The sequence below is a fragment of the Pipistrellus hanaki genome, assembly GCF_964339955.1.
Source record: "Pipistrellus hanaki genome assembly, chromosome: 15".
NCBI lineage: Eukaryota > Metazoa > Chordata > Mammalia > Chiroptera > Vespertilionidae > Pipistrellus > Pipistrellus hanaki.
This window is the reverse complement of record NC_140517.1, coordinates 44,718,049-44,786,955: the sequence shown is the minus strand read 5'-3', so window position 1 is coordinate 44,786,955 and position 68,907 is coordinate 44,718,049. Positions and strand designations below refer to the sequence as shown.

General features: G+C 54.8%; 3 protein-coding genes and 1 long non-coding RNA gene across 11 annotated transcripts in view; 1 reads left to right on the top strand and 3 right to left on the bottom strand.

Annotated features, from left to right (window-relative positions):
• MEIS3 (Meis homeobox 3) overlaps positions 1-7,488 on the top strand; it is an 11,389-nt gene extending 3,901 nt beyond the window's left edge. For both annotated transcript variants that reach the window (XM_084906143.1, XM_084906142.1), the window contains exons 7-13: positions 2,806-2,917; positions 3,104-3,252; positions 3,872-3,948; positions 4,147-4,205; positions 4,315-4,398; positions 4,869-4,937; positions 7,047-7,488. In XM_084906143.1, the coding sequence (XP_084762269.1) occupies positions 2,806-2,917; positions 3,104-3,252; positions 3,872-3,948; positions 4,147-4,205; positions 4,315-4,398; positions 4,869-4,918 (531 nt within the window). In that variant the 3' untranslated portion in view covers positions 4,919-4,937; positions 7,047-7,488. The remainder of the gene's footprint in view (positions 1-2,805; positions 2,918-3,103; positions 3,253-3,871; positions 3,949-4,146; positions 4,206-4,314; positions 4,399-4,868; positions 4,938-7,046) is intronic.
• An 11,561-nt stretch (positions 7,489-19,049) lies between these two features.
• Positions 19,050-21,044, bottom strand: LOC311633535. The gene is made up of 2 exons (XR_014796982.1): positions 20,819-21,044; positions 19,050-20,374 (listed from the first exon to the last, which is right to left on the bottom strand). It is a non-coding gene; the product is annotated as an uncharacterized lncRNA (long non-coding RNA).
• Positions 21,045-21,368: 324 nt separating this feature from the next.
• Positions 21,369-47,998, bottom strand: DHX34 (DExH-box helicase 34). 2 transcript variants are annotated; one of them, XM_084905808.1, is made up of 17 exons: positions 47,915-47,998; positions 41,992-42,974; positions 37,936-38,247; positions 35,014-35,271; positions 32,930-33,032; positions 31,096-31,313; positions 30,341-30,515; positions 28,323-28,516; positions 27,637-27,738; positions 26,744-26,983; positions 26,448-26,621; positions 26,013-26,130; positions 24,738-24,844; positions 22,693-22,995; positions 22,337-22,513; positions 22,030-22,168; positions 21,369-21,633 (listed from the first exon to the last, which is right to left on the bottom strand). In XM_084905808.1, the coding sequence occupies exons 2-17, from the start codon at positions 42,694-42,696 to the stop codon at positions 21,503-21,505; spliced, it is 3,456 nt and encodes a 1,151-aa protein (XP_084761934.1). In that variant the 5' UTR covers positions 42,697-42,974; positions 47,915-47,998; the 3' UTR covers positions 21,369-21,502. The 2 variants fall into 2 exon arrangements, with proteins under 2 accessions (XP_084761934.1, XP_084761935.1); XM_084905809.1 differs by lacking the exon at positions 47,915-47,998 and adding an exon at positions 47,718-47,889.
• A 12,113-nt stretch (positions 47,999-60,111) lies between these two features.
• Positions 60,112-68,907, bottom strand: part of C5AR2 (complement C5a receptor 2) — an 11,156-nt gene continuing 2,360 nt past the window's right edge. For 3 of the 6 annotated variants that reach the window (XM_084905075.1, XM_084905074.1, XM_084905076.1), the window contains exons 3-4: positions 63,109-63,197; positions 60,112-61,256 (exon numbers count right to left, since the gene is read on the bottom strand). In XM_084905075.1, the coding sequence (XP_084761201.1) occupies positions 60,226-61,248 (1,023 nt within the window). In that variant the 5' untranslated portion in view covers positions 61,249-61,256; positions 63,109-63,197 and the 3' untranslated portion in view covers positions 60,112-60,225. Of the gene's footprint in view, positions 61,257-63,108; positions 63,198-65,088; positions 65,377-68,907 lie in introns of those variants that run through there. The other 3 variants (XM_084905078.1, XM_084905079.1, XM_084905077.1) reach the window with 3 other exon arrangements.

Genomic DNA, 68,907 nt, shown 5'->3' with positions numbered 1-68,907 from the left:
CACACACACGCACACGCATACACACGCACGCACACGCGTACACACAGCTTGAGGACATACACATAGCACATGCACGCACACACATGTGCACGCATCTTAACAGCTGAAGACACCACCATAGACTCAGCTACACCCACACCATTCCAGCCATTCTCACTCATGGCCAGTGACGGCCTGCACCATATACCCTGCTGCATCATAATCAGACCACACAGCCCGGTCGAGAGACCGTCACTCTGTGTGTGTGTGTGTGTGTGTGTGTGTGTGTGTGTGTGTGTTATACATGAAACCGCCACACAGACGGAGGTTGAGCCACATGGCCCCAGACGCTGCCACACGATCAGATACAGCGACACCAGACTGACCGCAGGGCCTGCACGCCCGCAGGTACAACGCTCCCTGACCACCTCACAGTCTCCCCCGCAGTGGGTGCGTACACACACACACACACACACACACATACACACACACACACACACACACACACACACGCTCCCTGACCACCTGATAGTCTCCCCGCAGTGGGTGCGTGCGCGCACACACACACACACACACATACACACACACACACACACACACACACACACACACACACACGGTGCCACTCCGTCTCTGAGACAGCCGGACTACAGTTTCATCTACAGCCACACGACAGCCCGGCCATGTGGATCCCAACCAGGACCACACCCTCAGGACGGTCATCCTCTCAACACACCCAGCGATTGTACAGCCTGACACCCGCACCCAGAGGCAGGCGTGCGGCCGTGTCCCACCTGGGCGTGGGTGTGCCTCATGCTAGTCACCCTCTGCCCACAGCCCGTAATATCCACCCAGTCAGCGAGGGCCACGTGCATGTCACAGCTGGTTACAGCTCACTCGGAGACACGGCCATGTTCCTTATCTTAAAAAAAAAAAAAAAAAAAAAAAATATATATATATATATATATATATATATATATATATATATGTTTTATTGATTTTTTTTACAGAAAGGAAGGGAGAGGGATAGAGAGATAGAAACATCGATGAGAGAGAAACATCGACCAGCTGCCTTCTGCACACCACCTGCTGGGGATGTGCCCGCAACCAAGGTACATGCCCTTGACCGGAATTGGAACCTGGGACCTTTCAGTCCACAGACCAACACTCTACCACTGAGCCAAACCGGTTTTGGATATGGAGATTTATATATATATAGAGAGAGAGAGAGCTAGAAAAATAGAAACATCAATGATGAGAGAGAATCATTGATGGGCTGCCTCCTGCACGCCCCCCCACTGGGGATCGAGCCCACAACCTGTGCACGTGCCCCGACCTGGAATCGAACCGTGACCTCTGGTTCATTGGTCGATGCTCAACCACACAGTCCAGGCCGTATTCCCCATCTTCATACAGACCCCGACTCCCTCCCTCAGCAGTTACCACCCACAAAGCCACTGAGCTGCCTGAGCGGGAATCAGTACCACCTCACACGGTTTCACAAATCGGACAACCGACAGCCACACCCTTGATGGTCGTCAGACACAGCCCTGCCGCCACACACACACACACACACACACACACCCCGCCATCTCCGAGAGCGACAGCCCTGCTCAGAACCCACCCCCTGTCTCAGCTCCTCCCAGTCGCAACCACGCCTCAGCCACCTCCATCCAGCCACAGCCATGCCACCTGGGCATGGGCGTAGGCACTCACACAGCCACGGTCTCAGGCCAGCTTCTCGCACCCCAGCGTGGAGGCTCCTCCTCAGCCGGGGATCGAACCCAGCGCCGCCACTGCTGCAGGGACAGTCACATCCGCCCTGAAGCCCGCAGACCCAATGGCCCTGCATTTCCCACACAGGCCCTCCCACCCCCCAATGCACCCATGCACGCATTGCACGCCCAGGCCCAGACTGCAGAAGGTTCCCCGGAGCCGGCCTCCTGGGCTGTGGGCTGCACGGCTCAGATGACAGTGGAGGGGGAAGGGCTGTTAACAGGCAGCGGGCAGGTCAAGGGCCATCCCTGGGGCCGGCCGGGCACCCCGGGGTCCCTGTGGCTGTTGGCACCCCTCCCACCGCCACTCTGCCTCCCAGTGTCGAACAAAGAAGTCTAGGTGCCGTCTCCCTGCGGGAGGCTTGGGCTCCGGATGCAGAGCGTGAGCCCAACACCTGGTGAAGTTCCTCCAGGAGCTGGGGTGAAGGGAGCACAGTCCTGGGCTCCCCAGGCTGCAGTTCTGAGGCCCCCAAGTCTCTAACTAACACTGAAAGCTCTTACCTCCTCCCCATCCCCCCACCCCCGTCCCCCGCCCGCGCCCACAAGTTTAGTGCAAACTCATTTGGCAGCAGTGTCTGACCTGAACCAATGAGAGGCTATTTATAGCCGTTATTTATTCCACCTCGTTACATGCCCGTCCGTTTTGCCGCAGAAATGTCCATGAGCTTGAGCACGGGGTTATGCCGGGCCCAGACCCCGCTGGGGGTGCTATGAAGCACTCGGCGGATGCGCTGTGCGGTGACTGGCTGGCTGTCTCAAAATGTGACACGTTCTGAATTCGGAACCCCTTCCGATAAGGCGCCATGGGTCTGTGTAAGCTCGTCTCTGCTGAGTGACCCCTGGGCCTTCGTGTAAATGAACTCACTGAGTTGCCCACACTCGGTGAGGTGGGGGCCAGTATCCCCTTCCATTACCCAGTTGGGTAAACTGAGGCACAGGGAGGCGTGTATAACCAGGGAAGAGGCAGGGACAGGCTCACCACCCAGAAGCCCTAGCCCCAGGGCCCGTGGCCTCCGCTGCTGTGCTCTGACCCCCGACTCTTGTCTCCCAGAATCCTACCTGGCTTAGGGACCAGGAAGACAGCGGGTCTGTGCAGCTGGGGACCCCGGGACCGTCCAGCGGGGGCCTGGCCTCCCAGAGTGGGGACACGTCCAGTGACCCAGGTGAGAAGATCGGGGGGAGAGGAGGGAGAGGGAAATGTGGGGGCCGGCCTGAGGACGGCAGTTAGACAGCACGTGGGACCGCCGAGGGGGCGGGGGGGAGGGGTAGCGTCGTGGCGGAGGGTTCTGGGCCTCCGGTGCCCCGCCCTCGTGCCCACACGCACACCACGCCCCTCCCCACCCCCTCAGGAGACGGACTGGACACCAGCGTGGCCTCCCCCAGCTCTGGGGGGGAGGACGAGGAGCTGGACCCCGAGCGGCGGCGGAACAAGAAAAGGGGCATCTTCCCCAAGGTGGCCACCAACATCATGCGAGCCTGGCTGTTCCAGCACCTCTCGGTGAGGGTTCTCCCCGCCCCCCCCCCCCCGTGGGTGGCACAGAGACCGAGGCCCGAGACACCCAGAGCCGGAGAGGGAGGCGGGGAGCACTGAGGGAGGGTGTATACCTGACCATCTGCCCTCCTGGTCACCCACCCACCAGCCACCAGCCAGCCAGCCAGCCAGCCAGCACACTCTGTGGGGGCAGGGCTGTATCGGCTCCATTCTGCAAGGGAGAGGCCGAGACACAGGGAAGGGGGAGGAGAGAGGAGAGAGAGGGAGAAAATGGGACAGGGAGAGCCGTGCACAGGGCCCTGCCAGACTCAGAGGCCGGGCTGGGTTTCGCCTCCTTTCCCGGTGATGGAGCCCTGTCCCCAGCTCTGTCCTCCTCCTGCCAATGAGAGTGGGCAATTAGCCTCTAATTGCTGGAGGAGGCGGGGCGCCCACGGGCGTAATTGCCCGAAGCTTGGCTCTGCTTCCCGGCTGGGCCCCGGGGAGAAAGGGGCAGCTCAGGCGCACTGGCTCTTCCGGCCCCTGCCCCGCCTGGGCTCGCCCGCCGGCCTCCAGGACCGGACAGGGCCAGGCCGCGGGGACCGGATGGCGGCCCGGCAGGCAGGGTGACGCTTGCTGATGGCCACAGCACCCGTACCCCTCGGAGGAGCAGAAGAAACAGCTGGCGCAGGACACGGGACTCACCATCCTGCAAGTCAACAACTGGTGAGGGCCCTGCAGGCCGGGGCGGGAGGCCGGGCGCTGTCCGCGGTGCTGAAGGAGACCGCGGAGCCCCTGGGAGACCTGGGCCTTCTCCCATTCCAGTTCTCTCTTCCCAGCTCTCCCTCTCTCTATGCTCACCTCTGCCTCTCCCCTACACCCTCTTCACACCCTCCTCTATGTCCATGACCTCCCCCCCTCCAGGTTCATTAACGCCCGGAGACGCATCGTGCAACCAATGATAGATCAGTCCAACCGCACAGGTACCAGGAGGAGGTGGGGAGAGAGGGCCTAGTGCTCCCCGAGGAGTGCCAGAGCCCGGACCCAGGCACCCTGGGGCTCAGGCTGCACCCCTAAACCCCTCTCTTGCAGGGCAGGGAGCAGCCTTCAGCCCTGAGGGCCAGCCCATGGCGGGCTACACAGAGACACAGCCACACATGACTGGCAGGCCACCCGGTAAGGCTCCGCCCCTTAACGAAGCCACGCCTCCAGCGCCAGGCCCCGCCCCCCTCTAATGAAGATGCCGTACCTTCACGGTTTATGTTCATGAATAATGAAGACAGGGCCTCATTTGCATAACAGGGGAGCTGATTCCTGGGTGCCCGCCTATGGGATGGCCCCACTTTTCCTTAAATGACCAGCATGGCCTTAAACAACGGCTCAGTCTGTCCTGATGGAGGAATACTAAGGTGACCAGACGTCCAGCTTTTGGCGGGACAGCCCCGATTTTTCACAATTCTTTCCAAAAATCGGGACTTTTTTAAAACGCCGAGGGACGCGGGACAAATTGTTAAAAATCGGGACTGTTCCGCCAAAAGTGGGACGTCTGGTCACCTTAAGGAATCCCCTGAGACAGAAAGGGGCGGGAGGGACTTGTGTGTACAGGGGGTGCCTGGTGAAGACCCACTGCCCTCTTTGTCCTCCAGGATCCATGGGGATGAGTGTGAACTTGGAAGGAGAGTGGCATTACCTATAGAGGCGGACTCGGGAGACGTGTGAGTGTCCGGGGCGAGGGCTGCTGGGCTGGGGAGCTCTGGGAGCCTCTGGACTCCAGTATCAGGCCACCAGAGCAGGGCAGTGTCGGTCCCTGAGCCGAGGGTTCTCCAAGGCTTGGGGGAAGATGATTCATCCATCCATCCATGCATACACACATGTCCTGAAATGCCACAGGTAGGATCTTCTCTTTTTAAAAAAATATATTTTATTTATTTTTCACAGAGAGGAAGAGAGGGATAGAGAGTTAGAAACATCGATGAGAGAGAACCATCGATCAGCTGCCTCTTGCACACCCCCTACTGGGAATGTACCAGCAACCAAGGTGCGTCTCCTTGACCAGAATCGAACCCGGGACGCTTCAATCCACAGGCTGAGGCTCTATCCACTGAGCCAAACCGGTTTCGGCTGGACACCTTCTTTTATTCTTCCAGGTATTAAGGTTTTAGAGTTTCTTCTTCACAACAACCCCAAGAGGGAGAACTGTTATTATTCCCATTTTGCAGATGAGAAAACTGAGGCTCAGAGGGAAGAGCTCAGTTGTGCAGGTTCACTCAGGTCAGAAAAGCAAAGGGAAGCACTGAGAGGCCACCCAGACTTTCCAAAGCATAGAGCAGATCTTGACCCTCTCTGACTTCAACCTTCTGTGGCTGCCCTAAACCGGTTTGGCTCAGTGGATAGAGCATCGGCCTGTGGATTGAAGGGTCCCAGGTTCGTTTCCAGTCAAGGGCATGTACCTTGATTGTGGGCACATCCCCAATAGGTGCAGGAGGCAGCTGATCGATGTTTCTAACTCTCTATCCCTCTCCCTTCCTCTCTGTAAAAAAATCAATATATTTTTTAAAAAGACCTGTTGCTCCCTAGTACCCTCTGATGAAGTTGAAACTCAGTTTAGCATTCATTCATTCACTCATTCATTCATTCATTCAATTTACATTCTCTGAGCACCTCTGTGCCTGGCCCTGTGCTGGGAACATGGCAGTCACGTTGGCAGCCCTGCCCAGTGGGGGAGACAGAGCCGTCTCAGACGGCGATGGCCCAGAGGGGGCAGGGTGGGATGAGGGAACCCAGGAGGAGCCCAGAGAAGACATCAGGCCCAGCTGGTGAGTTCAGGGAGTGCTTCCTGGAGGAGGGGACCTTGCAGCTGAGACAGGAAGATAGGAGTGAGGCAGGGGAAGAGGGAATCGCATATGCAAAACGTCAAGGCTGTGAAACAGCCCTCTCCGCCCCGCACACACGAGGAGGGAGGGCTGAGCGGGTGAGTCGGATACGTTCAGGCCGCAGAAGGGCTGGGAGATGAGCGTGGAGACGTGGGGGGCGCAGGCCTGGGGGGCCCCCGGAGGCCTGAGCCTGGGCAGAGGGACGAACTGGTTTGTTCAGAGCCTGGCTGGTCAGAGGGGGGCTCAGCTCTGCTCTGACCGGAGTGGACAGGGGTGGCCTGGCCTGAGGGCCCGCGGCCTCTGGGACCAGGAGTGATGGGGCTCCTCATCCTACTTCGGGGGGGAAGAGGGGGGCGGAGGGGGGTGGGGGACTGTCTTCTCTCTCTGCCTCTGCTGCTCCGCCCCCACTCCTGTCTTTGTCTCTTTGTCTCCCTCTTTCCTTGTCTTTCTTTCTTTGTCTTAACTGTCTCCTTATCTCTCTCTTTAAAAAAAAAAAAAAAAAAGAAAGAAAAAGAGATGGGGATTCTTTTTTCTTTTTAAAAAATATATTTTATTGATTTTTTACAGAGAGGAAGAGAGAGGGATAGAGAGTTAGAAACATGGATGAGAGAGAATCATCGATCAGATGCCTCCCGCACACCCCCTACTGGGGATGTGCCTGTAACCAAGGTACATGCCCTTGACCGGAATCGAACTCGGACCTTCCAGTCCACAGGCCGACGCTCTATCCACTGAGCCAAACCAGTCTCGACTCCTTATCTCTCTTTCCAGTGCTGTCTCTCTCCCTCCATTTTGTTCTGATCCTCTCTCTCTCTCTCTCTCTCTCTCTCTCTGTCTCTGTCTCTCTGCATCCCTCTCACTGTGGGGCTGGTGGGGACTGCTCAGAAGGGCTGATGTGGGGGGCCAGGTCCCTCCCCACCTCCTGACGTGGCATCCCCCTCCTCCCCACAGACTCCAGCTTCTGAACTGTGACCTCCAGGCTAGCACCTGGTCCGGTCCCCACTCTGGCTTCAGGACCCCGTCTCCGACGGCCCTCCCACTCAACGCCTACCTCCCTGGGGCCCGCCAGGACACGGGGCCTGAGCACCTGCTGGGGGGCGGGGTCTCTCCAGGACAAAGACGAGGCCCCCAGGCTCTGCGCCCCACGGCTGCCCTCACCGCTGCCAGGGACCCGAGCTGAGACCTGGGTCCTCAGAAGATGGTGGCTGGGGCCCCTGCCTCCAGGTGGAATTGGGGGCGAGCTGGGGCCGTCAGGGGAGGAGGGTCACCTGGATCCGATATTTGGGGAGGTTCCCTTCATCCTCCCAGCCCACCCCCTCCCGTCTCCTCCTACCTCCCTTCTCTAACGTCTTCTACCTTTTTTAAATGATAAAGTCTTAAAAACAAAAAACCACCAATTTGAGTTCTGACTTGTTTGTTTTTTTTAAGTTTCTGTTTTTATTGATTTTTTAGAGAAAGAGGAAGGAAGAGGGAGAGAAACATTGATCGGCTGCCTCCTGCATGCCCCCCTACCAGGGATCCAGTCTGCAGCCTGGGCATATGCCCTGACTGGGAATTTAACCAGCAACCTTTTGGTGCACAGGACAGCACCCAACCCACTGAGCCATACTGACCACAGCCAATCTGAGTCTTTGTGTCTAAGATTCAAATTCGCATCCATTTGAAGCTCATAGAGCACTCATTACAATGACAAGTAATACTCTTTATCCTGCTCAGCCCCTGGGCACTCCATATGTATCAGTCAGCTATTGCTGTGTAACAAACAATCCCTGAACGGTTTTTGTTTGTTTGTTTGTTTGTTTGTTTGTTTTTGGCTCAACACGCCCACTCCTTTATAGCTCGTCATTTTATGAGTTGGTATCTTAAATCAGGCTCAGCGAGGCAGGTCTTGTGGTTTCAGCAGGGCCCTCTTGTGTGTCTGTGGCCGGGACAGATCCACCAGGGGGCTCTGGTTCTGGGGGTCGGCTTGCTGGCAGCAGGGGCAACAGGGCCACGTGGTAACCTCGGCCGGCAGGCTGTGGAGTTTGTTCACGTAGAGGCTTGACTGGACTCCAAGAGAGAGCAGAAGGGCCCAAGCCCTCTAGGGGCCCCTGCTCAGATCCGGCTCGCGATGATCATTCTCTTAGCAAGGGGACATCACGAGGCCAGCCCCAGGGAGAGGAAGGAGACTCTACCCTTCTTGAGAGGAGCTGCAAACTCACGTGGCCAGAGAGGTGGGTGCTGGGAGGGCTGAGGAATCGGGGCCACTCTGGCTTCAGTCTCCCACACCGTGGCTCCCAGGTCCCTGTCTCCATCTGTCCCACGGGAGCCACGATTAGCCTCCCCCATTGAAAGTGGTGCCCACAGCCGAAACCTGTGTGGCTCAGTGGATAGAGCGTTGGTCTGCGGACTGAAGGGTCCCAGGTTCGATTCCGGTCAAGGGCATGTACCTTGGTTGTGGGCACATCCCCAGTAGTTGTGCAGGAGGCAGCTGGTCCATGTTTCTCTCATCGATGTTTATGGCTCTCTATCCCTCTCCCGTCCTCTCTGTAAAAAATCAATAAAATATATTTTTTTAAAAAAAGAAAAAGAAAAGAAAGTGGTGCTCAGACCCTCTCCCTGGGACATACCAGCTGTGGTACCTCGGACAAGGGACTTCCCTTCTCTGGGTCTCAGTTTCCACATCTGGGAAGTGGGGGCAGTAGCCACACCCACCTCACCTCTGTCGTGCTGAGCAGCGGAGGCGTGGCAGGGGACGTGCTGAGAACGGGGCCTGGCACGCAGTGAGCGCTCAGAGGCAGGAGTCATTCTCTGGAACTAGCCCCGTGGTCGGCAAACGGCGGCTCGCGAGCCACATGCGGCTCTCTGGCCCCTTGAGTGTGGTGGCTCTTCCACAAAATACCACGGCCTGGGCGAGTCTATGTTGAAGAAGTGGCGTTTGAAGAAGCTTAAAAAAATGTAGCCCTCAAAAGAAATTTCAATCGCTGTACTGCTGATATTTGGCTCTGTGGACTAATGAGTTTGCTGACCCCTGGGCTGGAGAAACGGCAGCCCAGAGCTGAGGGTGCCTGGAAACAGGTGAAGAGCAGAGGGAGCAGTTCTGAGACTCACTGGCCTGGCCGAAATCGGTGTGGCTCAGTGGATAGAGCGTCGGTCTGTGGACTAAAGGGTCCCAGGTTCGATTCCCTTCAAGGGCATGTACATTGGTTGCGCGCACATCCCCAGTAGGGGGTGTGCAGGAGGCAGCTGGTCTATGTTTCTCTCTCATCGATGTTTCTAGCTCTCTATCCCTCTCCCTTTCTCTCTGTAAAAAATCAATAAAAATATATTTAAAAGAGAGAGTGAGAGAGAGAGAGAGAGAGAGAGAGAGAGAGAGGCTCAACGGCCTTCACCTATCATTCATTCATTCATTCATTCAGCCCAGGTATTTCCCGGGCACACTCTTCGCTCATCACTTCAGTGAGCAAACCAAACCCCTGCCCTAGGGGAGCTGAGGTCCGGGGGAGCAAGGGGTTAGGGGGGACGGGGGGTCCCATATGGGCCGAGTAAATGGAAGCTGACGGTGGTGCAGGGCAGGGAATAAACTTTACGTGTTTATTTACCCTTTCCTAGCTCGCATGCTGTGCCAGGCTGTCCAAGAGCTCTATCCTACCAGCCCGGTAACCCCACCGCCCATCCCAGGAGGTGGGAAAATCACCGTCCTCTTTCCCAGGAGAAAGCCAAGGCCCAGGGAGGCGCAGTCACGTGGCCAGGGCCGCACAGCTGGAGAGTGGGATCCTCTATTAGACCAGGACTGCCTGGCAGCTTCGGGGCCTGTGTGCTAACCACTCTGCTCAATGGCCTCTTCAAAAAAAAAAAAAAAAATAGAATCTAGCCCTACCTAGCCAAGTTTGCCCAGTGGTTAGAGCGTCAGCCTGGGGATTGAAGGGTCCCGGGTTCGATTCCAGGGACTGAAGGGCACATGCCGGGTTACGGGCTCCATCCCCAGTGTGGGGCGTGCAGGAGGCAGCAGATCAATGATTAATGATTCTCACCATGGATGTTTCTATCTCTCTCCCCCTTCCTCTCTGACATCAATGAAGAAATATAAGAAATATATATAAAATCAACCCCCCGCCCCGGTGGCTCAGTTGCTTGGAGCGTTGTCCTGTGCACAAAGGTTGAGGGCTAGATTTGCTGGGGGCATGCAAGAGGCAACCCATCTCTCTCTGTGTCTCTCTCTCTTTCTCTCTCTTTCTCTCTCTCCCTCCCTCCCTCCTTTCCTCACTCTCTAAAATCAATAAAAACATATACATCTTTGAGTGAGGATTAAAAAAAAAGGGATTTAAGACTGTGATTTTTAAAAAAATATATGTTTTTATTGTTTTCAAAGAGGAGAGGAAAGGAGAAGAGAGGAAAGAAGAGGGGAGGAGAGGGGAGAGAGATAGAGACATCAACGATGAGAGAGAATCATTGATCGGCTGCCTCCTGCACATCCCCTACTAGGGATTGAGCCTGAAACCCAGGCACGTGCCCCGATCAGAATCGAACCCGGGACCCTTCAGGCCGCAGGCTGACACTCTATCCACTGAACCAAACCAGCCAGGGCGACTCTGTGATTTTTAAAAAATATGTATATTTTATTGATCTTTTACAGAGAGGAAGAGAGAGGGATAGAGAGCTAGAAACATTGATGAGAGAGAAACATCGATCAGCTGCCTCTTGCACACCCCATACTGGGGATGTGCCCGCAACCAAGGTACATGCCCTTGACCGGAATCAAACCTGGGACCTTTCAGTCCGCAGGCTGACGCTCTATCCACTGAGCCACACCGGTTTCGGCGACTCTGATTTTTAAAGGGCCCAACGCGAGCTAGTTTCTGGGTTAGATACTGGTTTGGGGACTGGTTAGTGTTTACCTCTCCCCAGGCTCGCCCAGGACTGAAGGGGGGGTGATGAGGCATAGACAGCAGGAAGGACTTACACCTGTGCCCACCCCTGCCCCCGCCCTCGAAGGCCTGTGGGGACGGTTCTGGGGGGCGGGCCCCGCTGGACCCAGGCCTGAGGCCCGCCTGGCCCCGGGAACAGGGGCTGCTGGGGGGAGAGGCAGCTCCGCTTCTCCCTCCTCCCTCACCTCCTCCCCCCCTCCGCCTGCGCCTGGAAATGCCGCTCACGCAGTCCTCTCTAATTACACCGATTGGATGTGCCTGGGGAGGGGGAACCTGGGCGGGAGGTTAATTGTCACTAAAAATACCTCCCCGCTTCCTGGGGCGAGGAGCGGAGTTCCTGGCGGCGCTGGAGTGAGCGGGCTGAGTGGGAGGCCCGGCCCGGGGGTAAGAGGGGACCCCACGGGGTCTGCGGTCTGCGGGGAGGCCGGGTGTGCCAGTGGGCAGGGCCCGGCCGCCCCGGGTCTATGCCTGTGGGACGTGGTGTGGCGGCTGTGGCTGCGGCTCAGGATGCGGGGGCCCAGGGGCCACTGTGGGGAGGGCTGTGGGGCTGTGGGCCGCTGAGGGGCCATGGGCCGCTGTGGGGAGGGCTGTGGGGCCGTGGGCCGCTGAGGGGCCATGGGCCGCTGTGGGGAGGGCTGTGGGGCTGTGGGCCGCTGTGGGGAGGGCTGTGGGGCCGTGGGCCGCTGAGGGGCCATGGGCCGCTGTGGGGAGGGCTGTGGGGCTGTGGGCCGCTGTGGGGAGGGCGGTGAGGCCGTGGGTGCCACCAGGAGTGTGGCCACTGCTGGGCCTGCCGCTGAGTGGGGTGTGGGTGTCCTGAGGGATGTCTGGGTCCCTGGCTGGCTGGTTGGGGGTTACGCCGTGCTTTGGGGGAGGGTGTGTGTGTGTGTGTGTGTGTGTTGGGGAGGGAGTGTGTGTGTGTGTGTTGGGGAGGGTGTGTGTGTGTGTGTGTGTGTGTTGGGGAAGGGGTGTGTGTGTGTGTGTGTGTAGGGGAGGGTGTGTGTGTGTGTTGGGAAGGGTGTGTGTGTGTGTGTGTGTGTGTGTTGGGGAGGGTGTGTGTGTGACTTGTTGACTGGGCGTTGCTGTGTCTCTGGGTGGGATTGTGCGGCCAGGCGGGCCTTTCCGGCTGGCGCCTCCTGGGGTCCATGGCACTGCCTCTGTGTGTGGCGTGGAGCCGCTTGGGAACGGTGTGTCCGGGACACGGTGACGGGACCCTCCAGCTCAGGCGCCATCAGGGCCTGTGGAAGGCGCCTGCGTGGTGGCAGCCTGACTGAGCTGCAGTTCACACACACACACACACACACACACACACACACGGTGAGATACACACACACACACACACACACACACACACACACACGCACGGTGAGACCCACCCGCTAACGTGTGCGCTGGCACAGCTTCAGACCCGTCGCAGAGCTGTGCCTGTGCCGCCACAGTCAGCCAGAAAGAGACCTTCTGCCCTCGGCAGACACCCCCTGCAACCCCAAACCTGGGCCACCACCCGTCCACTCCCTGCCTCTGTGGATTCGCCCGTTCCAGCATTCCGTTCCCGTGGAATCTTACGATACAGGGCCTCCTGTGGCTTCTCTCTCTCCGCATGTTTTCGTGGTTCATCCATGTGGCATGTCAGCACTTCATGCCTTTTCGTGGCCCAGTAACCCTCCACGGCCTCGGGAGGATTTTGAGCAGATCAAGGATCGAGTTGGGGTGTGTGCTTTGCCCCGTGGGCTGCCACGTGGAGGGCGGGTGAGAGGGGCTGTATTGGTTGAAATGTGTCCCCAAAGAGAGAAACTGAAGTCCTGATTCCAGGGCCTGTGACTAATGGGGGGAAAAGAGACATTTTGGGGGGCTAGCAATCTGAATCTAGTCACTGCCCCTTTAATTGCCTGGTCCCATTCCAGAGAGGCCATAAACCACCCCCCAGACAAAGTGATCAGTGCTGGCGCCAGGCCAGGCCTTTGGTGGAGGTTTCAAAGCCCCAGCACCTGGAGCTCTGTGAGAACTTGTATAGTAGGGGTGTCGAACTCAATCAGAGAAGGGGCCAAAATCTAAAATCCAGCCTAAATCGCGGGCCGAATGGTTTACTGAACAGTCATAAACTGACAATGTCATAAACTGACAGCGGAGTGCAGTGATGACAGCGTGGTGCGGGCCACATTGCAAGGCCTGGCGGGCTGGATTTGGCCCGCGGGCCTTGTGTTTGACACATGTGTTGTATAGGGTCGAAACCAGTTTGGCTCAGTGGATAGCGTGTCGGCCTGAGGACTGAAAGGTCACAGGTTCGATTCTGGTCAAGGGCATGTGCCTTGGTTGTGGGCACATCCCCAGTGGGGGGTGTGCAGGAGACGGCTAATTTATGTTTTTCTCTCATCGATGTTTCTAACTCTCTATCCCTCTCTCTTCCTCTCTGTGAAAAATCAATAATATATATATATATATATATATATATATATATATTTTTTTTTTTTTTTTTTTTTTTAAAGAACTTGCATAGGGGGCCAGAAAACCCCATATTTGGGAGACAGAGGACTGGGAAAGATATAAAAAGGGACAGCTTCTCCATGCTGTTGCTCAGAATTTGAGAGAGAGAGTCTGCTCTGAGCCTGCTGGTGTAATAACCTGTGTAACTCCATTTCTCTAAGTGTCGCTTGGTTTTTCTCTGGTCTCCTGTCACATGGCTGTGTCCTGATTTGGAAATTGGGTCTTTGCCGATGACGGAGTTAAGACCAGCTCCTGAGGTGGGCCCTGATCTAGTAGGACTGTGTCCTTACGAATCAGGGGAACTGGGCACCAACAGGCACACAGAGAGAAGGCCAGTGACAACCGAGGATGCAGCAACACGGCCGTGAGCCAAGCTGAGGGACACCAGCCCGGATGCTGGGAGAGGTCAGGGGGGCGGGGAGAGACTCCCTGCAGGTTTCAGGGGGGCACAGTCCTGCCCACGGATCTTGATTTTGGACTTCTGACCTCAAGAACTTCCAGAGAAGTTTCCGATGCTCTGAGTCCCCCACGCGTGGCCCTGTGCCTGGCAGCCTTGGGAAGCTGACCCGGGAGCGAGGGGGGCTGGGGAGATGGAGGAGCCAGGCCAGGGCAGGGGTGCGGGAGGGGAGGAGGGGGCAGACTCGCAATCACTCAGGAAGTTGGGCGGAGAAAGACTATCAGGAGACAGGGCCGCTTTTCAGAGAGGAGGGGCCATCCGAACAATGTGTCACCTGACGTTCCTTGTCCCGCCTGCCTTGAGCTGATGTTCCCCACAGCTCATGGCAGACGGCGGGGGAAAAGGCAAAACACAGCTGAGAGGAGGACGACGAAGCTGAGGGCCAGAGGGTCCCAGTTGCAGGTCATTATTGGCCTTGAAGGAGCAGTTTCCTGGGATGGGGAGGGGCTGGGGAGGAGGAGAGGAGAGGGGTGGGGAAGCGGGAGGCAGAGGCCTGACAGGGAGGGGGTGGGAGACTGGGAGGTGAGGGCGGGGTGCCCCGTGTGAGCCCACAGGGTTCTTGTGGGGCGAAGCCTGGACAGCCCAGGTGTACGATGATCAGCCAACTGCATTGCGGTCTGTCCCAGATGAGCCCAATGAGGGAATGTCCACCCGCAAACAAAGGAGAAAGCTCTTGTTAAAAAAAAGAAAAGAAAAACAAAACTGGCTGCAGTCAGGAAGAGGGGAAGAAACTCCTACATCATCCTCTACGTCTGTGCTTGGATTTCTCCCGCAAGAAATGGTCCCATTCCTCCCGGAGGTCCCAGCTGAGGGACCGGCCAGCACATCCCGGTTGGACATTCCTTGAGGGGTCCCAGATTGGAGAGGGTGCATGCTGGACTAAGAAACAACCCCCCATGTACGAATTTCGTGCGCCGGGCCTCTAGTCTCAATATATAAAAGCCTAAGCAACCATTAGGACCAGTCGTGATGACACACCCTGACCACCAGGGGGCAGTGCGCTCCCACAGGCAACCTCTTGAGGCCGGCCAATCTCCCGCGGTCCCTCCCCTGGGGGACTGGGTGAGATGGTCCCTATTGGCCTCAATTGCCGGCCAGGCTGAGGGACCCCACCTGTGCACGAATTTGTGCACGGGGCCTCTAGTAAACAAACAAACAAGAAAATGAAAAGACAAGTATAGCCTTGGAGAAAATATTCACAATATATATATTTGATAAATATATTTATATTTAAGGAAATATATAAATTATATTGCCCAATTGGCATGGCTCAGTGGTTGAGTGTCAACCTGGGAACCAGGAGGTCACGGTTGATTCCCTCCGGATCAGGACACATGCTCTGGGTTCCAGCTCAACCCCCAATAGGAGGCTGATCAATGATTCTCTCTCATCATTGATATTTCTATCTCCCTCTTCCTCTCCCTTCCTCTCTGAAATCAAATATATATATATATAATATAAACTATATATAATATAACTTTCAAATCAATGAGACAAATAGCCCCTTTATAAGAGACAAAATATTTTAAAATATATATATTTTATTGATTTTTTTGCAGAGAGGAAGGGAGAGAGAGAGAGAGCTAGAAACATCGATGAGAGAGAAACGTCAACCAGCTGCCTCCTGCACACACACACCCCCCCCCCGGGGATGTGCCCGCAACCAATGTACATGCCCTTGACCGGAATCGAACCCGGGACCTTTCAGTCCGCAGACCGACGCTCTACCACTGAGCCAAACCGGCTTTGGCAAGAGACAAAATATTTAATATAAACTACAAAAAGCATATAAATGCTTTAATAAGCTCTTGAAAAACTGCTTGATACCATTAGTCATAAAAATGCTATTAAAACCAAAATAAATATCATTAGAACGGCTTAAACAACAGCTACTGACAACCCCATCAGTGTGTGTGCTCTCAGACACCGCCGGTGGGAGCACAGATTGGTAAACGGACTCTGTAAACCGATGTCAAAGAATCCGCTAGAATGGAACACGCGCTAGTCCCACGGCCCAGCAGCTCGGCTCCTGGACACCGGCTCCCCCAAAACGCATGCGTCTGAGCAGGTGCTGAGTCCGAGCAGCGTTTCCGTAAAGGAACCACACCACCTCCCATTCTCACCACAGACCGAAAGCCACAGCTCCCTGCAACAGATGCTGAGCAATGGAAGAGCAGGGTTTTTTTTTTGTTTTTTGTTTTTTTTTTTAAATCAATCTTTATTGTTCATATTATTACAAAGGTTCCTCATTTCTTCCCCCCTCCACCAGGTTCCCACCCCAACCTCTGCCCCCTCCCCATCCCCCATTGTCCTCATCCATAGGTGCACAGTTTATGTTCAGTCTCTTCCTCCCTCCCTTTCCCTGATAGTAAATCCCTTTTCAGATATCTGTTACTTAGCATTTTCTCATATCAATAATACCTCCACATGCCCAATGATACACTTCACACAAAAGACATTTCCAAATAGGTCAACCAGCCTCATCCAGGCCCCACCCAAGGCACTCACAGATCAACACCCCAGCGCTATACTAACTCAACACATCCAGATCTAAGCCTTCATCACTTGATTCAGCAGACCCTCAAGTTCCCGCAAAAGATTCCAGCCATGTCTGAGAGGCAGCCTTGGGCAGGTACAGGCGAGGAGCGAGCTGTTTCGGGCCTGGCTGCTCCGGGCCTGGCCTCTGTTGCTCTGGTTCGTTCCACAACCAGCTGCTCTGGGTCTGGTCACTGCCGCTCCCGACCTAGTTGCTCTGGACTTGGCTGTTGCTGCTACAGGCCTGGCCGCACCCGACCCGGCTGCTCTGGGACCGGTTGCTCCGGTCCCGGCCGCTCCGGGCCTGGCCGCTCCCAGCCTGGCAGCTGCTGCTCCGGGCCTGGCCGCTCCCAGCCTGGCAGCCGCTGCTCCAGGCCTGGCCGCACCAGACCCGGCTGCTCCGGGCCTGGCCGCTCCCAGCCTGGCAGCCGCTGCTCCAGGCCTGGCCGCACCAGACCCGGCTGCTCCGGGCCTGGCCGCTCCCAGCCTGGCAGCCGCTGCTCCAGGCCTGGCCGCACCAGACCCGGCTGCTCCGGGCCTGGCCGCTCCCAGCCTGGCAGCCGCTGCTCCAGGCCTGGCCGCACCAGACCCGGCTGCTCCGGGCCTGGCCGCTCCCAGCCTGGCAGCCGCTGCTCCTGGCCTGGCCGTACCAGACCCGGCTGCTCCGGGCCTGGCCGCTCCCAGCCTGGCAGCTGCTGCTCCGGGCCTGGCCGCACAAGACCCGGCTGCTCCGGGCCTGGCCGCTCCCAGCCTGGCAGTCGCTGCTCCGGGCCTGGCCGCACCAGACCCGGCTGCTCCGGGCCTGGCCGCTCCCAGCCTGGCAGCTGTTGCTCTGGGCCTGGCCGCTCCCAGCCTGGCAGCCGCTGCTCCGGGCCTGGCCACACCAGACCCAGCTGCTCCGGACCTGGCTGCTCCCAGCCTGGCAGCTGCTGCTCCGGGCCTGGCTGCTCCTAGCCTGGCAGCCGCTGCTCCGGGCCTGGCCACACCAGACCCAGCTACTCCGGGCCTGGCCGCTCCCAGCCTGGCCGCCGCTGCTCCGGGCCTGGCCGCACCCGACCCGGCTGCTCTGAGCCTGGCCGCTCCCAGCCTGGATGCTCCGTGCTTGGCTACTGCTGTTCTGGGCCTGGCTGCTCCCAACCCGGCTGCTCTGGGCCGGGCTTCTCCGGGCCCAGCCACTCCGTGTCTGGGTGTTCCTGGACTGGCCACCCTGGGCTTGGCCGCCTCTGCCTCAGGCCTGGCTGCCACTGCCCCAGGTCTGGCTGCTCCAGTGCTGGCCGTTGATGCTCTTGTTCTGGCTGCTGCTGCTCTGGGGCCTGGCCACTGCTGCTCCGGGCCCAGCTGCCACTGCCTTGTGCCTGGCCACTCTAGGCCTGGTCGCCGCTGTTCCAACATTCTGTCCCTTTTTTCTCTTTTTTTTTTTCTTTTTTTTAAAAACAAAACAAAACGCATTTATGTTGCAATGTTGGCTGGTGCGTTGAGTTCTGACTTAGTCTTTGATTTTTCAAGATCTTCTTTGTATTCTTTCTTAAGTAATTTTACTATCATTTGCTCTCACTTGATTTCTTCACATTGAGAACTTCTTTGGTTTCTTCCTCCTTGTCCTGGGAGCTCAGCAGGTTGGCCTGTGGCACCCCTTTGTTCTCCGCGGGCTCCCGCGCTGCTCCAGCCTGTTGCCGGGGTCGGCGCCGCCCAGGAAGCAGCCCCCGTCCTTGGCTCCGTTGCCAGCGCTCAGCAGTCGAAGGCTCAGGGGCACCCCCCCCACTGGGGGCCCCGTCGCCCGGCTCCTTGCTGGCGCCCGGCTGGCCGGTGTCCGGCAGGGGCTCCTGCTCCTCATGGCGTTCCTCCAGTCTGGAGCTTTATTTCTCCCTCCCACTAGGGGAGTCCAGGATCAGAGTCAACAGACTGTCCTCTGCGCACAGTGTGCGCGACTCCGGGGGCTCGGCCTTTCGCCGCGCTCCCAGGACTCCACCTCACAGCTCCGTCTCCCCCTGCCCGAGCCTGGGTCCCCAGGGACTGGCCCAGACCTGGAGTTCTGGGCGGTCTGGACTGAGGCTCAGAGCTGCCGCCGGAGGCTTTGTTTCTTCCGGCTAGGGTAATCCAGCATCAGAGTCAACATTCAGTCCTCTGCGCGCCATGTGCGCGCAACTCCGGGGGCCCCGCATTTCGCCGTCCCCCGGGATTGTCTCCCCCTGCCGGAGCCTGGGTCCCCAGGGTCTGGCACATAACTTGGGGCTCAGCGCTGCCGGTTCGGGGGTTCAGCCCAGGCTGGGGGTTCTATTTCCTTCCTGCTAGGGAACGCCAGGCAGCACCCAGCCCTCTCCTCCTCTCCGGCTGCGACCTCTCCGTGCGCGCGTGCGTGCGAGCGCGCAGCATGTCTCCGTACCTTAGGCTTTTTTTCAGCTCCTCTGATTTTCCTTCTGGTTTTCTCCCTCCTTCCTATTGTAGAGTTTTCAGTCAGTCGACTACCTGTAGCTCTGGGCAATGTCCACTCTACATTTTAGTTGTATTCCCTTGAAATTGTTGTGATCTGCTGCGGCTAGGTGTATACCTGAGCAGCCATCTTGGATCCTCCTGTTTTTGTTTTTTTAAAGTCCTAGAATGCCCCACACCGGGGCCTGCTGTAGGGGCCAGGCTGTTGGTCTCTCCGGGGGGCTGTTCTGGGTGCTGGTGGCTCAGGCACGTTTCCTTTTCGGGAAGAACCCGCCAGGCTGTTCACGTTGATGCGAGCACTTTCCCGCACACCACACTCCAAGAGAAAGTCCGGAAAGACGGGAAGGCACCACACCGCGTCTGGGAAGATCCCGCTGAGCCGCGGGAGGCGAGGAGGAAGGAAGTGCCGGCTCCCCAGACTGGCCAGCAGTGGGCGCCACCAGGCTCCTCCATCTGGACCCACCGATGGGCGGGAAAGGCTGTCCGGGTTCACTTCACGCAGGTGTGAGGACGGGAAGCCACAGCCCTGTCCGCAGTTCCTGAGCCTCGGACAGACCTCTCTCCCGGAAAAGGTGGTGAGAACTCGCCCCGGAGGGGCTGTGGGCCCGTTACCTCAGCTCTGACAGCCGCCCGGACAGCCTCTCCCACAGGCTCCTCCAGACCCACCCCCACGAGGGAGGGTGGGCCAGAGACTGGGAGACGCTAAGGCTCCCGGGTGGACACTGGATGGCCCTCCTCTGCAGCGCCCTCCCCAGTCCTCAGTATAAACGCACACAACCCTGGGCCCCGCCGGGTAACTCATAGGGTAGAGCCCTGGTCAGCAAACTGTGGCTCAAGAGCCACATGCAGCTCTTTGGCCCCTTGAGCGTGGCTCTTCCACAAAATCCCACGGCCTGGGCAAGTCTATGTTGAAGAAGTGGCGTTAAAGGAAGTTTACGTTTAAAACATTGGGCTCTCAGAAGACATTTCAATCGTTGTGCTGTTGGTGCTTGGCTCTGTGGGCTGAGGAGTTTGCCGACCACTGGGCTAGGGTGAAGCTCGAGACCCAGAATGCATGCAGAGCGATCACAGACCGCGAGGGAATGACAGGCACCTGGGAGAGCCCACGCAGAACACACGACGGGCCCGGGGTGACATGCGAGGACACGGCTCCCTGGCGATGGGGGCAGACAACGTGGGCCGTACAGCCGGTCCGGAAGGACATTTGGGAGAATCCGTCCGGTGACCCGTGAACGGGACCAGTGGCCCCCCTTCCAGAATCTGGCCCCCGATACGCGTGTATCTGTGAACTGCACACGCACGGGGGGTCACGCGGGCCGTCCGTGGGAGCAGAGGAGGAACTGCCTTCCCAGTTGGACGTGCGGCCACACAGACGCAGGGGCGCTGCGCCGACCGAGAGCGCCCGCCGGACGCGGAGTGCGGGCTGCATCCCCGGCGGTGACCCGCGTCCTGGAAAAGGCAGGCGCTCCCTCTCCGCCCGCACGGCCATCGGTTACACCGGGCGCGGTGGGAGGACGCACAGCCCACTTCCCTGGGCACCGGGAGACAGCGAGGGGGGCTGATCCGGCCCCCGCGTAGAGGCAGGGCCCGGGGTCAGACGGGGGCCCGGTGTAAAGGGGGAGCCGGTGGGCTTGGCCGAGAGCCCGTGTGGGGGGAGCGGGGCCGAGGTGGCGCGATGACGTGGGCCTGGCTGGGTGCCTGGCACCGTGGGGCAGAGGCCTCCGGTCTGGGGGAACCGGACCCCAACGTACAGCTCCCGCACTGGGCTGGCGGAGGGGGCGGCGGAGAGGGGAGGGGGCGGCAGAGAGGAGGAGTGTGTGAGATACAGGGCGGAGGGAAGGGAGTGCCAGCTGTAAGCTGACCTCGTGGGAAGGGGCGGCCCAGGGGCCCCCGAAGCGGCATGGGCTGGTTACCCTGAGGCCCGTGAGGCCGCGGAGGCCGTGGGACAAGGGAGCCGGGGCCCGGGGCGTGGCCAGGCCGGGGACTGGGTGAGCTCCCGGGGAGGGGGTGTGGACAGAGGCCAGGCCAGGGCAGGCCGGCCACATCCAGGGGGGGAGGCGAGGAGGGGGAGCAGCGGCTTCCAGGCGGGGCTGCAGGGACGGGGCGACATCGGCGGCAGGGAGGCCCTCGGCCCAGGCAGGAGGCGTGGCTGGGAATCCAGAGGCCGCGGCTGAGCAGGCCCAGGGCCCCGTGGTGCAGCCTGCAGTCCCCGTGAGCACAGACGCCCTCTCCCAGCCAGCTCTGGAAGTGCAAGCCCCTCCAAGCGGATGGGCCCTGCAGCATCTCCCAGTTCAACGGGGAGCAGAGGCCCTGAGCACAGACTCAGGCGACAGCAGGGCCAGGGACACCGAGCTCCTGTCCTGGGACCTGGCGTCCCTGCTCGGCCATATCTGCCCCGGGACCCAGGGCCAGCATGAGAGCAAGACCATGGAGGACCCGCAGGGGGCGCTGCACCTTCTAAAGGTCGGACTCAGAACGTCAGACTTTATTCACACCCTCCCCACTGTGTGCGGGGGGGCATCCAGACTGTAGTCCTGAGCGCAGGATGGGGGTAGGGCGGAGTCCACGGCCCTGCCACGGGCCCCCGCCGGCTGGGCTCACACGTGCTGCCTGCGGTGCCGCAGCACCTCCGTGGGCGTGAACAGGAAGTCCTTCTGGCAGGCCTCGCAGTGGTAAGGCCTCTGCAGGGCGGACGTCTTCTGCTGGGGCTCGGCCGGTTCCTCAGCCCCTGAGAGAGAGGAGAGGGAGGCTGAGGGGGCTCCACTGCAGGCTCCACCCACCCTAACCCGGGCACCCGAGGGGACTCTGGGTCTGCCTCCTCCAGGAAGCCTTCCTTGATTAACACACGTGCACAGACTGAGAGAGCCCTGGGGTGGGCCTGCCCGCTGCAGCATCCCTGGCTAACAACAGCGGATGCAGCTGCGGTAGGGACAGCTGTGGGACGGAAAAGAACAGAGACGCAGCCACAGAGAGACAGGGGCAGACAGAAAGAAATGAGTGAGTGGCAGCCCCCCCAGGCCCTCCCCAACCCGGGCTCCGGGGTCTCTGTGACAAGAACCAGAGGGCTGAGGGTGTCAGTCCGTGTCCAGAGGAGGCTCAGACGCACAGGAGGCCGCGGCCTTACCCGGGGGGCCGGCCGGCGGGGCCTCGGGGCAGGCCTGCTCGTGGGCAATGCGCTCCAGGGGCGTGAAGGGCAGGTGCAGGCCGCAGTGCGGGCAGGTCCAGAAGGTGCGGAGGCAGTCGCTGTACAGATCGGTGTCACTCTGGGGGGGACGCGGTGTCAGGGCTGTGCCTCTGCCCTCCCCCAACAGCCAGTCCAGTCCAGTTCCCTCTGAGAACCCCGGCGGCAGCCCCGGGACTAGGCTGACCTGTGGTGGGGGCTCCTAAAACCCATGTTCAGGGGCAGGAGAGTGGGGCCCGGGGCCGCTCACCGTGAGGCAGTTGTAGGTGAGGAAGTCGGTGACGGCGTAGCCCCCTTTGGTGGGGTGGGGGGACAGGGCGGAGCTGCCGAAGAGGCCGGGGAGGCTGGGGGCGGTGGTGATGGTCTGGGGCCCCACGTACAGGTTCTGGGCTTCCAGCCCGGTGAGGCGCCGGAGGGTGTGGGGGACCTGCGGGGAGACAGGAGAGGGGGCCTCGCACGGCCGCTCCGCCTCGCTCCCCGCAGCCGGGGCCGGGGCCAGAGCAGGAAGCGGACTGTGCGCACATCAGGCGACCTGGAAGCTGTGGTAGCACGCACACACACACACACACACACACACACACACACACAGCCAGGGGGCGGTGGTACCTTGGCTGCTGTGAACTGCAGCAGCTCTCTGCTCAGGGCCACCACCTCCTGGCGGCTGACCGGAGCCACCGCCTCCTCCTCCTCCTCCTCCTCCTCCTCCTCTTTCGCCGGCTGCCCCCGACGGGCCTGACGGGCCAGCTGCCGGTCCAGGGCACTTTCCCAGCGGGCACGGAGCCGCAGGGAGGCGGCCAGGAGCCGGACTGCACTCTCACTGTCGGCAAGCCGGAGCTCCAGCCAGCCGTCAGCCACCAGGCGGGAGCAGTCCCCATTGGTGTCCAGGGACCGACTGAACAGCAGCAGGGACTGGAAGAGACGAGGCAGAGAACAGGCAGTGGGTGAGGGCCCCCACCCGCTGGGTTCCGGCCCAGCCATTCATTCATCCACCCACCTGTCCATCCATGGACCTGTTCATCCATCTACCTGTCCTTCTATTCAACTGCCCATCCATCTACCCGTCCTATCCACCTGTCCATCCATGGATCTGTTCATCCATCTACCTGTCCTTCTATTCAACTGCCCATCCATCTACCTGTCCTATCCACCTGTCCATCCATGTATCTGTACATTCATCTACCTGTCCATCCATTTACCTGTCCACCAATCCACTTGTCCACCTACCTATCCTATCCACCTGTCCATCCATCTACCTGTCCTTCTATCCACCTGTCCATTCTGGATCTGTCCATCCATCCACCTGTCCATCTACCTGCCTTCTATCCACCAGTCCATCCATCTACCTGTCCTTCTATCCACCAGTCCATCCATCTACCTGTCTTATCTCAGTGGTTAGAGCATTGGCCAACACACTGAAGGGTCACGGGTTCAATTCTCGGTCAAGGGCAAGTACCTGGGTTGTGGGTTCACTGCCCACCCCTGGTCTGGGTGCGTGTAGCAGCAACCAGTTGATGTGTCTCTCTCACATTGATGTTTCTCTCTCTCCCCCTCCCTTTCTCCCTTTCACTCTCTCTGAAAAAGCAATGAAAAAAATACCCTCAGGTGAGGATTAACAACACAGCAAAGTAAATCATAATAGCAGCAAATCTACTGAGTTCAGAGAACCTGAAGGGTTTCTCTCTTCCCTGGACATTTGCTGGAGCAGAGAGAGGGGGTCCTGTAATGGGACACTTGTGACGTATGGCCCTGGTTCACTATATGGCTTAGGCAAATGTCAGCCCCCCATACCCTCTCTTCACGTCTGTAGTGGGAACACACCAGTCCTAGACCCGCAGGCTGGCCTGCAGGGAGCCACAGGTGTGGCAGCTACACGGACTCTGGCTACAGGCACAGAGTCAAGTACATCTGCAACCTGAGCACGTCTTTGGCTGCCACCCATATCCAGCCGCCGTCCCTCCTCCTGCCTCCTTGCCGGGCTCCCTGCTTCCAGCTGTGTCAGACTCTGCCCCAGCTCTGCTCAGAACCCTTCAGTCTCACCCGCCTGCCTGACCTTCTGTCTCTCTGACCTCATCTCCGGCAATTCTTCTCCTCACTGACTAATGGCTCCAGCTGTTCCCTGTGCAGCCAAGCCTGCATGTGCCTCAGGGCCTTTGCACTTGCTGCTTGGACACTTCTCCCAGGACTTCCTATGGCTTCTTCCCTCTCCCCCGCCCTCCCTTCGGGTCTTTGCTCCATCTGCCTTCTCAGTGAGGCCTGTCCAGATCGCCTTATTTCCCACTGGAACCTGTCCTGTACCCTCTCCCTCACCCCCATGCCCCGCCCCCCCTCCCCCCCCCCCCCCCCCCCGCCCCAACCTCCCGGCCCGGTTCCTTTTCATTCCCTGGAACACTCACAGTGCCGTCCTTCGTTCACTGCTATCTCCCGCCCTCCCCTGCTGGCCCTCAGCTCCAGGAGAGCAGGGACGGGTCTTGCTGAGTTCACTGCTATGCCCAGCACCTTCTCTAGCTCCTCATATATGGCAGGCGCTGCTATGTGAACGCACAAATGACAGGCAGCAGCCGGCCACCAGCCTGCGGCCGATGCCCGCAGCCAGCCGGGAGGGCGACTCCTCAGGCCCAAACCCAGGGACGCAGGGGCCACACGGGACCCACCTGGAGAGCAGGGATGCGCACGCAGTTCACCAGGTACGGCTTGTTGGTCTCCAGCAGGGAGACGAAGGTGAGGAGCTGGTGCTTGCTGCTCATCTTGTCCTTGTCATCTGGAAGGAGCAGGAGGACGGCTCAGGCCCACCCTGCCCACCACTGCCCCACTCAAACCCTGCATGGACCCATCCCCCGGGCTGCCCGACCCCAGCCACCTCCCCATCCAGAAGAAGCTGCTCACGTGTGTGTAAGGAGAAAATATCTGTGACTTAGTTTTAAATACTTTGTCATAATGAACGTGGCTTTGGCTATTCAGTGACATTGAGAAATCAGGAGTGAGAGCAGCAGTGCGGTGATTATACTAAGTGATGTCATGGCTGGAATGTTTCAAATGCTCCAGCAAAAAGGAAGAAAAACTAAACGGTCAGAAGTAAGGGCGGCAAACGCTGACAGCCACGAGGGCTTGTCTGCTGGGTGACAGAGTATAGGCAATTTCAAAATTAAGGAAACAGAAGGGAAACGTGGCCGGCTGGCTCTGTGGGTTACAGTGTGGTCCCCATACCCCGAGGCTGGGGGTCCGGTCCCTGACCGGGCACACACTGACCCAGGGTTCTCTCCCCACATCCTGCACAGAGGCGGCCAATGACTCATAAATAATGGAACAAATCAATGTTTCTCTCTCCTTTCTCAAAAACCAATAAAAAAAATTGAATAAATAAAAATGAAAAAAATGTAACAGGAAAGGGTCCACTGATTAGGAATGTACAGCAGTTAAATATGAGGAAAGTTTCCAGTTCTATCTTTGTTTAAAATTATAAGGCTTATCTTTCTGAGTAACTTTTACCACTTCAGTGCAGCGTGTCCCTTTGCTGACAACAAGGAGAAAATGCGCGGCGTCCCAGCCCTCGGACAGAGCGGCAGGCCGCAGGCGGGAAGCCTCGAGGGAGGGACACCCCGGGCTGGGACCCGCCTGGCTTTTCAGGCTTGGGCTCGGCTAGAAGGTAGGCTGGACCTATGCCTGAACTCTACCCTCCACGTCCACAGGGGCCGGGAGAGCCGTGGGGCAGCACCGAGCCAGGAGGGCCCAGCCCGAAGGACTGATCTCGGCACAGGCTGACACTCAGCCCTGCACCGCCCCGCCGAGGTCCGCCCAGCCGAGCAGGTAAACCCCACAGCCCCAGCCAGTCTGGCTCTGGGACCCGGCCTGCCTGCCCCCCTCAGCAGCCCCCGCGAAGCCAAGCGCGGGGAGGTGGGGAGGGGTCGCCCCCGCTCGGCTCACCGCACCTCGGCTCCCTTCGGCGGCCCTGGCCTCCGGCTCCTGCGGGTGCAGCACCTCGGGGCTGCTGGCGAAGACGCTCGTGGGGTGCAGCACGGCGCCCTGCTTGGCCTGGGTGTGGAAAATCTGGGAGCAGAGGGGGCGCCAGGTGACGGAGGCCCTCGGACCTGCTCTGCCCTCTTCCCGCCGCCCTGCCCTCAACGCTTTCCTCCACCCTCCTGGCCAGGCCCCCCTCCCCCCTCAGCCCAGAAGCCCCTGCAGGAGGGCCTGCTGGTCAGGGCCCCTCTGTGCTCCGCCAGCCCCGGGCTCCCACCCCAGCGCCACCACTCCGGTCAGCCGTCTGGGAGCAGTGCGAGCCCCACAGGCAGGGCCAGGGCCGTGTCAGTGGAGGCCACGTCCCAGCCCAGAGCGGGCGCTGGGAATGGGCGCCGCCTGAGGCCCACCTGGTCCGAGTCCTTGCGGCCGCTGTTGAACGGGTCCGGGATGGCGAGCTGCGGGTAGAGGCCCCGGGCCAGCACCAGCCTCAGCAGGGCCATCTGGTCCCGCGTCAGGGCCTGGGCCGAGCTGGCGGCCGCCTGCAGCTGCTCCAGGTTGTGCCGCAGCTTGAACTTCACATCCTGCGGGAACGTCGGGAGGGGGTCCCCCGGGCTTGTACTGGGATGTGGACCCAGAGGTCCTGCAGACGGCTGGGCCCACACCCTGGCCCCCCAGGCCCCCGGGACAGCCCCCCGGTGCCCACCTGGATGTCCACACTGTCGCCGGCCGCCCGCGAGGCCTTGCCCCGGTCCTCGTCGCTGGAGCAGCCGTCCTCCTCCTCCTGCAGCCGCAGGACCTTGCGCCGGCGCCCGCCGCCCTCCTCGTGCCGGCGCTTCAGCTGGTACAGCTCCCGGCGCTCGCGGCGCTGCTGCAGGCGGCGGTAGCTGTCCCCCGGCTGCGCGGCCTGGGCCCCGGCCAGCAGCCCGTGGTCCTCCAGCAGCTCCTGGGACAGACGGGCCCGGTGAGGGACATGGGGCAGGCTCTGGAGGACACATTCAAGAGAGGGGCCTGCCACTCGGGGCGAGCAGTGTCAGCCTCCTGAGCCACATTTTCCCTCGAATGGAAAAGGGGTGCTCCTAGTACTTCCCGCAGGGCTGCTGGGTAAGAACCACCTTTGCACAGCGCGGGCGTAGATGGCCGCTCCAGGAAAGAGCACTGCGGCTGCTGTTGGCGGTCACTCCCCGGCTGCAGAAACACGGCCGAGGCCCAGAGAGGCCCGGGCACTTGCCCAGGGGTCACGGCCAGCAAATGGCGGAGCTGGCATTTGCCGCTGGGGGGTCGGCTCCAGATGTGGTGCCTCTGCGCTCGCTCCCAGCACTCAGCCTGAGCAAGCGCACGGCCGCTCCGCACCCGGGCCCGTGAGGATGCGGCACATGGCCGCGGACCCCGTGCGCCCCCGCCAGGAGCCCTCCTGGGCTGCCGCCCCCATCACCAGCTGGCAGGAGGAGGTGCAGGGTGGGACCCTGACCTCTGTGCTGGAGAAGGAACGAGGCTGCGATCCAGAGTGTGCTCAGGGGCCCTCGCTCTGTCTCGCCCCCACCTGGCCTCCCGGGCTGCCTCAGCGGGGCTGGCCCCCACCCCGGGCCCGGGCCTCACCTTGAACTGGCGCCGCAGGTTGGCCATCTCGTACAGCCGATGCTCCTCGATGCCCCGGCGGCGGCACCACTTCCGGGAGTTACTGCTGCGTTCAGACTTCACCTGGGTGGGGTGGATGCCGGGTGCTGGGGCCTGACCAGCTGAGGGAGGGGCGGGAGCTGACCTCCTCCCCAGATCTCCCCAGTATGGACCTGTACACCAGCCACTGGGAGATGCAAGGCAGGTGGAGACCTGTCGGCCCTCCATGACCCCTGCTTTCTCCCTTCTTCCAGGTCTCAGCCCCCCTGCCCCTTCCTCCAGGAAGCCCTCCCAGACCACACTGGGTCAGACACCCGCTCCAGGCTCTCTCAGCCCCTTGCGCTCCCCACTGCAGCCTAGTCTGGGTGGTCACTGTCTAGGGACAGGTCTGACCACCTGCACCGGACTGTGAGCCCCAGGAGGGCGGGGCCAGGCCCAGGGGGTGGGCTCAGGGAGCGTGTTTTGGGAGAAACAGGTGCTACCCCAGGAGTCTGGTTTGAGTGGGCACTTGAGGAGCCCAGGTTCCCCTCAGGCCTGAGCTCTGCACGTGCTGGTCCAGGAATGGTGGCGTCCATAGGTGGGGGTGGGGCGTGAGGAGGAGCCACGGCCGCAGGGGGGCCCTGACTCTGGGCCTGACAGCCAGGCAGGGGTGTCCCCACCGGCCTCACCTGCACCCAGGTGTTGAAGACATTGAAGAGCGTGAAGGGGTCGCCCAGGTCACTCTCCAGGGGCCGCCGGGCCGCCGCACCTTCCGGGTTGTTCTGGGCGCTGCGGGTGAAGGGCGACTGGACGCTGAGGGCGGCCGCGATGGTGAGCACGGGCTCCGCGAGGCGGAACATGGAGCCCAGGATCAGCATCTTCCCTGGGGGCGGGCAGCGAGCTGAGCCTCCCCGTCCTCCCGTCCTCCCTCCTCCCTCCGTCCTTCCTTCCTTCCTTCCCTCCCTCCCTCCCTCCGTCCCTCCCTCCCTCCCTCCCTCCGGCTCTCAGAGGGCCTCGGGAGCCAGATGGACACACTGTGCTCTCAGTCACGTGACCTTGGGCAAGGCCTCAGTTTCCCCATCTGTAGTTGGAGACCAGCACGGTCCCACCTCCTCGGACATGGGGCGGGCACTAGCTACACACCGGCTGCTGCTGCTTTCTTTCCTCCCGGCCCCCCTGCACCCCTCCCCGTGGGCCTGGCTCCCGGTTCTCCCCGCACTCACTCTGACCTGCACTCACTCCTCCCCAGAACGTGACCCGCCAGCTGTCCCCGGTCTGCCTGGCACCCAGCAGCACTGCTGACTTTTGCACCTCTGCGGTGTGAATCTCTCCTGCCATCTCTATTCCATTCAGGGGAGAGGCGGGAAGATGGAGAGGAGGACGGAGGGAGAGGCGGGGGGAGGGTGGGGAGTGAAGGGGGACATGAAGGACAGAGAAGGAAGAAAAAGGCAGGAACAGTACCCCCCGTGGCGTTTCCGATGTTCAGGCTGCTCCTGCCTGACCTAGTCAGTGCCTGCACGTCAAGCATCTGACCCCACCCCAAAGAGCCCCTGACTGCCTTTCTAGAAAGTTCCTGTCACACACCCAGCCTCTGAGAACAAAGGCGGGCGGGAAAACAAGTCTGTCCCGGGGCCCCTAGCTCCGTGCATCACCTGCGTGAGGCCCTCCCTCCCTCCTGCCTCCGTTTCCCCCCGTGAGAGGGGCCGGCGGGCATCCACCTGCAGGGGCTGGCAGTGCCCGGCCGTGACTGAGCCCCACAGCCCAGCGCGGTGCCCCGGGGTCTCTGGCCCGGCAGGAGGGCCCTCGCTCTGCCCATGACAGGGATGGAGCCTCGCTTCCTCGTGGGAGCGGGTGTCACTCCTGTCCCGGGGAGGTGACGGGCCCATCGAACCCAGGCTCTGTCACCGGCTTGCCCCCTTCCCTGGGCACAGGTCTGTGCCCCACCCCACCAGGCCTCAGTTTCCCCGTCTGCACAACAGGTGCTGGGGCGCTCCCCTCTCTCCGTGAGTCCACAGAGCCCACCACCGGCACACAGGAAGTGCTCGTGGGATGGGGACTGTTCCTTTTCTTCTCGGGCCTGCCTTCCTGCTCTAGCCGTTTCCCGCCCGGGCAGGGGTGGGGGTCCGCCCCGAGGGCCGGATGCGGCCGTGAAATCGTGGCCTGGCCCTGCCAAGGCACGAGGGGAGTTAGTTAAAGGTCTGACCACATACAGCAGCTGGTTTTAAGCTGATGATTTTGCGGCTGAGGTTATAAATATCCAATGGCCCCTGACAGGAACGGGGTCCCCACCCCTGCTCTAGAGCAAACAGAAAGAGCTGATCGGGCCCCTGCAGGGACGGGCTTAAGGATTAGCACGGCAGCAGCAGGCTCTGTGGAGCGTGGTGCTTGGGAGATGGTGCCGCGGTGGTGGCTGGACTATTCTGTGGGTGCGGACGGCGGCGGAGACAGAGTGTCTTGAGTCAGGAGAATCGGCAGAATGAACACGCGAGAGGGGCAGGGATGGCACAAGGATCGGTAAGAGGAAGAGGTTTTGGAACCCTTACCCCGCACCGCAAAGGGCAGCCAGGGCAGAGCTGGGGACAGGCTGAGAGCCCTGCTCGTTTACTGGGTGTCCCTGGTGCCCAGCAGGTGCCCGCCCAGGGGGTGGTGAAAGGGTGGACAGGCCTGGAGAAGTGCCCCGTGTGGTCCCCCCACGGAGGGTCCTCACCAATCACGACGTCCACAGGCAGCTGGGCCAGCAGGGACCCGATGGGGGTGAGGGCCTCGGAGCTGTCCAGAGCGCCCTGGTCCCGCAGGTAGAGGATGGCCGTCTCCAGGCTGGCCGGCGGCGGGGGCTCGATGAAGGGGAAGGTTCGGGGGTCTCCCACGCTCATGCTCTTCATCTAGAGTGAGAACCAAAGCCCCCAGGAACGGGGGACACGTGACCTCCTGGTTCATGGGCCAGCGTTCAACCACTGAGCCACACTGGCCCAGGTAAAAGCCAGTTATTTTTTATAGTTGATAATCCTCATCCAAGGAAACCATTGATTTTTAGAGAGAGTGGAAGGGAGGAGGAGGAGGGAGAGAGAAACATCGATGTGAGAGAGGCCCATTAACTGGTTGCCTCCAGCACATGCCCTGACCTGGGCTGGGGACTGAGCCTGCAACCCAGGTACATGCCCCTGACTGGAATCGAACCTGGGACTCTGCAGTCTGTGGGCCGATGCTTTATCCACTGAGCCGAACTGGCTGGGGCTAAAAGCCAGCTCTTGATGGGTTTTCTGTTACAGCTGAAAGAACTCTGAGTGAGTCACATGACCCCGTGGCTTTGGGGAACCACTCCCTCCTCACCATGGGCCTGACATTTGAAAGGAGCCAGCGCCCCTCGGTGGCCTGGCCGGCCCAGCTCTCCTCGGCCCTGAGACCAGGACCGGTCGGCTCCTCCCGGCACAGCACGCAGGATCCGGCCCCCGCCGGCCTCACCTGCAGCACCAGCGCGTCCAGGGCGACCCTGCGGATCTCGGGCACGGCGTAGGGGGCGAAGGCGTCGTAGTCGGACTCGGCGTAGAGGCGGAAGCACACGCCGGGGCCCGTGCGGCCCGCCCGGCCCTTCCGCTGCTCGGCACTGGCCTGGCTGATCCAGAACTCCTGCAGCCGCTGCAGCTTGGCCTGGGGGTCGTAGCTCATCTCCTTCACCTTCCCTGGGGGGAGAGGGGGCGCAGGGAGGGGTGGGCATCTGTGTGCGGCAGCCACAGGGGCTGCGTGCACCTGGTCCTCCCCCAGCCCTTCACCCACAACGCCCTCACTCCCTCCTCTGTTCCATGCTCATTCTGGGCCCAAGCCTGACATTTGGTTAATGTGATCCTTCATTTCCTCATTCACACATCTTTTCACTTATTTTTTTCAAGACTTTGTTAATTCAGCCATAACCGGTTTGGCTCAGTGGATAGAGCGTGGGCCTGCGGACTGAGGGGTCCCACGTTCGATTCCGGTCAAGGGCATGTTCCTTGGTTGCGGGCACATCCCCAGTAGGGGGCGTGCAGGAGGCAGTTGATCAATGTTTCTCTCTCATTGATGTTTCTAGCTCTCTATCCCTCTTCCTTCCTCTCTGTAAAAAATCAATAAAATATATTTTTTTAAAAAGACTTTGTTGTTCAGAGGCTCGGACCTCTGACCAATACTATGATAACCTACCATGTGGTGGGCATGTACTTGGCAGTAGGGATACAGCTGTGAACAAAACGAAGTCCCTGGCCTCAGGGCGCTGAACAGACACCGTGTTTCATCAATTCTAAGGCCAACCTCTGTTCAGATTGCCTGTCCCTGATGCATTTTAAAACCAATGGCATGTCTGTTGAATGGACAGCGTTTAAGTATCTTAATGGCACATAAACTTATGGAATGTTTTACCACTGGCATCCCAGGCTCAACACCAAAAGGCAACGGCTAACATTTGCTGCCTGTTCCCTCTGTGCCAGGCGCCAAGTGTATTCGCTCATTTCATCCTTACCGCCCGAGGCAGGCACTGTCGTTACAGCCATTTCACAAAGAACAAACAGTGTCAATGACATGAACACACAGCGTCCGTGACATGAACACACAGCGTCCGTGACATGAACACACAGCGTCCGTGACATGAACACACAGCGTCCGTGACATGAACACACAGTGTCAGTGACATGAACACACAGTGTCAGTGACATGACCCTGGTCACAGCCAGCAGGGTCCCTGCCATTGTGCGCTGTTGACTTTCCAGAGGAGTCCCACTGGGAAGGCAGACAAGAAGTAGATCAACAGATGTAAATGTGATGCCCACACCAGGAAGAAAAACAAGGAAAGCAAGGACGAGGGAGGGGGGAGAGCACGCAGGTAAAGCGGACAAGCTGGGCCCCTAAGGGGAGACATTGACACAGGCCCTGGCATGGGATAGACTCGCAGGGGTCCTCAAACTTTTTAAAGTGGGGGCCAGATCACGGTCCCTCAGAGAGCTGGAGGGCCGGACTATATGAACTACTAATTCCTACTGTAACACCTCGGCTGCACTCACTGCCCAAAAAACCTGGCGGGCCGGATCAGACTCCTCTGCGGGCCGCATGTGGCCCGCGGGCCGTAGTTTGAAGACCCCTGGTAGAGTGAGCCCTGTGGGTGTTTGAAAAGACAGTTCTCACAGAGACCACAGGGAGTGCCAGGCCCTGCGGCGGGAGCAAGATTAAGACGTGGCCACTGCTCCACGGCCCTCCACGCCTTGGCTACACCTGTGCGTCTCCCAATCCCACACTCCCTCCCTCTCCACCCGGTCGCCGGGGCAGCCCTTACCAGAATCGACTACAAAGCGGATGCCATCAATGGTGACCGAGGTCTCGGCGATGTTGGTGGAGAGGATGCATTTCCGGACGCCAGGGGGCGCCACATCAAATACCTGGGGGCGGTGAGTAGGTGAGAGCAGGGGCTAACTCGGCCCTCCCTGACCCATGTGTCCAGGGGCCTCACACCCAAATGTCTGACCTGGCCTCGGTGCCTTCCACCAAACCCTCTCCTCCCCAGTCTCCACCCCTAAGATGGCTCGTCATCCTGGACCAGGAGCCTGGGTCCCTCCATCCCTCCCCGTTCCACACAGACCTGGACATCCTCAACATCTCCATTCCCCCGCACCCACAGCCCCGCCCTGGTCCCGGCCCCTCCTCTCCCACACAGATGCTGCTCCGGCCTCCTCCCTGGTCTCCGACTCCAGACTCAGTCCCTCCAGTCCATCTTCGCACGCAGCAGAGGGATCCGCCGAAGCACAGACTGGTGCTGGCCCCACCTTGTCTAGAACCTTCTCCTGGCTCCCCGGTGCTCTTGGGACAAAACCCAGCACCACCCTGCGTCCTCAAGGACCCTTGTGGTCCAACCCTGCGAGCTCTCCAGTCCCATCTACCGGAACTTCCCTTCAGAGTCTGGAGCCCAGCCCTGCAGCTTCCCAGCTGCCCGTGTTTTTCTCACCCCAGGCCCTTTGCACAGGCCCTTCTCGAGGAGCCCAGAGACAGTCAAGCACCGTGGCTTACAGTGGGGTCAGCGACTATGGCCTGGAGACCAAACCGGCCTGCCACCTGTGTCTGTGAGGCAGGTGCGATGGCTCAGCCTCACCAGCCCATCTACAGCTGCTCCCCCTGCTGTAACAAATCCGCTGTGACTGAGAACCCCAAAATATGACTCCCTGGCCCTCTACGAGTCTGCCAACCTCTTAAGAGCGTGGGCTCTGGTGCCAAATTACCAAGACGCACAGCCTGGCTCTGCCTCTTATGTGACTTTGCACGGGCACCTGTACCTCAGTTTCTGCATCTGTGAAGTGGGACTAAGTGAGACAAGCGTACGGAGCCCAGAACTCCTGCCACTTGCAGCAGATGCTCCACACACGTCAGGTGGACGCTTCTCCCGGCCCCCTCTTAGGCTGCAGCTTTCTCAGGTCTGTTCTGCAAGCCCCTTCCTCCAGGAAGCCTTCCCTGAATCCACCAAGACTCTGCTCTCAGGGTTCTACCATCTGTAAAACTGTCGGTTACTTGTCCATATCCCCCAGCAGACTAACAGCCGCGTAAGGGGAAGGGCCGTGTGCTGGCGGTCACTGCGTCTCAAAGAGCCCCCTCAGCACAGGGAGGCACCCAGGATGCTCCGGGGCTGTGTCTTCCATCGATAAGCCAGGATGGGGCCAATGAGATTACCTAATCAGCCTCCAGGGCGGCCCCAGGAGTCACCTCCTAGGACTCCCCCCCTCATCCAGCACCTCCCCAGCGAACACACACCATTAACTAACAGGACCTGCAGAACGATGGCCTGGACTGCCAAGGTCACAGGAGATGCTGTGGCTTCTGTTTAGGTCTCTTGGGGAGAACCAGCCCCCTAGAAAGGCCCGCAGCCAACAGCCAGCCAGGTGAGTGGGGACCCTCTGGCCCCAGTCAAGCCTTCAAGTGAGTGTAGCCCCAGCCAACTACAACCTCATGGGAGACCCTGAGCCAGAACCGCCCCCAGCTAAGCCCTTCCCAACCCCTGATCTATAGAAACTACAGATAATGAATGTTCATCGTTCCAAGCTGCTAAGTTTGGGGAAATCTGTAATAGTGACCCACAGTGCACTCCGGCACCTCCTTTCCAGCCTGGTGGTCTCCTCACCTTTCCTGACACCCAACTCCCAAATTCCTGCATCCATTCATTTGCTCAAGCTGGTGCCCCTGCCTGGACTGCCTGCCCCTTCGTCTCCTACTCCAAACCCTCCTGCCCCCACAGCGAAGCTCCAATGCCTCCTCCTTCATCCGGAGGCTCACCCTGGCACCCCCACCCCACCCCTAAATAACGGGAGCAGCCCTCTGCAGCCCGCGGCCCTGCATGGTGCAGCCACCCCCTCCTAGCACACAGCCCGGTGGCACCTTGTCCTGGTCGGCCACAGAGAGGGTGCTGTGCAGCGGCAGCACCACCCAGCGCTGGGTGTGGCTGGCGTAGGCCTGGGCGGCCTCGAGCACGGCGCTGATCTCCGCCATGCCGCTCAGGAAGACCAGCAGGTCGCCCCGCTCCTCGGCTGGGTACTTGTTGTCGATGGCCTCCAGCACCCGCAGGTAGGGCCGCGGGTCCAGCTTCTCCGACTTGGACACTGACGGCTCTGCTGCCTCAATCGGCTGGTACACCACCTACAGGAGACAGCCCCGGGCGTGAGCGCACGCTGTCCCTCCAGCTCAGAGCAGCAGGGGGGGGGGGGGGGCGGCGGACAGGGGGACGGGAGACAGGGGCGGAGGGGGGAGGGGGGATGGGGGCGGGGGGTGGGGGGTGGCGGGGAGACCATGCTCACACAGGACAGCCTGAGGAGGATGCAGTAAAGCACAAGTAGGAAGGTAACTGGAAGGCTTCTGGGTGCCAGCAAGGTTTGACGTTTCTTAATCTGGGTGCTGGCTGCATACAGGTATTCAGTTGGTGACAATTAATTGAACTATACACATGTATGTACATTCCTTGGCGTTTGGAGTATAACTTCAATGACAAATTTTAAAGGGCGCAGCCAGGATGAAACCCTAGAAATCCCTTCTCAGAAGGCACCCTCCCCCTTTTTTTATGGCAGCCTAGAACAAGCATGTCAAACTCACGGCCCACAACGAAAAATTTTGCAGCCCAGGCAATATAATGGTATGTAAGAAATGTTTTAATAAAAATTTCCTAACTTAATTTTTGCAATATCCTGTTACACATAATTATTAACGAACTACAACTTTAGCTAATGACTGATTACTATAATCATGGTGCATTCATTTCCCTTATCTGCCTTATGTGCAGGCGCACCATTTCTCTCCACTAAAACAGCAGCAAACATTTGAGCAGCCCATTGCCACGTCATTAGTCTTGGACTGACTTGTTTGGTGCGTGCGATAGGAAATATTTCGCTTTCGGAGATCAAGAAAAATAGGTTTGTTTACGTGACGTTTATTAGTTTGTGCAGTTCTTCAGTGTCTGGTAAGTTAATGTTCAAGAAAAATATTAATTTTTATTAAAATGAACATTATTTTATGTTAATGATTACTCATTTATTTCAGTTCTTTGTACTGCATGTCTCTATCGAGATAAACCTACATTTCTATGAAAACTGAAGCTTTTGTTTTTTTGCGGTCCACATACACCTACACCTTGTTTATTCGGCCCGTGTTAGCCTTTGAGTTTGACATGCTTGGCCTAGAAGACAGACCGATGGACATTTAGAACCGGAAACCACAGGATCAGGGCAGTTTCTGGGAACCAGTGACTTCACACCTCTGAGCTTCACTGCTGCCTTCATGGCAGTAATCCCTGGCACAGAGCTAGCCAGGTTGTGGCAAGGGACTCACATGAGTTCTTGTGTGTTAACTGTGAAGAATGTAGTATACTGTATGCTCAATAAATGTTAGCTGTGATTATAATCGTTAACATTATGGACAAAAACTGCATGCAAGCCATAGCAAATAGGTTGAGAAACAGGGAAAGTTCAAGGGAGAAGCTGCTGACTGAGAGCTCAGGACTAAGGAGCTGGGATGATAAAAAGAATCTCTGGCCCTAGCTAGTGTTGCTCAGTGGATAGAGCATCAGCCTGCAGACTGAAGGTCCCAGGTTTAATTCCAGTCAAGGGCACATGCCTAGATTGTGGGCTCGATCCCCAGTAGGGGGCATGCAGGAGGCAACAGATCATTGATTCTCTCTTATCATTGATGTTTCTATCTCTCTCTCCCTCTTCCTTCCTCTCTGAAATAAAAATATATTGATAAAAATATATTTAAAAAGTAAAAGAATCTCAGGCTCGCTTGAGTACAGAGATTTTAAGAGGACCTGAAAAAAGGTTTGCCTCCTGGCTCAGCTTCTCCACCAACAGTTACATCTCAGGGGGACGGTGAGTGAAGCGTGGTGGAGTCAGGCCTACCCCCAGGACTGCTGTGAGAATGGGGTGAGCCTGGTGCAGGAGCCCCATGGTGGCTCCAGAAAGTCTGCCCTTGTCTTCCCTGGAACACACACACACACACACACACACACACACAGAGGGCGGAGGGGGGGGGGGGGAGACAGATGACATTTCCCAGACTCCCTTGCAGCTAGGTGTAGTTCAGAGGTTAGAACGGAAGTAACTACCAGGTCACGTCCAACTTTCAGACACACTGGATTTTCCCTGGACTTTCGCTCCTTTCCTCTTACACAAACTCTGACCAGACAGACGGGGACACTCCCCAGGACTCTTAGCACGAGTGGTGCTCCACCCCCAGGGGATAGTTGGTAACATCTGGAAACATATTCGGTTTCAGACATATTTGGTTTGGTATCACAACTGGGAGAGGAGGATGCCATTGGCATCTATTGGGTAGGAGCCAGGAGCACTGCTAATGATGCCACAACACACAGGGCAGCCCCACGACTAATAATTATCCAGCACAACATGCCGACACTGCGTCTGAGAAACGCGCCCCATGAGATGGCAGAGCAAAGAGAAAGTAAGAGCCTGGGTCCCTGAATGACCACCTGGAACTGAGTTGCCCATCAGCCTGGACCTGCCAGAGTGTCATATAAGCAAAATCAACTTCTATGTTATTTGAGCCTTTATATTTTTGGGTCTCCTCTAATAAGCACTCAGCACTCTTCCCAGCACATGAAAATGCTCAGATGTGGCAGCTTTAAAAGAGATAGAGACAGAGACAGAGATAGAGATAGCGATAGAGATATAGAGATAGAGAGAGATAGAGGGAGATAGAGGGAGAGAGAGAATATGCTAACTGAAGGGAAGGGAAGCAGAGCCGCAGCCAGAGACCAGGCGGGAGGGAGGAGGGTGGTGGGGAGGGAGCACTGACCGTGATGGGGAAGAGCCTCCCGGGCACCTGCACCACAGGGGCGCCGCCGAAGTAGCTGGAGAAGAGCGAGATGTTGATGGTGGCCGACATGAGGACGACCTTGAGGTCGGGCCGCTGGGGCAGCAGGCGCCGCAGGACGCCCAGGAGGAAGTCGTTGTGGAGGTGCCGCTCGTGGACCTCGTCCACGATCAGGACCTGGTACTGCGGCAGGCGGGGCTCCCGCTGGATCTGCCTCAGCAGCAGCCCCACCGTCAGGAACACTATCTTGGTGGCCGCCGAGCGCGTGCTCTCAAAGCGGATCTGGTAGCCAACCTGGGAGGGAGGGGAGGGGGAGGGGGGTGGTCGGGAGAGGACCTGGGCCTGGGCACCAGCCCCTCACCCGCCTTAAGTGAAATCTGAGCAAGCGCCCCACATCGGACTCCTGAGTCCAACAGGCTTGGGTTTGAATCCCACCTCTGCCTCTTTGGGTGGTTGGCTTTGGGCAAGCAGTTCTATCCCTCAGAGACTTATGTTTTCTCCTGTGAGAATTTCTTTTAAATTAAATGTATTGGGGGGACATTGGTCAACATGAACATACAGGTTTCTGGTGTGGGTTTCTATGTTACAAGATCTGTGTATTGTACCAAGTGCCCGCCTCCAAAGTCAAATCTTCTCCTGTCACCATAAATTAGGACCCCTTTCTCCTCTCACCCCCTCCTGTGAGAATTATATGTGCTAATGCACTGGGACATCTGGTACAGAGCCTGGGATATGACACTAATTAGTATAATACCAATAATTAGCCTTTCTATGTGCCACCAACTACTATAAATGCTCATGTCTACCGACTCATTTCATTCTCATGACCACCACAGGAGGTAAGAATTCTTCTTATCCTCACTTCACAGATGGGTAAACTGAGGTAATTCGTTTAAGGTAACACAGCTAAAAGGGTACCTCACATCACACACACACACACATACACACACACACACACACACACACACCCACCGGTTTGAGGTGAATTATATTTCTAAATGTAAGTTATTAGAAAAAAATAGAATATCTTCATGTCCTTAAAGTAGGCAAAAATCTCTTAAACAGAGCCCAGAGAGTGCCAGCCACAAAAAGAAAATGACAGACTGGATTATATTTAGATGAAAAGATGCCACCATCAAAGGACGCCATTCAGAAAATAAAAGGCAACTCACAAAGTAGGTGGCAAGATTTGCAACACATAAATCCTACCAAAGACTTATCCAGAACTGATAAAGACCTATAAATCAAGAACAAACAAACAGGCAACACGGAAGACAAATGGGAGAAAGGCTTCAACAGACACTTCACAAAACAGACTCTCCAAATGGCCAATAAATATATGAAAAGGTGCTCAATGTCCTTACTCATCAGGGAAATGTAAATTAAAACCCACTATACAAATTAAAATGTGATACCAGCCCTCACCAGTTTGGCTCAGTGGATAGAGTGTCGGCCTGCGGACTGAATGAAGGGTCCCGGTTCGATTCTGGTTAAGGGCACATGCCTGGGTTGTGGGCTCGATCCCCAGGGAGGGGTGTGCAGAAGGCAGCCGATCAATGATTCTCTCTCATTATTGACGTTCTTATCTCTTTCTCCCTCTCCCTTCCCTCTGAAATCAATAAAAATACTTAAAAAATTTTTTTTAATAAAAATAAAATGTGCTACCACTTACACAGCCACCAGAAAAGCTAAAATGAAAAGTCTTACTGTAGCAAGTGCTGGTGATGATGTGAAATGTACTGATGGTAGGAGTGTAAGTGGGTATGACAGCGTTACAAAATGGTTTGGCAGTATCCCGCGAAAGCTGACAATACCCCACTCCTAGATATATATCCCCAAAATAGTCACCAAGAGTGACCAAAAGGCATGTTATAAAATGCTTAAAGCAGCTCTGACCGGTTTGGCTCAGTGGATAGAGAGTCAGCCTGCAGACTCAAGAGTCCCAGGTTCGATTCCGGTCAAGGGCATGTACCTTGGTTGCAGGCACATCCCCAGTGGAGAGTGTGCGGGAAGTGGCTAATCTATGTTTCTCTCCCATCTATGTTCCTAACTCTATCCCTCTCCCTCCCTCTCTGTAAAAAATCAATACAATATACTTTAAAAAATAAATAAATAAAACAAAATAAAATGCTGAAAGCAGCACCATTCATAGGAGCCTAACACGGAGACTGTCCGAATTCCCCTCGACAGCTGGAGGAACACACACACACACACACACACACACACACACACACACGCAGCCTGCACAGCGGCACCGCATGCACCTGCGTGCAAAACCAAGGCCCAATCTCACAGAGCTAACACTGAGCAACAGAGCCGGGACCCCGAGAGAACACGCTTTTTTATTCCCTTAAACAGGTAACGAGGCAGACACCTGTGACCGTCCGTCACTAACTCAGGTGTGATAACCTCACACTAAGATGATCATTTATGCCGAAACCGGTTTGGCTCAGTGGATAGAGCGTCGGCTTGGGGACTGAAGGGTCCCGGGTTCGATTCCGGTCAAGGGCATGTACCTTGGTTGCGGGCACATCCCCAGTAGGGGGTGTGCAAGAGGCAGCTGATCGATGACTCTCTCCCATGGATATTTCTAACTATCTCTCTCACTTCCTCTCTGTACAAAATCAATAAAATATATATTTAAAAGAAAAAAAAGATGATCATTTACCTCTAAGAAGAGTGAGGACCTGTGGCGCCTCGAGGTAGTGACAGGAAGGGGAAACAAGAGGGTGTCTGGGGGGCTGGTCTGATTTTTAAAAATCTGGGTGCGAGTTACACAAACATATTCAACTTGTGAAAGTTTCCAGAGCTATATACTTAATGGCACACGCATTCTACTGGACGGAGTATATTCTAACAACAGCCATTTTTAAGGGGTAGAGCCAGGACTAGAACCCTAGAAACCGTTAGTAAGGTAGTGTCCTCGTTCTGTTTTTACAGCTTCATAGAAAGAAGATCAATGACCCTTTAGGACATTTCTAACTTTTTTACTGTCAAAGTGCTATAGAGACATACCTCAGAGCCACTGCCGGTTCAGTTCCGGGCCACTCAATAAAGTGAGAACCGCAATAAAGCGAACTGTAAGCGTTTTTGCTGGTGAAGGGGCTGGCTTTCAACTTGTCAAAAATGTAACATCTACCCTGGCCTGTGTTGCTCAGTGGTTAGAGCGTTGGCCCAAGCAACGAAGGGTCTCGGGTTCGATTCCCAGTCAAGGGCACGTAGCTTGGTTCCAGGTTCACGCCCCACCTCCTGGTCGGGGTGAGTACGGGAGGCAACCAGTCCATCTGTCTTTCTCTCATCCATGTTTCTTCCCCACCCCTCCCCCTTCTCCCTCCCACTCTCTCTGAAAATCAATGGAAAAAATATCATGTGATTAAACAACAACTAAAAGCAACATGTGTGAAGCACGATAACACAAGGTCTGCCTGCACTGGGTAATGTTAGCACCTTTTAGCATCTGGACAAGTGGTCGGCAAACTGCGGCTCGCGAGCCACATGCGGCTCTTTGGCCCCTTGAGTTTTTAGCGAAGGCCAGCTTAGGAGCACCCTAATTAATTTAATAACAATGCACCTACCTATATAGTTTAAGTTTAAAAAATTTGGCTCTCAAAAGAAATTTCAGCCGAAAGCCGTTTGGCTCAGTGGATATAGAGCGTCGACCTGTGGATTGAAAGGTCCCGGGTTCGATTCCGGTCAAGGGCATGTGCCTTGGTTGTGGGCACATCCCCAGTGGGGGGTGTGCAGGAGACAGCTGGTCAATGATTCTCTCTCATCGATGTTTCTCTCTCTCTCTCTCTGTAAAAAATCAATAAAATATATTTTTTTTAAAAAGAAAAATTTCAATCGTTGTACTGTTGATATTTGGCTCTGTTGACTAATGCGTTTGCCGAACACTGGACCATCTCCAGGCCAATCTGTAGGCAGATTTCTAGAAGAATCACCGCTAGGTCAAAGGGTAAGTGCTTCTGTAACCTGAACGGACCCTGCCCATCTTCCCGTGCCGCCGGGAGAAAGTGGAACCCCCTGAGCCCCGCTCACCTGGGAGCCATACTGACTGAGGCTCTCGAAGCCGACGCGCTTGGCCAGCGAGACGCAGGCGATCCTCCGGGGCTGGGTGCAGGCCACGTGGCTGAAGCCCGCGGCCAGCAGGTACTGGGGCACCTGCGTGGACTTGCCACAGCCCGTGTCGCCGGCCACCACCACCACCTGGTGCTCCCGCAGCGTCTTCAGGACGCGGCGCCCGTACTGGGCGATGGGGAGGGCCGCCCGCTCCCGCTGCAGCTTGGCCAGCCTCCCGAACGCCTGCTTCTGCGCGAAGTCCAGGTAGTGCAGCAGGGCCTGGCGGAACTCGGACACCCGCTCCGGGGGCAGGCGCCGGCCCGGCCCCCGGGAGCCCCGCGCGTCGGGCCCGAGGACCGAGAGGTTGATGCGGTAACGAGGGTCGTAGGCGCCCGGGAGGTCGGCCAGCGCCGGGATGCTGTGCTTGGGCTGCCCGGGGTCCCGGTCCTCCCTCCGGGGGGTCTGGAGGTGCTGGAACCTCTGTAAGCGCTCGAAGAAGGCCCAGAACTTCTGGCACTCCTCGGAGCCCTGGCGGATGTAGTCCCCGTCTCCGAAGAAGGCGTCCTCGAACAGGCGCCGGGCCTCGGGGCGATTCCAGTCCCATCTCTCCGGGGTCTCCTCCTCCCGGGGAGCCCGGGGCCGGCCCCCGTGGCCCCGGTCCTCCCTCGCTCTGGGCGGAGGCATGCTGGACCTAACCACGCCGCTGTCCCAGAACCGGCCTCAGTGCTGACCGCCCGGACCAGACATTCTCATCCGTGCCCCGTCCCTGCAGAGGCCGGGGCCTGCAGCAAGGACCCACTTTCTCTTCAAAGAGCTGTTTCCGTCTCATGGATGGTCCAGGCCCACTGCAGGCGAAGGCAGAGGAAGTGGCCGAAGGGGGTCAAGCTGGTGGCACAGAGGGCACCTCATGACTCCTGCAGCAATCTCCGGGGTGGACACAGGCTCATCCTGGGTTTTAGGCCCTGAGTGTTTGGGGGAAGAGAACAGATGTTCATTTTTAGGAACATTTATTGAAGGCCTGCAGGATGCAAACACTGGCCTCGCAAAAGGGACAGTAATGAGTAAGACCACCCTGAGTCCCACATGTTCACATGCAAGAGACAGATGTGTCACCAAACTCTGACAATCCAGCGATTTATCACAAAGCCATGAGAGGTCTGGTAAAATAAAGACTAAGGCAAGGGTTCCTAACCTTTGGTCTACTGAGCCTGAAATTAAGTGCACAGTTTTTGCAACTGTTGCTTTTTATTTGTACTAGAGGCCTGGTGCAGGAGCTGGGGGGAGGGGCGGAGTAGGGGGTGTCCTCAGAATGGCTTGCGCCCTCTGGCAATCTGGAACCCCTCGGGGGATGTAGCAGTGTGCCACGCAGGCAGCCAGGGAGGAGCCTGACTGAGCTGGGGCCAGGCACCACCCTGCTTGCACTCATGCCGGCCCCTGCACCTGGCGCTGCTGTTTGGTAGCCTGCCGCAGAGTCAGGAGAGACAGCTGTGAGCTCCGCTTTTGGCTTAGCGCCGCTCTCCCTGTGGGAGTGCACTGTCCTGTGTTGAGCATCTGCCTCCTGGTGGTCAATGCACATCATAACAACTGGTCATTCTGGTTGTTTGGTCGCTTAGGCTTTTATACATATAGACGGCCGGTGCATAAAATTCGTGCACAGGAGGTGTCTCTCTCAGCCTGGCCAGGAGGTGTCTCTCTCAGCCTGGCCTGCACCCTCTCCAATCTGGGACCCCCTTGGGTAAGGTGACCAGATCATCCCGCTTTTGGCGGGACAGTCCCACTTTTCAACAATTTTTCCCGTGTCCCGAGGCATTTTTAAAAAGTCCCGATTTTTGGAAAGATTGGAAAGATTCTTTCCAAAAATCAGGACTTTTTTAAAACGCCTCGGGACGTGGGGAAAATTATTGAAAATTGGGACTGTCCCGCCAAAAGAGGGACGATCTGGTCACCTTACCCTTGGGGGATGTCCAACTGTCGGTTTAGGCCCAATCCCTATGGGATCAGCAGTCGGACATCCCTCTCATACTCCAGGACTGCTGGCTCCTAACCGCTCGCCTGCCTACCTGCCTGATTGCCTCTAACTGCTCCTGCCTGCCAGCCTGATTGCTCCCTAACCACTCCCCTGCCAGCCTTATTACCCCCTAACCACTCCCCTGCCAGCCTGGTCGCCTCCAACTGCCCTCTCCTGCTGCCATCTTGTGATGATGTCACATGAGGGCGTCGCACCACCTAGGCTTTTATTATATAGGATTGGTTTTGCTTGCCCGGCACAGCCCTTCCTTCTTTTTCGGATTAACAGTGCACACCTGCCTTTGGAGAGCGGCCCTTCCTGGCTTCCACATGAGAACTCATGTTGGTCAGGCAATTGACAAAGGCCTGGCCAATCGCGGTACCCTCCACCGCTTTAACTAGTGACAGGTTTGAGAGGTGGATACGTGACCCAAGGTGGGCCAATCAGAGCCTTTCTCTGGAATTAATGATCTGTTGCTAGAAAAGTTCTCTCTTTTTGTTAATCCTCTAGAGCACATGTGTCAAACACAAGGCCCGCGGGCCAAATCCAGCCCGCCAGGCCTTGCAATGTGGCCCGCACCGCGCTGTCATCACTGCACTCCGCTGTCAGTTTATGACATTGTCAGTTTATGACTGTTCAGTAAACCATTTGGCCCGCGATTTAGGCTGGATTTTAGATTTTGGCCCCTTCTCTGATTGAGTTCGACACCCCTACTCTAGAGGATATTTTTTTCCACTGATTTTTTTTTTTTTTTTTTTTTGAGAGGGAGGGAAGGAGGGAAAGAAACATTGTGAGAAAGACATGTCAATCAGTAGCTTCCTGCTCATGCCCCAGCTAGGGCCAGGATCGAAACTGCAAGCCAGGTGCATTGAAGGAATCAGCCTCACGGCACTTCCATGTGCGGGCTGACACTTTAACGATATAGCCACAGTGGCCAGGGTGAAGAGCTGGCCATTCTATCTACTGTGGCCAGACAAGGATGACATAAACGGGAGGTTTGTCATCGCTCTCGAATACAGGTCTTTCCTTGATATTTATCCTAGAAAAGCCTGCATGGGGGCGCAATGGGGCACCCATAGGCGTGCAATTCAGCTACCCCAGGAGAGAAGTGAAAGGAGCCAGGGAGAAGCCTGGCACTCTCATTTAGTGCTTGAGGCTTAGTTTCCTCCAGCCCTCAGTCTGGAGCTACGCAAAAAAGCCTTCAGGACGGAGGGGGTGGCTAGAAGAGGTCAATGGTGGGGAGGAGGCAGGAAGGGGAGCATATGCCCTACTTTCAACAATATTTTTTAAAAAGAAACTTTTTGCTTACAACTGGGTTTCTGACCCAGTACAAGAGGCCTCACTAATAAAGAACATACCCTGTGTGTGCGACTCGCTGGAGGGAAATCCATCACTCGTTCTTAAAGGGGTTTATGGTCATAAAAGGGTTCAGAGCCTCTGACAATAAGGCTCTGGGGTCAGGAGGATCCGGGTTTGAAGCTCAGCTTCACTTACAAGATGTGTGATCCTCGGCAAACTGACTTCTCCAAGGAGGTTTTCTTCATCTATGAAACGGGCACAAAACCCATCGCAAGCCATGGCAATGTGTTTTAGCCCCTGGCTGGGGCCAGACAAGCTAAAGCGTAACCAGTGTGCTTTTCCCCCCAAAAATGACTAGCATACAGAAGACAGGGAGAAGAACCAGGGGCCTTCACCTGGAAAAAATTACGCTCCAAAGACCACAACTTGCCTTCATCGTGGTATGAGTGATGCTTTCTCCTATTCTGCCTTCAGCCGCTCAAGGACCGCCATGGAGCGGAGCACAGACAGTCCATCTCTGCGGTCTCGGGAAGCTCAGGCCAACCAGGGCGTTGTCAGAGCCAGATATGGGCTCCCACTGAGGAACGTGTGAATGGCAGTGCCGTTTCCCACAGAGGCAGCATCACTGCTTATTCAACACGAGGCCCGGTGCACAAAATCCGTGCGAGAGCAGGCCGTCCCTCCCCTGGCTGCCTGCACCGGCTTCGACCGGAAGGACATCGGTCTAATCAGCATATTATGATTTCATTATTATAGATTTGGACTGGGTGATGCCAGAGCGCCTTTGAGGGAACTTCTGTTCTAGGAAGAGGAAAGGACCTTAAAATTATTGCCACACTTGGCCAGCGGTTCTCAGAATGAAATGGACTGTTCTCACAGTCTCCCGTGTTAAGCTACCTTTCAGATTTTCTGGATCTACCAGGTCCTCCACCGCTGTGTCTCTGACCCTCTCCCGGTTTCTCTCCTAGGCTCACGGCTTTTAGAGGTTTTCTTAGCTTCCCTGTTCTCTCCTCCCTGGTCCTCCATCCACAGGTCTCGGGTCTCGTGTTTTCCAGCGCATCTTGCTCACCACACGAATCTCTTCCCTTTCTTAGTCTCCCGTCCCTTATCTCACTCCATTCATCTGATTCTCTCCCACCGTTTCCATTTTTGAATCTACTTGTTTCTTTCTCCATTTGACAACCTCTCTCTTCCTCTTCAGTATTCCGTTTGACTTTCTCATTTCGTTTGAATCTTTTTGGACTATTCTATTTTTTAAAATATATTTTATTTATGTTTTTTACAGAGAGGAAGGGAGAGGGACAGTCAGAAACATCGATGAGAGAGAAATATCGACCAGCTGCCTCCTGCACACCTCCCAGTGGGGATGCACCTGCAACCAAGGTACATGCCCTTGACCAGAATCGAACCTGGGGCCCTTGAGTCCGCAGGCCGACGCTTTATCGACTGAGCCAAACCGGTTCGGCTCTTTTTGGACTATTCTTGCCTCTTCTCCAGTTCTCACTCTCCATCACTCTCTTCCTCCATCACGGCTGTCCCTACATCTCTCTCCATTTCTCCATCTAAAATTCTGTCTCACAACTGACCATGTAGTAACCGCTAACATGTACCAGGTCCGATTCTAAGTGCCTCATATACCGGGAGTCCCCCCCAAATTGTAAACACACTTCAACGGCTGACAGCTCAATCTTGAAAATGAAACGTCTTTTAACAAACATTGCCTTGATCATCACTCAAAGTGACTGTATGCATTTTGGGGGACCCCTTAGGCATTAATAGGCACACATATATGTATATACATCCACCTTCCTCACCACCTTAAAAAGGTGCGATCATCACTATTTTACTGTCTCTTCATCTCTCACTTCTCCGAAGCCGGGATTACTCACTACATGTGCCTGCCTTTCTCTCCCTTTCCCCATCAACTCGCTCCATTCTCACCCCTGGCTTTCTCTCCTCCAATCCCGCTCACGTCAGCTTTTGCCAGGTTTTCCCCATTTCACCGTCCCCGTCTTTATCGATTGGCCTCTCTCCACGATGGAGTCTCCCGTTCCTGCATTGAGATTCTCCTCCTTGCCAGAACCAGTGTGGCTCAGTGGATAGAGTGTCGGTCTGCGGACTGAAAGGTCCCGGGTTCGATTCCGGTCAAGGGCATGTACCTTGGTTGAGGGCACATCCCCAGTGGGGGGTGTGCAGGAGGCAGCTGGTCGATGTTTCTCTCTCATCGATGTTTCTAGCTCTCTATCCCTCTCCTTCCTCTCTGTGAAAAATCAATAAAAATATATTTTAAAAAAAAGAAAAAGATTCTCCTCCTTTTCGGTCTGTTTCTCCCGGACCTTTCCCTCCTCCCTCCGCCTCCCCGTCTCCCGGTCTCCCCGTTCCTCCCAGCTTTCCGTGCCTCCGTTTCTTTCCGTCCAGGGCCCCTCGGTCTCCCAGGTTCGCTCGGGGACGCCCAGGCTCCGTCTCCATCCGCTTCTCCCGGCCCCTCGGCCTCCTCCATTGCATTTCCTCATCTCGGGGCCTCCCCGACCCCCAAGCTCGCCCCCAAACTCCCGGCGACCCGGCGCCGCCGCCACCGCCGCCCCGCCCCCTCACCTCCACAGTCGCCGCCAAAACTTGAACTTCCGGTCTCAGCGCCCCTCACGCGTCCGAAACTGGTCCTGCGCCTGCGCACGCCAAACACCCCCCTCTGCGCCTGCGCGCGCTCCCGCCCCGCCTCCCTGCGAGCCCGTGGCGCTGCGCCCTCTAGGGGCCAGTGGGAGCACTGCAGCGGAGACTCGCTCTGAGACCCGCCTCCTGGATGGCTGGAAGGCTGGGATTTCTTTTTCTTTTTTTTTTTTTCTTTTTTTAAAACATATTTTATTGATTTTTCACAGAGAGGAAGGGAGAGAGATAGAGAGCCAGAAACATCGATGAAAGAGAAACATCGACCAGCTGCCTCCTGCACACCCCCCACTGGGGATGTGCCCTCAACCAAGGTACATGCCCTTGACCGGAATCGAACCCAGGACCCTTCAGTCCGCAGAACAACGCTCTACCACTGAGCCAAACCGGTTTCGGCAAGGCTGGGATTTCAAGCCAACAAGGGAGGTACCCTGAGTCCCAACGCAATTAAAACACCCCGAGACTTATTCATTATAACTAATAATTATTAATGCATAATTCTATTATGTATAATTCACTCTATCAACTCACTAATAGTCCAACTCAGCTCCCCTGAAGGCAGGGGCCATTTCTGCCCTGGGGGTCCTATGTTTTCCAGCGTCCACCACAGGGATTAGCTAGTTGGTGTTTGTTGAACGAATAACTAAATGAGGTCAGAAAAGTGAGTCCTCTTTAATCCTACACGGGCCGGCCATCGCCAGACAGAGCCTCAGTTTCCCTATTTATAACACGAGGATAATCACCTACTTTTCAAGATGGTTGGGGAAAAAGAGTGGGACAAAGGTAGGTTTATAGTTGTTTTTATGGAAAAGAATATCATCCTATCTAATAAAAGAATATCATCCTATCTAATATGCAGATTGACCATCACTCCAACACACAAGATGGCTGCCCCCATGTGGTCAAAGATCCTGCCCCCATGTGGACACAAGATGGCCACTACAAGATGGACAGCAGGGGAGGCAGTTGGGAAGCACCAGGCCTGCAAGGGAGGGAAGTTGGGGGCAATCAAGCCTAAAGGGGAGGGCAGTTAAGGGTGACCAGGCTGGCAGAGGAGGGAAGTTGGGGGCAAACAAGCTGGCAGGGGAGCAGTTAGACATCAATCAGGCTGGCATGGGAGTGGTTAGGGGCAATCAGGAAGGCAGGCAGGTGAGCAGTTGGGAGCCAGCAGTCCTGGATTATGAGAGGGATGTCCAACTGCCAGTTTAGGCCCGATCCCGATCCCGGGCCTATACAGGTAGTCAGACATCCCTTGAGTGGTCCCCAGATTGGAGAGGATGCAGGCTAGGCTGAGGGACACCCCCCCTTCCAGGCACGAATTTCATGCACTGGGCCTCTAGTAATAAATAAATACTAATACAAGAATAAACCATGTTTTGCATACTCACAACTGTAAGCCTACTTTTGCCACACGTTGTCAATGGAAGAGTATACATTTTTTCACTACCATACATACAGGTGCTCACTAAATGTTAGATTTTTGTTATAGGGTAATATTGCCGTTCAGAAGGGACAGCCTTTAGTTCTGGAGTCAGATCTAAGTGCTGAGATGATGCCGAGGTGAAGGAAACTGGGGGAGACGGACAGAGATCAAGTAAATACACCGTCAGGCAGTACTAACTTCTTTTTTTTTTTTTTAATATATTTTATTGATTTTTTACAGAGAGGAAGGGAGAGAGATAGAGAGCTAGAAACGTCGATGAGAGAGAAACATCGACCAGCTGCCTCTTGCACACCCCCTACTGGGGATGTGCCCGCAACCAACGTACATGCCCCTGACCGGAATCGAACCTGGGACCTTTCAGTCCGCAGACCGACGCTCTACCGCTGAGCCAAACCGGTTTCGGCAGTACTAACTTCTATAGGGAGCAAAACAAAGCAGGAAAGGGGTGAGGAGCGATGCTACCCCAAGTGTCATGGTCAGAGACATCTAGAAAGCAGCATTTGAGCAGAGAGCCGAAGAAAGTGAGGCGGGTAAACAATGGGGGCCCCTACAGGAGAGCATTCTGGGTAGAGGAAACAACAAATGCAAAAACCGGATTGGCAACAGATGTGCTGGGTTCCAGGACCAATACGCAGGCCTGTGTGGCTAGCCCAGTGGTCGGCAAACTCATTAATCCACAGAGCCAAATATCAACAGCACAACGATTGAAATTTCTTTTAACTTAAACTTCTTCTAACGCCACTTCTTCAATATAGACTCGCCCAGGGTGTGGTATTTTGTGAAAGAGCCACACTCGAGGGGCCAAAGAGCCGCATGTGGCTCGCGAGCCTCAGTTTGCCGACCACGGGGCTAGCGTGAAGGTGTGGGGAGAGCAGGGAATGAGGTGGGGAGAGAAGGATGGGTCACACTCCATGGCAGGGCTTTGGCTTCCAGTGTGTGTGAGATGGAAGCCTGGGAGAAATTTGAGCAGAGGAGAGACATGAGACGTGCTCTGACTTAGATTTTATCAGGATCCTCTGTTTTGGGAACAGACGGCAGGGAACCAAGATGAGAAAAGAGGACCAGGTGGAGGCTGCTGGATTAGGTGAGAGATTGCGATGGCTGGACAAGCTCATGAGTAGTGGTCGGATTCTGAAGATACTTGATGATAGAGTCTCCCTTCCTCCAATTGACGGATGGACGTAAACTCCACCTGCAGCCGAACATTCCTGAGCACTGAACCACCACGCAGCACAGACTGGCCATGGAATGTGAGAGAAAAGAGAGGCATCAAGGGTGACCCCAAAGGTTTTGGCCTGAGCATCTGGAAAAAATTGAGTTCCCATCAACTGAGATGGGGAAGCTGCGGGAGTGGTTGAGTTCTATTTTTATCGTATTGGGTTGAAGTTACGTATGGACATTGATTTGGGTGTCACAGGGGAAGCTGGACATATTAAAATGAAAAACAAACAGCCCTTGCTGGCTGGTTCAGTGGGTTGGAGCGGCATCTTGTACACCAAAAGGTTTTGAGTTTGATCCCCAGTCGGGGCATGTATGTGAGGCAATCAATCAGTGTTTCTCTCTCACATCAATGTTTCTCTCTCTCTCTCTCTCTCTCTCTCTCTCTCTCTCTCTCTCTCTCTCTCCCTTTTTCTCTCTCTCTCTCTCCCTCCTTCCCTCCCTTCCTCTCTCTAGAAATCAGTTTAATAAGACCTGGCAGGGTCCTAGCCGGTTAGTGCATAAGAGTGTCAGTCTACAGACTGGGTTTGATTCCAGCCAAGGGCACATGCCGGGGTTAAGGGCTCAATCCTCACTAGGAGGCGTGCAGGAAGCAGCCAATCAATGATTCTCTCTTATCATTGATGTTTCTATCTCTCACTCCCTTCCTCTCTGAAATCAATAAAAGTTAAAACAAAAATTTTTTAAATAAAATAGAAAAATTATTAAAAAAAAAAAAAAAAAAAAAAAGACCTAGCAAGTGTGGCTCAGTTGATTGGGTGTCGTTCTGTGAACCAAAAGTTTGCTGGTTCAATTCCCTGTCAAGGCACATGCCCCGGTTGCAAGCTCCATCCCCAGTAGGGGGTGTGCAGTAAGCAATCTATTGATGATCCCCTCTTTCTCCCTCTCTCTAAGTCAATAAAACCGTATTTTTTTAAAAATCAATTAAGCCCTAGCTGTTTTGGCTCAGTGCATAGAGCATCAGTCTTCTGACTGAAAGGTCCCAGGTTCCATTCCGGTCAAGGTTGGAACCTTCATTTGCCCAAGTTGCGGATTTAATCCTCAATAAGGGGGCATGCAGAAGGCAACGATCAATTATTCTCACTCATCATTGATGTTTCTATCTCTCTCTCCCTCTCCCTTCCTCTCTGAAATCAATGAAAATATATTTTAAAAATTGCCAAAACCGTTTTTGGCTCAGTGGATAGAGCATCAGCCTGCGGACTGAAGGGTCCCAGGTTCGATTCCGGTCAAGGGCATGTACCTTGGTTGCGGGCACATCCCCAGTGGGGGGTGTGCAGGAGGCAGCTGATTGATGATTCTCTCCCATCAATGTTTCTAACTCTCTATCCCTCTCCCTTCCTCTCTGTGAAAAAAATCAATAAAAAATATTAAAATATATGTATTTAAAAAATAAATAAAATTAAAAAACAATTGAAAAAAAAACACACATATCCTTAGGTGAGGATTAAAACACACAAGCAGGCAGACAGATTGAAATTCCATGAGCAGAAACAACTAGTTTTGCTATGCAAACAAAGCTGAATTGAGCTTATTTTGCAAGACTAACATGACCTGGATCATTGCTTGCTTAATCATCCGGAAATCATGAGCAAAGCTTGAACTATGGGGTAACCACTGACCAATTCCCTATTACTGACGGCAATTCTAATATTATGACCCAGCTCTGTGAAAAATAAATAGTTGTTGGATAAGCAGCTTTGTGACAATATTTACTAGTATCTAAGCCTCTTTCCATGCTTTGGCGTGAGTGCTCCCATGCAAACTGTCTTCTGATCTGTGTACAATAAGCGTTTATTAATGACTACTTCCGGGGTCATTGGTTTCACTTCTGTGTTTTTTTTCTGAACCTTTGACAGATGTAATGATCAAACACGGAATTGTCTAAACTTTTGGGAAATAGTATGAATATAGAGAGGTCTGTTCGCACATCGTTTCCAAAGAAGAAAAAGAAATTGGCTAGCCCTAGCCAGTTTGGCTCAGTGGATAGAGCATCGTCCTGCGAATTGAAAGGTCTCAGGTTCGATTCCGATCAAGAGCAAATGCCCAGGTTGTGGGCCCGATCCCCTAGTGGGGGACTTGCAGGAGGCAGCTGATCAAGATCAATGATTCTCTCTCATCACGGATATTTCTAACTCTCCCTCTTCCATCCTCTCTGAAATCAAGAAAAATGTATTTTTTTTAAAAAAGAAAAAGAAATGGACTAAACACTCTGCTTAAGATTTGCAAAAGAGAACTCCAGGATGTTTTGGAGGAAGTAAATAACAAATGGACAATCAGGAATAAAGTCACAGACTTTTAAAATTTATTTTAGAATAAAAAAACACACTCCTTAGGATGCTTTTTCTTCCACATTTGACTACAGAGTTCATATAAGCATATTAACTGGCGATTTGGGGTAGTGTCTGGTTCAGATAAAAATAAAAATCCATTTTGGCTGAGTAGACTCAACTCGGGGGAAATTAAACTTTCTTCCACTCTGTCATGTCTGCATGTGGGCTGGAGACGTGGGCTGGTCCCAGTCAAGGCTGTGATTGAGTAACAAACTTGAAACTTATTCTCAGCAAAACCATTAAGACCTGGTTCTTTAGACCAGTGTTTCCCAGCCTTCTCTCATGATGAGAATCACCTGGTGGAGTTGTTAAACCACAGATTCCTGAATCCCAACTAAGAAGTGCTAAACTAGAATTTTTGAGAACATATAGGTAAAATTGCATACCTAACTTAGTGCTCTGTATATAACATCTGTCTTAGAGCACTAGTTAAGTATACAATTTTACCTATATGTTCCCAAAAATTCTAGTTTAGCACTTCTTAGTTGGGATTCAGGAATCTGTGTTTTAACAACTCCACCAGGTGATTCTCATCATGAGAGAAGGTTGGGAAACACTGGGGTAGAGCATCAGCCTGTGGACTGAAGGATCCCGGTTCCATTCCAGTCAAGGGCACATACCTAGGTTTTGGGCTCAATTCCCACTAGGGGGTGTGCAGGAAACAGCGGATCAATGATTATCTCTCATCATTGATGTTTCTATCTCTCTCTCCCTCTCCCTTTCTCTCTGAAATCAATAACAAATACATATATTTTTTTAAAAAGCAGGAGGTCCTGATAGGGGGACTTATACTCAAATAGATGGAGCATCTGAATGAATCTGAAAAGTGATCATATTATTTTAAATCTTAGAACACACATACTTATGTGAGTAGGGAGTTAATCTTCTTATATGGGAAGAGGGGGTTAAGTTTTTCTTAAGTTTTCTTTTCAAGGCCTGGGCAAAGGTGACTCAGCTGAGACAGATCCACCCAGAGTCAAAATATCATCTTATCAACATCATCTCACCGCCTGATGACTAAAGATACTAGCTGACCATCTGCGGACCTCCAGGGCTGCACGTAGCTGCATTTCATCCCCAGCCTCACCCTAGCCCCTTCCCCTTTACAATCCTGTCCCCTGCACCTCACTGTGAGACAGGAATGGATGCTTGTAAGCACCCCGTCTTCTTGGTTAGCTGACCTTCTCCATAAACAACTTCTATGACTCAACCCTGCCTTCATTACTGAACACAGCAACAGGCAGTCCAAGCCCAACCCCGGGTTTTCCCGTAACAGTCCCTCTAAAGTGCGAAGGGTCCTGCCCCCCACTCTCCACCACACTCCCCCAGGCCAGGGTTCTGGCGCCAGGAAGAGAAGTCCCCATAACTCTGGCTGTAAAAAACCAGTGGGGACTGTGGATGAGTGAGATGGAGGGCTGCCAGAGCCCCAGGCAGTTCCTCTTCCAAGTGCCCACATTCCGACTTACTTGGACTCACTCTCTCTGAGCTCCAACCCTGGGGCAGCAGCTCAGAGGGCACCAGGGACACATGGGGAGGAACTGAATTGCGTGGCATCAGGACGAGGGCTTTCTCCAGACAGAAGTGCTGGCAGAGGTCATTGTTCCTTCGCTGAGCCCTTTCTCTACAGAGCTGGCAGGCAGGCACCATATTTGAGTTTCCATCAACCTGGCTAATGCTGTTCCCCCACCCCACCCCCATTGACTCCCTGAGCCCCTGCCCCAGCCAACATGTGGACCCATCCATGCTGTTTCTGATAGATTAAATAAGAAGGTAGCCAAAGACGGGACCGGTTTGGCTCAATGGATAGAGCATCGGCTTGGGGACTGAAGGGTCCCAGGTTCGATTCCAGTCAAGGGCATGTACCTTGGTTGCGGGCACAGCCCCAGTGGGGGGTGTGCAAGAGGCAGCTGATCGATGACTCTCTCTCATCGATGTTTCTAACTCTCTATCTCTCTCCCTTCCTCTCTGTACAAAATCAATAAAAAATATATATATATTTTTTTTTTTTTAAAAAAGAAGGTAGCCAGAGATTGGGATGGCAGGACACACACAGGCTTTATTAGAGGGAAGGGTACCCCTGCCGGTTGCTTCTATGGAGAGGGGCGGAAGAGAGCGAGCAACAGGCGTACAAGCACCTTTAAGGATAGGGGGCGGGGCTTAGGGCACTCAGCACATGCTGATTGGTGATTAGGGACCTAGGGACTTAGGAGTCTGGGGCTTAGGGTATTTGGCAGGTGCTGATTGATGGTTCAGAGCTCAGGAGTGTCTGGCAGCAGGTGGGGTTTACGTCTGTCCATCAGCTGGAGGAAGGGAGGATCTATCAGTTTCCAATGGCTTTTCCATGGGAGAAACAAGCAGCATCTGGCCTTGGTGTGCCCTATTCCTCTCATTAAGTGGCCCCAGGCCTGGCTCTGGGAACAATCGGCCTTGGTTCACAGCCTGGCCTCTCCTGAGCACCTCCAAGCCAAGCAGAAGCAGCAGCCATCTGCAGATTGCTTTGCAGCTCATGCTAGGAGGAGGTCCCTGGCAGAACACAGCAGGCAACGGACCTTGGCCTGCACCTCCAGGAGGCCCCAGAGCCATCGCACCCAGGGCACAGCCTCAGGCCACCTTGAGAAACCACCTGACCACCTCCACAAGTGACACTCACCGGGTGGAGTGGACTCAGTGAGCACCAGAGTCCTGCCGAAGTAAGTCCTACTCCATGGGATGGGCCCCTGCACAGCTAGCTGATCCTCTATGTTGGTCTGGTCGCAGCCAGTCCTTGCAGCTGATTAGTCTGGGGGTAAATCCCTCCCATCGGCATGCCAACAGCAATCAAGGCTCAACTACAGCCGAAACCGGTTTGGCTCAGTGGATAGAGCGTCAGCCTGCGGACTGAAGGGTCCCAGGTTTGATTCTGATCAAGGGCATGTGCCTTGGTTGCGGGCACACCCCCAGTAGGGGGCGTGCAAGAGGCAGCTGACTGATGACTCATTCTCATCAATGTTTCTGACTCTCTATTTCTCTCCCTTCCTCTCTGTAAAAAATAAATAAAATGTTTTGTTTTGTTTTTTTAAAAGGCTCAGCCAAAACCGGTTTGGCTCAGTGGATAGAGCGTCGGTCTGCGGATTGAAAGGTCCCGGGTTCGATTCCGGTCAAGGGCATGTGCCTTGATTGCGGGCACATCCCCAGTGGGAGGTGTGCAGGAGGCAGCTGATCGATGTTTCTCTCTCATCGATGTTTCTAAATCTCTATCCCTCTCCCTTCCTCTCTGTAAAAAATCAATAAAATATATTATATAAAAAAAAAAGGCTCAGTCACATTCACGTTGCTGCTCAAAATAAATAAATAAATAAAATTTCTAAAAGGCTCAACTACAAAAGGAGGGTATACACAGTCCACACAGAAGGGAGTGGGGGCGGGGGGGGGGCGCACAGTGGCACACATAGAGTACCCAGCTCAGGTGAAGAGGGAGGTTATGTCACTGGACCTTATAGAACACCTACTCCATTAGGCCACTCTACCAAGCCCAGGAGACATAGCAGCTCTACCTAATGCATAGAAACAAGGAGCCTGACAAAATAGGGAGACAAAGAAACGTGCCCCAAAAGAAAGAACAAGCCAAAAACTCCAAAAAAAAGAAAAAAAGATCTAAACAAAATGGAGACAAGCAATCTACTACAAGCAGAGTTCAAAACCCTGATTATAAGGATGCTCAATGAACTCAGTGGAACCTCAGCAGCATAAAAAAGGACATGGAGCTGAAACCGGTGTGGCTCAGTGGATAGAGCATCAGTCTGCAGATTGAAAGGTCCCAGGTTTGATTCCAATCAGGGGCATGTACCTTGGTTGCGGGCACATCCCTGGTGTGGGGTGTGCAGGAGGCAGCTGGTCGATGTCTCTCTCTCATCAATGTTTCTGGCTCTATATCTCTCTCCTCTCCCTTCCTTTCTGTAAAAAATCAATAGAATATATTTTTTAAAAGGGGGGAGGGTGCATGGAAACCCTAAAAAGAATCAGTCAGAAATGAAGGATGCGCTTTCTAAAATGAAAAATTTATGAGGAACCAATAGTAGAGTTGATGACGCCAAGAATCAAACCAGGGATTTGGAATACAAGGAAGCATAATAGGGACCTAATAGGGACAGCAAAAAGAAAAAAAGAATAAAAACAAAGCAGAACACTAAAATAGTGTAAGGAGCCTCTGGGACAAATTCAAGTGTGGTAACATTCACAGCATAGAGGGCCAGGAAGAAAAGAAAGAAAGCCAGAAATTGAAAGCCTATTTGAAAAAAAATGACAGAAAACTTCCCTAACATGGTCAGGGAAATAGACATACAAGTCCCAGAAGTGCAGCGTCCCAAAAGAGGAGCCCAAAGAGGCTCACACCAAGCCACATTATAATTAAAATGTAAGAGATTAAAGAGGAAAAAAAGAACCTTAAAAGAAGCCAGGGAGTTTCCTTAAAATAAGACTGTCAGCTGATTTCTCAACAGGAACTTTGCAGGCCAGAGGGACTGGCAAAAACAAAACAAAAAAATTATATATATATATATATATATATATATATATATATATATATATTCAAATTAATGAGAAACAAGGACCTACAATCAAGATTACTCTTCCTAACAAAACTACCCTGTTTCCCCGAAAATAAGACAGTGTCTTATATTAATTTTTGCTCCCAAAGATGTGCTAGGTCTTATTTTCAGGGGATGTCTTATTTTTCCACGAAGAAGAATACAGTACACATTTATTGTTAAATGAAAATAAAGGAAATTTATTACCTGTATACGGTACGGTAGTACGGTAGTTGTCAACACAAACCAGACAAGCTGTGAATCCTACAGTATCAAGAATTTACTCATTTATTCAATGACAATCATGTCATCATCTTCTGGAACATCATCATAACAATCCAATTCCTGAATTTCCTGGTGAATTTCTTGGGACTCCATTTCTTTCAGAATCAGTGGACCAAATCTCTCCTGGTTAGCCTAGGGGGGCCTTATTTTCGGGGGGATGCCTTATATTTCACTCAGAAGGAAACCTGTAAGTAGGTCTTATTTTCAGAGGATGTCTTATTTTTGTGGAAACACGGTATCATCTAGAATGGAAGGACATATAAAGAACTTTCCAGACAAGAAAAAGCTAAAGGAATTCATCACTGCCAAACCAGTATTACATGTTAAAGGGTCTTCTTTAAGAAGAATAAGAAAAATAAATTAAACATATGAACAATAAAATGCCAATAAATACATATTTATCAAAATTGAATCCAAAGATCAAAATAGACGAACAAGTAGAACAGAAACATTCATAGGTACAGAAGACATTTTGATGGTTACTAAATAGGAGGAGGGTCGGGGAGGTGGGTGGAAAAGATGAAGGGATTAAAAAGTACAAATTGAGGGGAAAAGAGACATGTAATACTTTAAACAATAAAAAAAAATTTTAAAGGAAGTACAAATGCACAGTTACAAAATAGTCATGCGGATGTGAAGTACAACATAGGGCATACAATCAGTTATATCTTAATGACTAGATATGTTGTCATATGGGCACAGGATATATTGGGATGATTACTTAGTAACTTACATAATGTCTCCCTGGGGTGTACACCTGACACTAATATAGTAATGTATGTGAGCTGCAATTGAAAAATAAAAAATTATTTTTAAAAAGGAGATTAGCCGAAACCGGTTTGGCTCAGTGGATAGAGCGTCGGCCTTCGTACTGAAAGGTGCCAGGTTCGATTCCGGTCAAGGGCATGTGCCTTGGTTGCGGGCACATCCCCCGTGGGGGGTGTGCAGGAGGCAGCTGATGGATGATTCTCTCTCATCGGTGTTTCTAACTCTCTGTCCCTCTTTCTTCCTCTCTGTATATATATATATATATATATATATATATATATATATATATATATATATTTTTTTTTTTTTTAAAGGAATTAAAGTGGCCCAGATGTCACCCTTGGGGGATTTACAGTGCAGCTGGGAACTTGTATTCCGGGAAGTCGGAAAAGAGAAGCACACTGCTTCCTCCCTGGGAAGGGGATGCATCAGAGAGGGCTCGCTGGAGAGAGTGTCGTTGGAACAAGGCGTCGAAGGAGAATCTCGCTGAGTGAGAAGAGCGTGGACACTGGAGTCCAGTGAACATGAGATCCGATCTCGGCTCTGTCATTCCCTTGCAGTGTGGCCTTGGGCAAATGACCTCCCGCCCTGGGCCTCAGCTTCTAGCACGAAGCCTCTCCCTCGTCCTCCTTGGTGATTGTAAGAATGACCTGCAAGGAAAGCTGTGGGTAACGTGCTATCCTGGAGCAACGGCTCTACACCCAGGTGCCACTGCTGTGTGATTTAAAGGATCTGAACACCCCAGGCCGGTGTGGCTGGCAGTCAGCCCATGCACCAGGAGGTTGTTGGTTCGATTCCTTGGTCAGGGCACATGCCAGGTTGTGGGCTCAGTCCCTAGGAGGGGGTGTGCAGGAGGCAGCTGGTCGATGATTCCCTCTCACATCGATGCTTCTTTCTCTTTCTGTCTCTCTCTTCCTCTAAAAATCAATTTTAAAAATCTTTAAATACCTTTTAAATATATTTTATTGTTTTTTGGGTTTTTTTTAAAGAAAGGAAGGGAGCAGAAACCGGTTTGGTTCAGTGGATAGAGCGTCGGCCTGCGGACTGAAAGGTCCCGGGTTCGATTCCGGTCAAGGGCATGTACCTTGGTTGCGGGCACATCCCCAGTAGGGGGTGTGCAAGAGGGAGCTGATCGGTGATTCTCTCTCATCGATATTTCTAACTCTCTATCCCTCTCTCTTCCTCTCTGTAAAATATCAATAAAATATATTTTTTTTAAAAAAGGAAGGGAGAGGGATATAAAGTTAGAAACATTGATGAGAGAGAAACATTGACCAGTTACCTCCTGCATACCCCCTACTGGATATGTGCCTGCAATCAAGATACAGGCCAGAATCGAACCTGGGACCCTTCAGTCCGCAGGCTGACGCTCTATCCACTGAGCCAAACCAGTTAGGGCAAGATATATATATATATATATATATATATATATATATATATATATATATATATATATATGTGTGTGTGTGTGTGTGTGTGTGTGTGTGTGTGTGTGTGTGGTTTTTTTAAAAAGGAACGTTTGTGAATAAAGGGATAAATGACCATAGCCTTGAACCTCTGACTCTCCCTCTGCCTGAAGCCAGTTCCGTGACATGGGATCGCAGGATACCCACCGGTTTTCCCTGCGACCTACACCGCCGCCTCGGAGACCAGGTCGTGGCTGGTGGACTTCTTGCTGGCGGCGCTCTCCTCCTGGCTCCGGGGCCCCTGCAGGGCCCGGCGGCAGGCGGCCGGCAGCGAGCGGCAGAGCCGGGCCCGCCCGAAGTACAGGAAGAGCGCGGGGTTGAGGCAGCTGTGTGCCAGGGCCAGGCCCGCCACCAGCGGCTCGGCCCGCAGGGCCCGGGCCAGCAGCCGGGAGCCCGGGGCGGCCAGGGCGAGCACCAGCCCCAGCAGGTGGTAGGGGGCCCAGCACAGGAAGAAGCCCGCCACCACGGCCGTGCCCAGCGGCCAGCGGCGGGGGGCGGCCCGGCACAGGATTGCGCCGTGGCAGCCGGCCACCACCACCAGCGGCCCCAGGAAGCCGAACAGGAACCGGGCGGCGGCCACCGCGCCCTCGGCCAGCGCAGAGCCGCCGTAGTCCACCACGCACTCCAGCCGGGCCGGGTAGTGCTCCCGGTGCAGCCGGCGGAATACGGCCGAGGGCAGGGTCAGCAGCAGGGCCAGGGCCCAGGCCGCCCCGCAGGCCAGGCGCACCCGGCAGGCCCGGCGATCGGGCGCCCCGCCGGCCGGCCGGAGGGCCAGGAGGCAGAGGTCGGCACTGAGGGCCGCCAGCAGCAGCACGCTGGTGAACATGGACAGCAGGATGGCCGAGGGCAGCACCCGGCAGCCCAGGGCCCCGTAGGGCCAGGCGCCGCCCAGCGCCACAGGCACCGCCAGGACCGGCAGGGACAGGCAGCAGAGCAGGTCGGCGGCGGCCAGATGGAGGAACCAGATGGCCCCCGCCCGCCGCCGGGCCTCCTTCCAGCTCGCCCAGGCCACCATGGCATTGCCCGGCACCCCGGCCAGGAAGACCACGGCGTACAGCAGGAGGGGGGCCACGCGGAGAGGGCCGATGGCCTGGCAGATGCCCTCGGCGCAGTCCACGGGGAAGTCCGAGACCTCCGAGTCGTAGTGGCCGTAATCGTAGTCACCGCCGGCAGACACGTTCTCCATCCCGACGCCTGGCGGGAGACAGAAGCCAGGGAACCTTGGTCAGGGGCACGCTCCCGCCCTGGGAACCCTCAGGTGCGGGAGCCCGGCCCAGCGGGATCTTAGGAGCGAGGTGATGAGCCCTGGCTGGTGTGGCTCAACAGAAAGAGCACTGGCCTGCGGCCCGAAGGGTCCCGGGTTTGATTCCTGTCAAGGGCGCGTACCCGGGTTGGAGGCTCCTTCCCGGCCCAGATCTTAGTCAGGGCACGTGCAGGGGGCAACCCATCAATGTGTTTCTCTCACATCGATGTTTCTCTCTGTCTTTCCCTCTCTCTTCCGCCCTCTCTAAAAGTCAGTGTAAAACTATTCCCCGAATAAGGATTTTTAAAAATATTTTATTGATTTTTTTTTTTTTTTTTTTTTTTTTTTTACAGAGAGGAGGATAGAGGGTTAGAGAGTTAGAAACATGGATGAGAGAGAAACATCGACCAGCTGCCTCTTGCACGCCCCCTACTGGGGATGTGCCCGCAACCAAGGCACATGCCCTCGACTGGAATGGAACCCGGGACCTTTCAGTCTGCAGGCCGACGCTCTATCCACTGAGCCAAACTGGTTTCGGCCAGAACAAGGATTTTTTTTTTTTTTTTTTTAAAGAAAAGAAACTAGGATAAGACAATGTTGGGAAGCCGGTGTGTCTGAATACTGGGCTTCCAGCGATCCCGGTGGACTAGCTCGTTAGCATTTGGAATTCTAGAATAGGCCATTCTAGAACCCCAGCCTGTCAGAATCCTGGAACTGTAGAATGCAAGGTCAGGGCAGTGGCCAGGGAGCATTCTGGAATTCTAAAACAAGACAGTGTTAGACTCTCTGCTTAGGAACATCTCGGAACTCGGGAATATTACAATGCCAGGACACGATCGTGATTTAAAAAACAAACAGCCGAAACCGGTTTGGCTCAGTGGTGGAGCTTCGGTCTGCGGACTGAAGGGTCCCAGGTTCGATTCCGGTCAGGGGCATGTACATTGGTTGGGGGCACATCCCCAGTTGGGGGTGTGCAGGAGGCAGCTGATCGATGTTTCTCTCTCATCGACGTTTCTAGCTCTCTATCTCTCTCCCTTCCTCTCTGTAAAAAATCAATAAAATATATATTTTTTAAAAAATAAAAAAAAAAAATATAAATATAAAATAAAATAAAAAAAACTTGGAATTCTGCCCTAGCCAGTTTAGCTCAGTGGATAGAGCATCGGCCTGGGGACTGAAGGGTCCTGGTTCCATTCTGGTCCAGGGCACATGCCTGAGGTGCAGGCTCGTACCCTAGTAAGGGATGTGCAGGAGGCAGCCGATCAATGATTCCCTCTCATCATTGATGTTTCTGTCTCTCTCCCTGCCTCTCTGAAAACAATAAAAATACATTTTTTTTAAAAAAAAGAAAAAAGATCTTGGAATTCTGAAACTCGACACCACTGGAGCCGTGGCCAGCTGTTACTCGGAATCGTGGCACTGTGCTGTCCTGTGGAACTCTCACGCTGGCGGAAAGGTTCCGTGTCTGTGCTGTCCGCCGCAGCCGCCGCCAGCACAGGGCCGCTGAGCAATGGAGACCGGGCCCCGGCCACCGTGGCTCAGTTGGCTGAGCATCATCCTGAGCACCGAAAGGTTGCCAGTTCAATTCCCAGTCAGGACACAAGCCTGGGTGGTGGGCTCAATCCCAGCAGGGAGCCTACAGGGGGCAGCAGATCGATATTTCTTCTCTCCCTCTCCCTCTCGTGTCCTCTCTCCAATCAACAAAAACATGTTTAAAAAGAAATAGGGCCATGGAGACTGAGGAAGTAAACATTTTACTCCATTTAAATTTATGTAAATAGCTACCCCTGGCGAGTAGCTTACCTTATCGGACCATCAAGTTCTAGCTGGTTAACTTGTAAGAACACTCGCCTATCAGCCACATGGAATTCTGGGATTTAAAGTACCGGAACCTGAGAGGGAACCAATCGAGAGGGAAAGGTTAATATGTACTCAGAGCAAAAGTGTTTGACTTGGTTCCTCTTCGTCTGTATTTTCAAATCTGAGTGCAATGGAAATGCACCTCTAGAGCAATTTTCCCTTCTGTTTGTTAGTTTTTGTTAATCTTCACCTGAGGATATTATTTCCATTGATTATTAGAGAGTGTGTGGAGAGAGAGAGAGAGTGTGTGTGTGTGAGAGAGAGAGAAGAAACATCGATCAATTGCCTCCCACACGTGCCCCGACCAGGGATCAAATGTGAAACCTAGGTATGTGCCCTGACTGGGAATCAAACCTGCAACCTTTCAGTGTCCAGGAAGATGCTCCAACCACTGAGCCACCCAGCCAGCAGCCCCCCTCACCGCACCCCCGCCCCCGTTTGTTTGGTTTTTTTTGTTTTTGTTTTTTAACATAAATGAGATCTTAGGAAAACACGCAGACAGCAAAGGCACACCTCACACAGGGACACTCTCTGGGTTTCCCAACCCGAGCACGCCTGGGTAGCCGGCAGCCATGTCGAGAAACAGATGTTTCTAGAATCCCACCGGGGCAATGTTACAAAGTAATGATAGCGTTGCGTAAGCAGGGAAACAACATTGAATTCTCTACAATTCATTCATTCATTCATTCATTCATTCATTTATTCAATACAACTTTCTCCATTGTCATCACTGGACACCCAGCAAGGGACAGACAGACAGAAACCCCATTTCCCTTGGGTCTGCCACTCTAGTGAGAGGAGTCAGGGGAGAAAAATAAGCAAAATACTAAGTATTTCCGAAGGTGAGAAACGCTATGGAGAGAGAGAGAGAGAAAGAGAGAGAGAGAGAGAGAGAGAGGGAAATCATAGGTAATTTTTAATTCCCTCTGTTGGCATTTTGAACGAGTGGTCAGGGAGGGCTTCTCGGAGGAGGTGACGTCTGAGCGAAGCCATACAGGAGGTGAGAGGGCGCTGGGTGGGGTTTCAGGGAGACTTCGAGGTGGAGGAAACCTCTAGTGCAGGGCCCTGAGGGAGGAACGTGATCACAGCCACATGCAGGGAACATCAGCGTGGCCCGCGAGGCAGATGAGGAGATAAGGGGAAGTCTGAACAGAGAGCTATCAGGGGCCACGTGGCCGTTTCCGGCCTTATCTTTTATTCCATGTGAGCAGAGAAGTGACACCATCTATCACAGCAGTAATAATTATGGTTGTTGGTATGATTATTAATATTGTTCTTAGAAGCCATTATCTACTGCACACTTTGTATTATGTGCTGGGCATTGCTCCAAGCCCGTTACACATCGAATTGTTTAATCCTTATAACAACCCTCTGGGTTTTTAAAAAATATGTCTTATTGATTTTTTTTAGAGAGGAAGGAAGAGAGATAGTTAGAAACATCGATGAGAGAGAAACATCGATCAGCTGCCTCCTGCACCGCCCCCCACTGGGGATGTGCCCGCAACCAAGGTACATGCCCTTGACCGGAATCGAACCTGGGACTTTTCAGTCTGCAGGCCGACGCTCTATCCACTGAGCCCAACTGGTTAGGGCCAACCCTCTAGTTTTTTCTTTTGTGTTTTTTTTTTTTTTAATATATTTTTATTGATTTTCTACAGAGAGGAAGAGAGAGGGATAGAGAGCTAGAAACATCAATGAGAGAGAAACATCGATCAGCTGCCTCCTGCACACCCCCCACAGGGGATGTGCCCGCAACCAAGGTACATGCCCTTGACCAGAATCGAACCTGGGACCCTTCAGTCCGCAGGCCGACGCTCTATCCACTGAGCAAAACCGGTGAGGGCCAGCCCTCTGGTTTCAATGCCACCGTTATACCCATTCTGCAGATGAGGAGACCGAGGCACAGAGAGTTAAGTAACTTACCTAAGATGGCTCAGCTAAGCAAGAAGCACAGTTGAGTTTCAAACCGTGTTAGCCCCACTCTGGTACTCCGAGCCCTAGAATATCATCATCCCAAAACCTTAGACTCGGGAGGGCTACAGGTAGGACAGCCAGTGGCCGCGAGCAGGTGGGGCTCTGTGGCTCGGTTTCGGTTTGTCTGAGGAATGAGAGGCACCCCGGTGAGCCTGCCTCACCGGTTTGGGGAGGCCTCGGGGAGTTACTGTATGAGAGGCATGTGGCACAGAGCAAGAACTGGGGTAATTGGGGGAGCTGGGGAGCTGGGGGATTCCTCGGGGGCCTGACTCTGAGGCTGGCTGCTGAGCCGGGCTGGCCAGCTGGTGCTGCCCAGAGTTCCCGTCAGGGCTGCCAAAACAGGAAAGGCGGAGGGGAAGTTGGGGTGCGCCCCCCCTGGTTCCCTCCCTCCTGCAAAAGCGAAGGAGAAGCTGAGCAGCCGCGGAGAGGCCCGCTCTTTGAAGCTGGAGTGTGCTGGAAGAAGGGCACTCTATTCCCGTATTTCCGACCTGGAGTGACCTCGGTTGAGCTTTCAAAACCCAAACCCTCGGAGCCCTGGCGGCTGCGGGTGTGACCCCAGTCAGGGCACAGATAAGAAACAGCCGATGCGGGCACCAACAGGGGGAACCGCCCTGGCTGGTTCGGCTCAGTGGATAGAGCATCGGCCGACGGATTGAAAGGTCCCGGGTTCGATTCCAGTCAAGGGCACATGCCCGGGTTGCAGATCCCCAGTAGAGGGTGTGCAGGAGGCAGCCGATCAGTGATTCTCTCTCACCATTGATGTTTCTCTCTCTCCCTCTCCCTTTCTCTCTGAAATCAATAAAATATATATATTTTTTTAAAAAAAATAAGTGGAACGGCAAAGCAATCTCTCCCTCTCTCTCTCTCTCTCTCTCTCTCTCTCTCTCTCTCTCTCTCTCTTTCTCTCTCTATTTATGTTCATCCTCACCTGAGGATATTTTTCCCATTGATTTCTGGAGATAGTGGAAGAGAGGCAGGGGGAAGAGAAAGAGAGAGAGAGAGGGAGTGATATGAGAAAGCACATGCCCAGACTGGAGAGAGAGATATGAGAGAGCACATGCCCAGACTGGGGCCAGGGATCAAACCCACAATGCAGACACATGCCCTTGACCTGCCATTGAAACCAAGACCCTTCAATGCAAAGGCTGGCGTTCTAACCATTTAACAACACTGGCCAGGACCCTTCCTCTCTTTAAAAATCAATCAATCAATGAATCAATTAATTAATTAAAAAGTAAAGCATTAGCCCATTTGGCTCAGTGGACAGAGCGTCGGCTTGTGGACTGAAAGGTTCCGGGTTCGATTCTGGTCAAGGGCACATGCCCAGGTTGTGGGAGGTCAATCCCCAACAGGGGGCGTGCAGGGGGCAGTCAATCAATGATCCTCTCTCATCAGTGATGCTTCCCTCTCTCTTTCCTTCTCCCTTTCTCTCTGAAATCAATAAAAATATCTATTTTTTAAAGTTCTTTAAAAATCATTTTTAAACTCTCCCTGGCTGGGTGGCTTAGTGGGTTGGAGCAGCATCCGGTGCCCCAAAAGGTGGTAACCTCGATTCCCTGTCAGGGCACATCCTTAGGTTTGGGGTTCCATCCCTCTTCTGGGGGTGTATGGGAGGCAACCAACCGATGTTTCTCTCTCATGTGGATGTTTCTCTCCCCCCGAGCCTTCTCTCTCTCTCTAAAAATCAATAGAAACATATCCTTGAGTGAGGATTTTCTTTTTAATTAAAAACTTAGCTGAAACCAGTTTGGCTCAGTGGATAGAGCATCGGCCGGTGGACCAAAAGGTCCTGGGTTCGATTCCAGTCAAGGGCATGTACCTTGGTTGCGGGCACATCCCCAGTAGGGGGTGTGCAAGAGGCAGCTGGTCGATGATTCTCTCTTATCGATGTTTCTAACTCTCTACCCCTCTCCCTTCCTCTCTGTAAAAAAATCAATAAAATATATTTTTTAAAATACTTAAACTCTCACGAGCTGTGTGGCCTTGGGCACGGCGCTTAACCTCTCTGTGCCTCCACTGGCCTCACCTGGCGGGTGCGGTGGGGATTCGCCGAGTTCACGGGCGCGAAGAGCTGAGCGCAGCACCCGGTCCTCGGCGGCCTCCGGCGTGTGCGCGAGGCAGGCACTGCTCTCTACCCTCTGGGCCCACCCTCTCTCCCGGCCCCGAGACTCCCCCACCGCTCTTACCGATTAAAATCCGGAAAGTTCTCTGCGTGTAAGCAACTCTGTGTATGTTACTTCCCTTTTACTACTGTGTTAAACAGAAATGGGAGCAGTCAGCACCCGCGGTGCCATCGCTTCATCTTGTCTTTGATCTGTTTCCCGCTCTGCACACACAGACCCTCCTGCCTCCACAACGGCTCAGAGCCAGTGCGCTGTCTGGGCCAGCCTCGTACGGAAGGACATTTAATGGTAATCCACGTGCAGCGTTATTATCCTTTACAGTATAATAAAAGCATCGTTTTTATTATATGCAAATTGTCCCCCCCACTGGGAGGTTGCCCGGGAGTTCGGTCAGGGGGCGGGGCCGGCCAGGGGAAGGGAGGGAGGCACCTGGTAGCGGGTGGCAGCCAGCAGCCAGCAGCTGCTAGGGACCCTACCAGTGCACAAATTTCATGCACTGGGCCTCTAGTTTTATAGTGGAGTTTTTTGTTTGTTTGTGTTTTTGGTTTTTTTGTTTGTTTGTTTTTAATATATTTTATTGATTTTTTACAGAGAGGAAGAGAGAGGGATAGAGAGTTAGAAACATTGATGAGAGAGAATCACTGATCGGCTGCCTCTTGCACACCCCCTACTGGGGATATGCCCGCAACCAAGGTACATGCCCTAGACCAGAATCGAACCCGGGACCTTTCAGTCTGCAGTCCGACGCTCTATCCATTGAGCCAAACCGGTTTCAGCGGGCCTCTAGTTTTATATAATACAGTCTATTTGTAGGTCTCTATCTACATCTAAAACATCCTACTTAATAAAAGAGTAATGTGCAGATTAACCATCACTCTGCTACACCCACCAGCCACGCCCACCAGCCACACCCACCAGCCCATCAGAGCGAGTCTGCAAATAAACCCAACCAAGATGGCGACAGCCATGGAGAGCAGGAGGGAGGCTTGGGTTTCCCAGGCAATGGAGGAAGCCAAGCTTTACCCCTGCCCTTGCCGGCCTAAGCCTCCACTCAAGGCCACAAAGTGTCACTGAAAGAAAGTAAACAAATCCAAACGAGCTGGGAAGAGCATGAGGCTAGGTTTGCCCCCTGGCCGGCCCAGGCCTCCCTCTAGATTACAAAGTTTCAATGATAGAAGATACATGAACCCCAACAGAAATGGCTGCGAGCAGGAGGCTTGGCTCAGCTCTAGGCTACAAAGCTTTAATTGTAGAAGGTAAATAAATCCAGATACCAGGGCCTCCGCTTGGGTCACCAGGGGGTGTGGCCAGCCTGCAAACTACCACAGGCCCCTCGCCCAGGCCACCCCACACCCGAAGGGAACCCCCACCCTGATCTGGGACACCCTTCAGGGCAAACCAGCTGGCCCTCACCCATGTACCAGGCCTCTAATCTAATAAAAGAGTAATATGCAGATAGAGCATCACTCCAACACACAAGATGGCTGCCCCATGTGGTCAAAGATCCTGCCCCCATGTAGATACAAGATGGCCACCACAAGATGGCCAGCAGGGGAGTGCAGTTGGGGGGGACCAGGCCTGCAAGGGAGGGCAGTTGGAGGTGATCAACCTTGCAGGGAAGGGCAGTTAGGGGTTTACCAGGCCT

Coding starts and splice junctions, on each gene's coding strand:
- DHX34 (XM_084905808.1), bottom strand. CDS start 42,696: ATGCCTCCGCCCAGAGCGAGGGAGGACCGGGGCCACGGGGGCCGGCCC. Junction 30,516..31,095: donor TGGACGCGCTGGTGCTGCAG/GTGAGGCCGGCG, acceptor TTCTCACTCTAG/ATGAAGAGCATGAGCGTGGG. Junction 21,634..22,029: donor CCCGCCGGCCGGCCCCCCGG/GTAAGGCCGCGG, acceptor CCTCTCTCTCAG/GGGCTGAGGAACCGGCCGAG.